Genomic DNA, 62,516 nt, shown 5'->3' with positions numbered 1-62,516 from the left:
CATTTGGGAGCTGGGATTGGGGGTAAATGAGGGTCCCCGCCCTCAGGATCAATGGTCCCGCGGGTAGAGTGTTAACATTTAAAAATTTTGTTGTTGTTTATTCTGTTTGTTTGTTCCTGAGAAACATAATAGCCCTCGTAAGCCCCTCTAAATATAGGATGTGAGTTGCGCCGGTAGAGAAAGTGGCAGAATCCCTGTTGTGGCTCCTAGGATGGCACCAAGAATATTTTCCTTTCCTTTCCCTTCCTTCCTTCCTTTCCCTCCCTCCCTTCCTCCCTCTCTCCATTTTTTTCCTAGAGTCTCGCTCTGTCGCCCAGGCTGGAGTGCAGTGGCATGATCTCGGCTCACTGCAACCTCTGCCTCCCGGGTTCAACTGATTCTCCTGTCTCAGCCTCCAGGGTAGCTGGGATTACAGGCACGCACCACCATGCCCGGCTAATTTTTGTATTTTTAGTAGAGACGGGGTTTCACCTTGTTGGTCAGGCTGGTCTTGAACTCCCGACCTCAGGTGACCCACTTGCCTTGGCCTCCCGAAGTGCTGGGATCACAGGCATGAGCCACTGCACCTGGCCACCAGGAATATTTTCTAAAGGGTCCATCTCTTCTACCCAGCTTCAAGCCTAAGATGTGGAAACAAAACAGAGGCAGCACCTGACCTCGTGTTTCCCAAGTTTGTTTTGTTTTGTTTTGTTTTTTTGAGACGGAGTCTCGCTCTGTCGCCCAGGCTGGAGTGCAGCGGCACAATCTCCGCTCACTGCAACCTCCGCCTCCCGAGTTCATGCCATTCTCCTGCCTCAGCCTCACGAGTAGCTGGGACCACAGGTGCCCGCCACCACGCCCGGCTAATTTTTTTGTATTTTTTAATAGAGACGGGGTTTCCCCGTGTTAGCCAGGATGGTCTCGATCTCCTGATCTCGTGATCCGCACGTCTCGGCCTCCCAAAGTGCTGGGATTACAGGTGTGAGCCACTGCACCCGGCCTGTTTCCCAAGTTTTATTTTTACAAACGATATTTGAAAGTTAACACCTCGGCCTGACTTGCATTATTGCTTAGTTGTGTATGTGTTGGTCTCTCTGTCTCATTGGGTTGTGAATTTGGAACAGAAGTTACCTGGTTTGGGTTTGTATCTTGCCTCTTCTTGCAATGGGCAAGTGTTCATTGAATTAGATTGGGGTTGAAATGTGTTAAGGGGCTAAATGTGCAAAATTACAAGAGAAATTCTATTGTAAAAGAAGAAAGCTAAGGAAAAACTTGTTTCACTTGTTGAAGTTGTGGAAATGGAGTGGAAACTTGTCATTACAATTATTCTAGATATGAAGGGAGGACTTAGTCTTTCTTTTTTTTTTTTTTTTTTTTGAGATGCAGTCTGGGTCTTGTTGCCCAGGCTGGAGTGCAGTGGCACGATCTTGGCTCACTGCAACCTCGGCCTCTCGGGCTCAAACGATACTCCTGCCTCAGCCTCCCTAGTAGCTGGGATTACAGGCGCCCGCCACCACTCCCGGCTAATTTTGTATTTTTAGTAGAGATGGGCTTTTGCCATGTTGGCCAGGCTGGTCTTGAACTCCTGACCTCAGGAAGACTTAGTCTTTGATATTATATAATCCAGGCATTTCAAACTGGTGCAAAGGCAGATGACCTGCACAATGCCTTAAAAGTGGGGCATGGAGGAAGTTCCCGGTAGCTAAATACTGCGTTTCCTCCTTGGCCTTGGAAGCGTGTGTATGTTTGCCAACTCTGTGGTCCATTTTCCTCTTTGTAGGTGTGGTTCAGAATTCTCTTTGTGGGTGCGGGATTCTGAAATAAATTACATATACTGTGTGAAAAAATGCACATATGTTTACGAAGCAAGGTTACAGTTGCCCTAGTCATAACTTAATTTGAACAGGGTTGGAAAAGTGGATTATGGTGTAAACTCTTAGAAAGCAAAGGACTCCCTAAAGTGTTTACGTGATCAGGTTTGAAAGTAGTTTAAAACCATAATTTCAGTAATTACTGGGCTGAGGATTGGGTTTTATAGTTGAGACAATATGAGTTATAAGTTTCTTTCTTTGCAGGTCTAGTGGGACAATGTCATATTATAAATTTGGAATGCTGAAGAGAAAATTATAGATTTTGATATTGAAGGAAATGAAGCGAAGCCTAAATGAAAATTCAGCTCGAAGTACAGCAGGTATTGAACAACTTTTTATTTTTAAATTTTCTGTATAGCATATAAAGCTTGTATAGTTTATAGATATAACATTGGAAATAAATTTAAAATAGATTGAACAGTTAATCTAGCCTCTTTACTTTTTAGGTCCAAGGAAGTAAAATAACTTACTCAAGACAAAACATTTAGTGGTAGAGGTGGGAGTAAGATCAAAGTTTCTTAGATTTATTTTGATATTCTTTCTACAAATTCGATGTGCTTGAGTTATTGTATGCTTTAAAACTGAAAACAAAGAAATAGATCTATTTTTGTTTGTATTTGTGACTTACTTGTTAAAAATATTTCCGGAAGCACTTCTGTCGTTCTAATAGCTTCTCTTATCATTTTTGCTTTCCCAATTTATTAGTATAAAGACAGATGGCAAGGATGATGAGAACCAGGGGAATGATGATGCATAATGAAGACAATAGTAACTATTATTTATGGTGGATTAACTGTATTCAAGACATTAATTATATATATTAATTTATTTAATCTTTACACCAATACCCCGAGATAGGTTATTATAATCATTCCTGTTGTTCAGATGAGAAAACCAAGGCTAAAAGAGGTTAAATAAGTAATCCATGAAGTAGCAGAATCAGAAGTTGAACCTAGGAATCTGGCTCTTAGTCCATGCTCTTAATCATTATGCTATCAGTATGTGTCATATTGGCACAAAGAGTTTAGGGAAATTGCCCAAGATCATACTCTGAAGTTGTAATTCAAACCTACTTTGAAGTCATAATTCAAGACCTAGGCGGTCTGATTCCAGAGCCCACATAATTCTCCCAGCCTTTCATCAGAGACTGTTCACGGAGTCTGTATGTGCCTGTAGAACAATTGATGATGACCAGTTAGAGAATGGTACAGTGGCAAGAGATCCAAACTGATATTTAGGAATCTTGTGTCCTATCTAGATTCTTCCACTGACTTGCTCTATAGCAATGCACAAGCTTTTTGAACTTCTTTTCCCTTCGAGTTCCCTAAGTTTTAAAGTTTATATTTTCTGACTTTTGGCCTGAATTGAGATCCTAGATCCGCCATCTGGAGGAATTGGTAGTAGTATTTATTCTCATTTGGACTGGATATTATTACTCTTTAAGGCATTCTCAAAATGATCCACAAAATATATAATTACAGATACCTGAGGTGCTTGTTAAAATTGCAGAGTTTTGAGTTCCAGGCTAAATCTATTGAAATAAAATCTATGAGAGTGGAGTCTAGGAACCTGCACATTAAGCAGAATTCCAGATAAATCTTAGTGCAATGAAACTTTGAGAACCGAGGCCCAAAAGGGTGTGCCACTATTGTCCAAAGCATGGTTCAGAGTTTGGTTCTTCCTCACCTCTGTTGTACTTCAAAGGTCCCCTGCAGTTGATATGGTAACAGGCAAGCACAGGAGGGGGATAAGGAAAACAAAAAGTGGATTTGGAAAGGTTGGGGGATGAGGGGGGAGATGGGAATTACTTCCATATGGGAGGAATTAAAACTGTTAGGGTAGAATAAGAAAGGTTTTTGAAGAAACAAATTAGGCTATTCAGGATCTTAAAAAGAATGTAAAAATCAATCTAAGGTTATAGAAATCTATAAGTATATTAGCATATAGAAGTAGATAAATTTAAAGTGTGTATTATTATATACTAGTAATTATTTTACAACTAGATCTGCTTATTTGTCTATTATGTACTAATTTATTGGTACATTCAATTTAGGCTGTTTGCCTGTTCCGTTGTTCAATCAGAAAAAGAGGAACAGACAGCCATTAACTTCTAATCCACTTAAAGATGATTCAGGTATCAGTACCCCTTCTGACAATTATGATTTTCCTCCTCTACCTACAGGTAAGAAAATTAATAAGGTAAAAATTTTCAGGAAATACAAAACTAGGATTATAGAAATTTGTAATTTATATTATAATGAAAATAGAAAGTTTATTTTTTCTTCTTTCCATTATCCACATATAGAAATTACATAGCACTTTCTGAACATTCCAGGTCAGGAGTTTTAAGTTTCCTTACCTACAAGGGTGGCTTAGCATTTAAATGGAGTATCTTAGATTTGGAGTCTTTGTTCTAATAAAGTAATAACATATATTGTAAAAAATATTTTTTCTTTCTCAAAATACACGTGGATATTGTATATAGCCTATACATTTGGTGGTAAAGAATGGAAACACTTGAATTGGCTTAGGAGTGGGGATAAGTGTGCATGGGAACACAGGAAAAATGGGAAAAAAAAGATAGATTTTAGGAAGTACAGATGCCTGGAAATATCTGGTGCCTGGCCGTAGTCTTTTTCTCTTTTTATGGCATTTTTGCCTTCATTCATTTGTTAGCTGTTTATGGTCCAAATGTGATCCACCCAAATTTATATGTTGAAACTTAATTGCTGGTGTGATAGTATTAAGATGTGGGGCCTTCAGGAGGTAATTAAGTCATGAGGGCAGAGCCCTCATGAATGAGATTAGTGACTTTATAAAAGGTATGAGGGAGCTTTTCCGTCCTTCTGTCATGTGAGGACACAGTAAGAAGCCTTGACTTCCCAGCCTCCAAAACTGAGAAATACATTTATCATATTTATAAATAAGCCATTCTAAACTATTTTGTTATAGTAGAGTCCAAAGGGACTAAGACACACCTTCATCCAGTTGGCTTCCTTACAGCTTCAACTGGCACATGAGCTAAGTTGCCCTTCCTGTGAGTTTGCATAACCTTTTAGTTCTAGTTCTCAGAGGTCACCGGTAGACTGCCCTCTGGATCTCTTAATTCACATCCTGGAGACAGCTTGTGATTCAGCTCATCTTTTAAGTAAGGCCACCAAAATCCTGGCTTAGGTTGGGGTTAGGCCTCCTACCTCTGAACCAGTTAGCTGAGGTTTGGTGGGTGCTGGGAGGTCTTAATGGTTGTTGTTGACTTTTTACTTTCCTCTGGAAGAGGAATGGGCAGGCAGACATTCTGAAGTATATGTGGCACATGCTGGTTATATACATTTACATTTTGGGGGCACATTTTAAAAATCATTAATAGGATCTTATATAGCTAGAATTTAAAAGTATCTCTGATATAGCAATACTTGTATTGTTAATTTCATCCAGTGTGCTCCTATAGACTTTAATATACTTCTAAATCTGTATTTTGTTTAAAGAAAACAAAATATATAAAAGATATATTTGAAGAATTTTAAGTATGAAGTTCATATGTTTCCAATTTTTGTGTATAAAAATCATAAATTCACATGGATATGCACAACTGGGCATTTATCTGGTCATACTCCACCGTTTAAAAAACATTCCGTCATTTAAAATATTTTTATAAGTAGCATGAATGTTGACCTTGAAAAATTGAGCTACTCCATAAGGAAATGTGTGTCCTCTTGAAGTACTTCAAGCTCGGACCAGGGTTACTATTTGTCAGAAATAGTAGTTTTCCTGTATTGGGTAAGAGATAGGACTGCATCAGTGTTTTTTTAAAATGTTTGTCTTGATCCGTTAATCAGTCTGAGGTATAATCGATCTTTGAAAAAAGAAATAGAAGAGAATAGAGTACAATAGAAAATACAGCCATGCACTGCATAACCATGTTTTGGTCAATCACACCACCTGTGTGATGGTGGTGCCATTACAAATATAATGGAGCTGAAACATTTCTATCTCCTGGTGACATAGTAGCTGTCATAATGTCATAGCACAGTTTATTTATTTTTTTATAAATGTAGCCTAAATGTATGGTGTGTTTAGTGTACAGTAGTGTATACAGTAATGTCCTAGGCCTTCGTATTCACTCACCACTTAATCACTAACTCACCCAGAGCAACTTTCAGTCCTGCAAGCTCCATTTATGGTAAGTGCCCTCTTAGGTGTATTGGTTTTTATCTTTTATATTATATTTTTACTGTACCTTTTCTATGTTTAGATATGTTTAGATACACAAATACTATTATGTTACAATTGCCTATGGTATTGAGTACAGTAACATGTTGCACAAGTTTGTAGCCTAGGAACAATAGGCTGTAACATATAGCCTAGGTGTGTAGCAAGCTGTACTCTCCAGCTTTGTGTAAGTACACTCTATGTTGTTTGCACAACAAACTCACCTAACAATGCATTTCTTAGACTGTATCCCTGTCATTAAGTGACACATGACTGTGTCAGTGTGTATCACACATATTAAGGATAAGATTTGATGATGAAGTTTTATATTCTTTTTTCTCCTTTCTCTATCTCTCTATCTCTGTCTCACACATATATCATGCATGTGTATGTTCTGAGTTATGATGTATTTCTTTCTGTGGGTGAGATTTTAAAAGTTCAGTGAACATTGGATTAGATGAAATTCATGTTACAAAGTTAAAGATACTATACTAGAACTGATTGTAGAAAAGATACAGATTAAATGATCTTTGCTTAAAATACAATGGATAAGAAAGACATCTATAAAAATTAATAAAGCAGGCTGTGACAGGTTTTCCAACAAGTACTGTTGAAGAAATCCATATATTCAAGTTTTTTCTTCTTCAAGTTTTTAAACCCCCCAAATTAAATAAGTATGAAGTTATCATTTTGAAAAATACTACCTATCTTACTTTTATCTATGTTACTTATATCTTTTGAGATTGGGCCTGGGAAGCTGTGAATCCAGAGTTGGCTCCTGTAATGAAAACAGTGGACACCGGGTATGTGGAGAAATATAAACCATTGGATGTGTGTCTGTTACTAACTGATGTTGTTCTTCTATGTATATCCTAATTTCTCAATTTGAAAGCAAACTATTAATATTTAACAAGACATATTCCCTTGAAAGGCAAATACCACATTCAGTTTCTCGTCCTCTGAGAAGTCAAGATTCTGTCTTTAACTCTATTCAATCAAATACTGGAAGAAGCCAGGGTGGTTGGAGGTGAGTCTACTTAAAATTTCTTTCTTCTTCTATTCCTTCTCATTTTCCTGTCTTCCTCTTCATTCTTCCCTCCTCCTTCACTTCGTTGTTTTTCAGACAGAATTACATTTAGGAAATTCCTATAAATAACAACTATGGCAGTATTAATTATGTTTTATGAAAGAGCTTAAGAGAACATGCATGTAAAACTTAAAAAATATGTACATTTCATAGTGATTATGCTTCAAAAGATTCTTAATGTGATAATGAAATTTCTGCCAATATTCATTGCTATAAATTTATGATTTTGCTTATGGGTTATTAATGATTTAATTGACGATAGACAGGAATCATATCTTAGTATTGATTATATTTAGGAATTGAGAACCAATTAGAGTGCTCAGTCTTATCCTGTAAGACAGCCGGCTTCAAGGTAAACAGAATGGCAGAAGAAAGAAAAATGGAGGCTGCGATGCATATGCATCTGCAATAGTAGGGGCTCAAGAAATGAAGAAGCTGGTCAAAAAGATGGTGAGGGTTCTTGCCATAAGGACCAAAGCTTAATGTTTAAATAGTATGAAAAAATTGATAGAAAAAGAGCATGGATTTTTCTTGGTTGGATTTTAGTAGCCTTGGATAAATGGCAATATTGAAGGAAATAATTTTGGAAGCAAAGTGCTGGGAAAACAACACCAAATCAGTCACTGTTAAGTGCTTCGATATGTTATTTCAATAATCCTTACAACAACCATATGAAGTTAATACTATTCTCATTTTTATTATACAAAGATATCATATTTTTTTAAAAGGGGGAACTTTTTATATAGTTGTTAATAAATACATTGAAATAATATCTTTATTTAAAAATTAGTTTTGATTTTATTATTCATGCTAGTTTCCCCAGGACCAGTCTGTCAGTTTCTTCATAACAAGGCCTTAAAACTAGGCCTGTTCAGTGGTTTGGGATGATTCTTAGAGACATTGTTCCAACTGCAGGAGCTAGAAGAAAATCCATTCTGACAAGCATTAGACAGATAATTAGGTAAACAGATTGTAATCTGGACAGGCAGCCAGTATTGGGTATTACAATTTGAATTAATACATGATCTGTCAGACTGTTGGAATACAACAGGAAATCCAGGAGTAGAGAACATTTAAAAATCCATGCAGGCAGTTGGTAATCTGCTGAAGATCTTTTGAACCAGTTAAAGGACTAATCTTCAGGTTTAGAGTCCAGGCTACAGTTGCCAGATTTAGCAAATAAAAATAAAGGATGCCCAGTTAAATTTGAATTTCAGGTAATCAGGAATTTTTTAGTATGTGTCACAGCCAATATTTTGGACATACTTATACCAAAAATTTGTTACTTACTTGAAATGCAAATTTAACTGGCCATCCTGTATTGTTTCTAGCAGCCTAGTCTATACTTTCTTGGGACATGGAGTTTTCAAGAGCAAAGTACACTATTATTCTTATAGATACTGTGTTATTAGACACATTATCAATATAGATTTCATTCACCAGAATTAGGATATGGACAATTAGTAAGATTAGTAAGGATGAGCTTCTTTGCCAAAGCTCCTACAATTGGCTTTAGACTCTGAGGAGACATTGAGCTTGTACTTTTAGTAGTTAAGACATCTCAGTTGAGGAGTTGAGGTGATATGAGGACTTTTAACATTTTTAATCTTTTTTTTTTTTTTTTTTTGAGACTGGATCTTGCCATGTTGCCCAGGCTGGAGTGCAGTGGCATGATCATAGCTCATTGCAACCTTGAATTCCTGGGCTTAAACAATCCTCCTACCTCAGCCTCCTGAGTAGGTGGGACTGACTATAGGTTTGCACCACCATGCCTGGCTAATTTTTACATTTTTAGTAGAGATGAGGCCTTGCTCTGTTGCCCAGGCTGGTCTTGAACTCCTGGGCTCAAGTGATTCCCTCACCTCAGCCTCCCAAAGTGCTGGGATTACAGGCATACACTATTGTGCTCGGTGAGATGAAGGCTTTAGAAGCTGATAACTGAACACAACCTGGCAAATGGGTTCAGATAAATGCATAAATTTTAAGAGAAGTTAGGGATATTATTTTTTTCTAAAATAACTTACTATTCTCATTATGAAAATAATGGAATAATTCTAGAAAAAAGGTAAAAAGAAAATTATTCATAGTTGCACTGATCCAGAGTTAATCATTAATTTATTTTTGAACAGAAAAAAGCCATTTCACCTTTTTTGAGTCTTATGTCTTTATCCATGGGAAAAAAATTGAACTAGATGATATCTAAGGTTCCTTCAGTGCTCAATATATATTGTGGATGAAACCCACAGTTCTGATGTATTTATATAACTTTGTGCTGTCTTGTCTATCACTACCAAGAAAACCCTTGATTAAGGATTTTACAAATACATGAATTTATCTAACGTGCTTGTATGTGGAATACTTAGAATGCCTATTGCTCTGATTCACCCAGAATTGCTTTCTTATTACACATCATGTCTTTCAACCATTCTTGTTACACAGATCTATTATAAAAGTTTAATAATATAAAATAGTATATAACTTAAGTCAGTAATTCATAAAAGGAGGTGGCAGGCCCCCAATATCCATATAACTAAATTTTTAAACTTTGAGATCTCCTTCAGCTTGCTCAGGATGGCCAAAGATATGAGGAATATTTTTCTTTTGGACTCTATTTGCCTCTGGAACACTCTCTTGACAGTCTCATCCTTGTTAACAGTTCTGACTGCAGTTGAATATTGTATTTCTATTGTTATCTTAAAACAATTTTAATTAGGGCCAGATGCAGTGGCTCACACCTGTAATCTCGGCACTTTGGGAGGCGGAGGCGGGCGGATCACTTGAGGTCAGGAGTTTGAGACCAGCCTGGCCAACATGGGGAAACCCTGTCTCTACCAAAAAAATACAAAAATTAGCCAGGCGTGGTGGCGCATGCCTGTAATCCCAGCTACTTGGGAGGCTGAGGCAGTAGAATCATTGGAACCTGGGAGGCGGAGGTTGCAGTGAGCTGAGATCCTGCCACTGCACTCCAGCCTGGGTGACAAAGTGAGATCCTGTTTCAAAAAAAGTATTTTTTTAAAAAAATTATATATATTTAAGGTGTACAACCTGATATTTTAATATGCATATACATAGTGACCTGATTTCAGTCAAGCTAATTAACATATCCATCTCTTCACATAATTACTATTTTTTTCTTGTAGTGAGAACACTTAAGATCTACCTTCTAAGTGATTTTCATCTGTATAACACAGTATTATTAACTATAGTCCTCATGTTCTACATTAGATCTCTAGAATTTACTCATTCTATGTAACTGAAAGTTTGTACCCTTTGACTGACATCACCTTATTTCTCCCACCTCTTCACCCCTGGTAACCACTATTCAACGCTCTGCTTCTATTAGTTTGATTTGTAAAGATCCCACATATAAGTAAGCACATATAGTATTTTTTTTCTGTGTCTGACTTATTTCACTTAGCATAACATCCTCTAGGTTCATCCATGTTGTCAAAAATGGCAGGATTTACTTCTTTTTAATGTCTGAATAGTATTCCGTTATCCCTTTATGTTACATTTGTTAGTCCATTTATCTGTCACTTACATTGTTTACGTATCTTGGAATTTTTTTTTTTTGGCGAAGTTTCGCTCTTGTTGCCCAGGCAATGGCAACAAGACAATGTGAGTGCAATGGTGTGGTCTTGGCTCACTGCAACCTCCGCCTCCTGGGATCAAGTGATTCTACTGCCTCAGCCTCTCAAGTAGCTGGGATTATAGGCATGTGCCACTATGCCTGGCTAATTTCGTATTTTAGTAGAGATGGGGTTTCACCATGTTGGCCAGGCTGGTCTCCAACTCCTGACCTCATGTGATCCACCTGCCTCAGCCTTCCAAAGTGCTGGGATCGCAGGTGTGAGCCACTGTGCCTGGCCCTCTTGGCTATTGTGAATAATACTGCAATGAATCTGGAAATGCAGATATCTCTTTGAGATACTAATTTCATTTCCTTTGGATATACATCCAGAAGTGGAATTGTTAGATTATATAGTAGTTCTGTTTTTAATTTTTTGAGGAGCTTCCATACTGTTTTTCATAATGGCTGTACCAAGTTACATTTCCACCAAGAGTGTACAAGGATTGCCTTTTTTCTGCACCCTCGCCACCACTTGTTATCTTTTGAATTTTTGATGACAGCTATCCTAACAAGTGTGAATTGATAATATATCATGGTAGTTTTGATTTGCATTTTCCTGATGATTAGTGATGTTGAGCACCTTTTTATATACCTATTGGCCATCCGTGTGTCTTCTTTAGAAAAATGTCTATTTAGGTTCTTTGCCCATCTTTAAATTGTGTTGTTTTTTGTTACTGAGTTCTGTGAATTCCTTAAATATTTTGGATATTAACTACTTATCAGTTATATAGTTTGCCAAAATTTTCTCCCATGCTATAGATTGCCTTTTCACTCTGTTGATTATTTACTTTACTGTGTAGAAGCTCTTTAGTTTGATGGAGTTCTCAAATATTTACTTTTGCTTTTGTTGACTGCGCTTTTGGTGTCATATTAAAAAAAGTCATTTGCAAGACCAGTGTCAAGGAGCTTGTTTTCTACGTTTTTTCCTAAGAGTTTTATGGTTTCAGTTCTTACATTTAAGTCTTTAATCTATGTTGAGTTGATTTTTGTATATGGTGTAAGGTAAGGGTCCAATTCCATTATTCTGCATCTGGATATCCAGTTTTTCCAACAGTATTTATGGCAGAGACTTTTTTCCCATTGTGTGTTCTCACTTTTGTTGAAAATCAATTAAATGTAAATGTAAATGTATGGGTTTATTTCTGGGCTCTCTACTCTGTTCTGTTGATCTATGTGCCTGTTTTAATACCAGTACCATACTGTTTTGATTACTGTAGCTTTTAGGTATAACTTGAAATCAGGAAGTGTGATGGCTGCAGCTTTGTTCTTTCTCAAGATTGTTTTGGCTATTCAGAGTCTTTTGTGGTTCCATATGAATTTTAGGATTGTTTTTTCTATTTCTGTGAAAAATATCATTGAAATTTTGATAGGGATTGAATTGAGTCTGTAGATCACTTTGGGTAGTTTGGACATTTAACAATATCAATTCTTGTACATTGATTTTGTATCCTGAGACTTTGCTGAAGCTGCTTATCAGCTTAAGGAGATTTTGGGCTGAGACAATGGGGTTTTCTAGATATACAATCAATGTCGTCTGCAAACAGGGACAATTTGACTTCCTCTTTTTCTAATTGAATACCCTTTATTTCCTTCTCCTGCCTAATTGCCCTGGCCAGAACTTCCAACACTATGTTGAATAGGAGTGGTGAGAGAGGGCATCCCTGTCTTGTGCCAGTTTTCAGAGGGAATGCTTCCAGTTTTTGCTCATTCAGTATGATATTGGCTGTGGGTTTGTCATAGATAGCTCTTATCATTTTGAGATACGTCCTATCAATACCTAATTTATTGAGAGTTTTTAGCATGAAGGGTTGTTGAATTTTGTCAAAGGCTTTTTCTGCATCTATTGAGATAATCATGTGGTTTTTGTCTTTGGTTCTGTTTATATGCTGGATTACATTTATTGATTTGCGTATATTGAACCAGCCTTGCATCCCAGGGATGAAGCCCACTTGATCATGGTGGATAAGCCTTTTGATGTGCTGCTGGATTCAGTTTGCCAGTATTTTATTGAGGATTTTTGCATCAATGTTCATCAAGGATATTGGTCTAAAATTCTCTTTTTTGGTTATGTCTCTGCCCGGCTTTGGTATCAGGATGATGCTGGCCTCATAAAATGAGTTAGGGAGGAATCCCTCTTTTTCTATTGATTGGAATAGTTTCAGAAAGAATGGTACCAGCTCCTCCTTGTACTTCTGGTAGAATTCGGCTGTGAATCCATCTGGTCTTGAACTCTTTTTGGTTGGTAAGCTATTGATTATTGCCACAATTTCAGATCCTGTTATTGGTCTATTCAGAGATTCAACTACTTCCTGGTTTACTCTTGGGAGACTGTATGTGTCGAGGAATTTATCCATTTCTTCTAGATTTTCTAGTTTATTTGCGTAGAGGTGTTTGTAGTATTCTCTGATGGTAGTTTGTATTTCTGTGGGATTGGTGGTGATATCCCCTTTATCACTTTTTATTGCATCTATTTGATTCTTCTCTCTTTTTTTCTTTATTAGTCTTGCTAGCGGTCTATCAATTTTGTTGATCCTTTCAAAAAACCAGCTCCTGGATTCATTAATTTTTTGAAGGGTTTTTTTTGTCTCTGTTTCCTTCAGTTCTGCTCTGATTTTAGTTATTTCTTGCCTTCTGCTAGCTTTTGAATGTGTTTGCTCTTGCTTTTCTAGTTCTTTTAATTGTGAAGGATTCTTATACACCAATAACAGACAAACAGAGAGCCAAATCATGAGTGAACTCCCATTCACAATTGCTTCAAAGAGAATAAAATACCTAGGAATCCAACTTACAAGGGACATGAAGGACCTCTTCAAGGAGAACTACAAACCACTGCTCAATGAAATAAAAGAGGATACAAACAAGTGGAAGAACATTCCATGCTCATGGGTAGGAAGAATCAATATCATGAAAATGGCCATACTGCCCAAGGTAATTTATAAATTCAATGCCATCCCCATCAAGCTACCAATGACTTTCTTCACAGAATTGGAAAAAACTACTTTAAAGTTCATATGGAACCAAAAAAGAGCCCGCATCACCAAGTCAATCCTAAGCCAAAAGAACAAAGCTGGAGGCATCACGCTACCTGACTTCAAACTATACTACAAGGTGACAGTAACCAAAACAGCATGGTACTGGTACCAAAACAGAGATATAGATCAATGGAACAGAACAGAGCCCTCAGAAATAATGCTGCATATCTACACCTATCTGATCTTTGACAAACCTGAGAAAAACAAGCAATGAGGAAAGGATTCCCTATTTAATAAATGGTGCTGGGAAAACTGGCTAGCCATATGTAGAAAGCTGAAACTGGATCCCTTCCTTACACCTTATACAAAAATGAATTCAAGATGGATTAAAGACTTAAACATTAGACCTAAAACCATAAAAACCCTAGAAGAAAACCTAGGCATTACCATTCAGGACATAGGCATGGGCAAGGACTTCATGTCTAAAACACCAAAAGCAATGGCAACAAAAGCCAAAATTGACAAATGGGATCTAATTAAACTAAAGAGCTTCTGCACAGCAAAAGAAACTACCATCAGAGTGAACAGGCAAGCTACAAAATGGGAGAAAATTTTCTCAACCTACTCATCTGACAAAGGGCTAATATCCAGAATCTACAATGAACTCAAACAAATTTACAAGAAAAAAACAACCCCATCAAAAAGTGGGCAAAGGATATAAACAGACACTTCTCAAAAGAAGACATTTGTGCAGCCAAAAGACACATGAAAAAATGCTCATCATCACTGGCCATCAGAGAAATGCAAATCAAAACCACAATGAGATACCATCTCACACCAGTTAGAATGGCAATAATTAAAAAGTCAGGAAAGAACAGGTGCTGGAGAGGATGTGGAGAAATAGGAACACTTTTACACTGTTGGTGGGACTGTAAACTAGTTCAACCATTGTGGAAGTCAGTGTGGCGATTCCTCAGGGATCTAGAACTAGAAATACCCTTTGACCCAGCCATCCCATTACTGGGTATATACCCAAAGGACTATAAATCATGCTGCTATAAAGACACATGCACATGTATGTTTATTGCGGCACTATTCACAATAGCAAAGACTTGGAACAAACCCAAATGTCCAACAATGATTGACTGGATTAAGAAAATGTGGCACATATACACCATGGAATACTATGCAGCCATAAAAAATGATGAGTTCATGTCCTTTGTAGGGACGTGGATGAAACTGGAAATAATCACTCTCAGTAAACTATCGCAAGGACAAAAAACCAAACACCGCATGTTCTCACTCATAGATGGGAATTGAAAAATGAGAACACATGGACACAGGAAGGGGAATATCACACTCTGGGGACTGTTGTGGGGTGGGGGGAGGGGGGAGGGATAGCATTAGGAGATATACCTAATGCTAAATGATGAGTTAATGGGTGCAGCACACCAGCATGGCACATGTATACATATGTAACTAACCTGCACATTGTGCACATGTACCCTAAAACTTAAAGTATAATAATAATAATATAAATAAATAAATAAATAAATATCAATTCTTCAAATCCATGACACAGGATTTTTCATTTATTTTGTCTTCAGTTTTTTTTTTTTAATCAGTGTTTTATATTTTTTAGTGTATAGACCTTTCTCCATCTTGGTCATTTATTCCTAAGTATTTTATTCTTTTTGGTGTTATTGTAAATGGGATCATTCTCTTGGTTTCCTTTTGGGATATCTATTGTTGGTGTAAAGAAATGCTCCTGATTTTTGTATGTTGATTTTGTATCCTGCAACTTTACTGAATTCATTTTTTAGTTCTAACAGTTTATTAATGGAGTTTTTAGGGTTTTCTACATACAAGATCATGTCATCTGCAAACAGAGACATTTACTTCATCCTTTCCAATTTGCACTCCTTTTATTTCCTTTTCTTGGCTGATTGATTGGCTAGGACTTCCAAGACTAGTTGAGTATTCCTTATCTGAAATATTTGGGATCAGAAATGTTTCAGATTTTTTTGGAGTTTGGAATATTTGCAGAATACCTACCAGTTGAGTATCCTAAATTTGATAATTCAAAATCTGAAACGCTTCAGTGAGCATTTCCATTGAGCATCATGTTGTTGCTCAAAAAGTTTCAAATTTTGGAGCATTTTGAGTTTTGGATTTTCAGATTTAGAATGCCCAGCCTGTAACTATGTTTGAATAGAAGTGGTAAGAGTGGACATCCTTGCGTCGTACTGGATCTTTGAAAAAAAACTTTCAGTTATCCCCCATTATGATGTTAGCTGTGGGAATTTTGCAAGTGACCTTTATTGTGTTGGAGTATGTTCCTTCTATACTTATTTTTTTTAGAGTAAACTGAATGGATGTTGAACTTTGTCAGATGCTTTTTCTGCATCTACTTTTGTCTTTAATTCTGCTACTGTGGTGTATAACATTGATTGATTTGCGTATGTTAAACCAACCTTGCATCCCAGAAATAAATCCCAGTTAATCATGGTGTATAATTTTGTTAAAAAATATTTCAACTTTCACTTTAAGTATAAGGGGTACATGTGCAGATTTGTTTACATGGGAATATTGTGTGACGCTCAGGTTTGAAGTATGGATCCTGTCACCTCACCCATGAAGTGAGCAGAGTACTCGACAGGTAATTTTTTTGATGTGCTGTTGAATTTGCCTTGCTAGTATTTATTGAGGATTTTTGCATCTATGTTCTTTAGTGATATTGGCCTGTAGTTTTCTAGCAGTGTCTTTGTTTGATTTTGATATCAGAGTGATGCTAGTGTCATAAAATGAATTTGGAAGTGGAATTCCGTCTTGTTTTATGAAAGAATTTCAGAAAGATTGGTATTAATTTGTCTTTGAATGTTTGGTAGAATTCACTGTGAAGTCATCTGGTCCTGGGCTTTTCTTTGTTGAGAGGTTTTTGATTACTTCTTTAATCTCCTTATTATTGGTCTGTTTAGGCTTTCTACCTCTTCTTGATTCAATCTTGGTAAGTTGCTTGTTTCTAGGTATTTATCCATTTCTTCTGTGTTATCCAATTTGTTGTCATATAATGTTCATAATAGTCCCTTATGATCTTTTTTATTTCTGAGAAATCCATGTATGTCTCCTCTTTCATTTATTTAAATCTTCTTTTTTCTTTTTTTTAGTCTATGTAAGGGGCTGTCAACTTTATCTTTTCAAAAAAATAAGCTCTTAGTTTTTCTTTTTTTTCTTTTTGAGATGGAGTCTCACTCTGTTGCCAGGCTGGAGTGCAGTGGCACGATCTCGGCTCACTGCAACCTCCGCTGTTGGGTTCAAGCAATTCTCCTGTCTCAGCCTCCTGAGTAGCTGGGACTACAGGCCTGCCCCACCATGCCCAGCTAATTTTTGTATTTTTAGTAGAGACGGGGTTTCACCACGTTGGCCAGGATGGTCTCGATCTCTTGGCCTTGTGATCCGCCTGCCTCAGCCTCCCAAAGTGCTGGGATTACAGGTGTGAGCCACCTCGCCCAGTCCCAGTTTTGCTTTTTTTTTTTAATTCTCTATTTTATTTATTTCTACTCTAGTCTTATTATTGCCTTTATGTGCTTATTTTGGGCTTAGTTTGTTATTCTTTTTCTAATTCCTTTAAGTGTGAAGTTAGGATGCTTATTTGAGATCTTTTTATTTCCACTTAGGCATTCATTGCTATAAACTCCCCTTAGTACTGCTTTTGCTTTCCCATAAGTTTTGGTATGTTATGTTTTGTTTCTGTCTCAAGATAATTTTAAGATTTTCTTTTTTAATTCCCTCTTTGATCAATGATTGTTCAAGAGTGTGTTGTTGTATTTGTGAATTTTTTCATTTTCTTTTCTTTTTTTTTAATTGAGACAGAGTCTCACTCTGTCACCCAGGCTGGAGTGCAGTGGTGCAATCTCGGCTCACTGCAACCTCCACCTCACGGGTTCAAGTGATTCTTCTGCCTCAGCCTCCCAAGTAGCTGGGACTACAGGTGCATGCCACCACACCCAGCTAATTTTTGTATTTTTAGTAGAGACGGGGTTTCACCGTGTTAGGCAGGACGGTCTCGATCTCTTGGCCTTGTGATGCACCCGCCTCGGCCTCCCAAAGTGCTGGGATTACAGACGTAAGCCACCATGCCTGGCGAATTTTTCCATTTTCTAGCTGTTATTGATTTCTAGTTTTATACCATTATGGTCAGAAAAGATACTTGGTGTGATTTTGATCTTCTTAAATTTGTTAAGTCTGATTTTGTGACCTAACGTGAGTTATCCTTGAGAAAGTTCCATCTGTGCTTGAGAAGAATGTGTAGTCTTCTGCTGTTGGTTGGCCAATTCTATATATGTCTTTTGGGTCCTTTTGATCCACAGTGTTGTTCAGGTTCACTGTTTATTGATTTTTCTGTCTGGATGATTTATCTATTATTAAAAGTGGAGTATTGAGCTTTCTTTTTTTTTAATTATGTTGCTGTCAATTTTTCCTTTTAGATTTGTCAATATTTGCTTTATATATTTAGGTGCTCCGATATTGGATGTATACATATTCACAATTTTTATATCTTCCTATTGAATTTACCCATTTATCATTATATAATGACTTTCTTTGTCTTTAGAAACAACTTTTAACTTAAAGTCTATTTTGTCTGACATAAACTTAGCCACCGCTGTTTTCTTTTGGTTGCCGTTAGCATGGAATATCTTTTTCCATCCCTTTATTCTCAGCTTTTATGTGTCTTTGAATCTAAACTGAGTTCATTGTAGACAGCATACAGTTGGATCTTTAATCCACTCAGCCTCTCCTCATATAGGCATACCTTATTATGTTGCACTTTGCTTTATTGCACTTCACAGATACTGCGTTCTTTACAAGTCGAAGGTTCGTGGTAAACCTGCATTGAGCAAGTCGATTGGTGCCATTTTCCGACAGTATGTGCTCACTTCATGTTTCTATGTCACATTTTGGTACTTCTTGCAATATTTCAAAATTTTTCATCATTATTATATCTGTTATGATGATCTGTGATCAGTGATCTTTGGCATTACTACAAATGTGCTGTTACCAACAGAGAGTTGTAAAGCTGAAATAAATTTTTCTAGACTATGAATAATAAAAGTAATTTCTATAACCATGAGAGTGAGGAAAGACAAAATTGTGTTTCTGTTCTCTTTATTGAAAATAAAATTACAAAATTGTTGCGTGTGATGGTACGTACCTGTAGTGCCAGCTACTCTGGAGGTTGAGGCAGGAGAATCACTTGTGCCCATGGGTTTGAGACTGGACTGAGTCCAAAAAAATTACAAAATTATTGTCGTATGAAGAAGTGATCAGTGTAGGAAAAAATTTCTATAAAGGGGTATCAGGCAGTTAATTTATAATAATTCTAATATTTTTTTTCTGGGTATCGTGATGTTTGTGGTGTTTATAACTTAAATTGTTGTAATTGTGCTTTCTTTTCTCGTTATTTTGTACTAACTTTGTACCCAATTAACAGTGTTCCCCAAATTATACAAGCTTCAGGCCTCATAAAACTTGGATTTGTTCCTGGTCAGTAGTGTACCTAGACCTCTTTTTGGATTATTTACCTAAGTAGGGGATGGGTTGCATTGGTTGCCCTCTTGTGATACTTGTGGTATTTCCAGGAAAATTACTGAGAATTAAGAATTTGTGGGCTGGGAATAGTGGCTTATGCCTCTAGTCCCAGCACTTTGGGAGGCCAAGGAGGTGGATCACTTGAGCCCAGGAGTTTGTGGCCAGCTTGGGCAACGTGGTGAAATCCTGTCTCTACAAAAAATAACAAAAATTAGCTGGGTATAGTAGCACTCACCTGTAGTTCCAGCTGCTCAGGAGGCTGAGGTGGGAGGATCACTTGAGCCTGGGAGATTGATGCTAGAGTGAGCTGTGTTCTTGCCATTACATTCCAGCCTGGGTAACAGAGCGAGACCCCGTCTCCGAGAGAAAAAAAAAAAAATTTGTGACTTGGACTAGTTTTGTTTCCTGTGGAACTCCTAACTAGGCTGCTCAGAAATTATGCTTTTGATTTTGGCCTCATTAGCATCTGGCATAATGTTCTGGTCAGCTGATATAACACACTCAATGTTGCTGACAAATGCTGTACCAAATACATTATAGGGCTTTTAAGCTATGCAGTAAAACCACAAAATTTCTAATCAAATATTAATAGCTATCTATCCTGCTTATATGTATTCTCCTTGTGATTTAAAATCATTGCTAAGCCACAGTTTAACTTCTTAAAATTTTAGTTTGTAGAAAATTTTAAAATTGAATATATAAAGAAGCAAGTAAATGCCCTCAAAGTCTTACCACTTGGATACAACTACTATCATATGAAGAATGCTATCATTTAAAAATATACTTTGTAGTACTAGACTCTGAGTTGGGAGATCTTGTATTTCCTGGGTTCTAGACTTGTGAGTAATTTCCTGTATGACTTTGGACAAGTTAATTCCTCATTAAGGATCAGTCTTCTCATCTGGAAAGAGAGGTAATACAACATTGTAGGGTTGTTGTGATGTATTTGGAATTTCTCAGTAGTTAGTTATAAAGTGCTTTCTAAGTCATAAATTGCCATATAAATGAATTTTTCATTATTAATTTTTTTTTGTAATTAAGAAACCATATAGAAACAAATGCTTTTTTTTGCACTATTACAGCTACAGAGATGGTAACAAAAATACCAGCTTGAAAACTTGGAATAAAAATGATTTTAAGCCTCAATGTAAACGAACAAACTTAGTGGCAAATGATGGAAAAAATTCTTGTCCAATGAGTTCGGGAGCTCAACAACAAAAACAATTAAGAACACCTGAACCTCCTAACTTATCTCGCAACAAAGAAACCGAGCTACTCAGACAAACACATTCATCAAAAATATCTGGCTGCACAATGAGAGGGCTAGACAACAACAGTGCACTACAGACACTTAAGCCCAATTTTCAACAAAATCAATATAAGAAACAAATGTTGGATGATATTCCAGAAGACAACACCCTGAAGGTAAATGTTTAAATACAAATTCATGACTTATTTACATTTTTTAAAATATGAGGTAAATATTTAGAAAACTACAGAGATAAGAGCGCCTGAAATAAATTCCATGACATACATTACTTGATTAGCATAAATATTCAGTTCCATTGAAGTGGATGAATGTTAGTTTCCAAAATATTTTCTTAGAGGGTATGAATGGCTGCTCCTTTTCCTTTCAAAGTTTAGAGTTTTCTACTGGATTCTGACTTTCACTTTACACTCATTTTAAAGATAATGACAGTTTATCCATTGTTTATTAAGTTACCCAGGCTCTTCATATGTCATTCTAAGTATTTTTCAACAGAGGTCAGTAATTTCCTTAAAGGGTCAGACAGTATTTTTGGCTTTATGGGCCATACTGTCTCTGTTGCAGCTACTCAGCAATACTACTCAACTCTGCCACTGTAGCTTGGAAGCAGCCATAAGCAATACATAAATGAATGGACACTGCTCTCCTCCAACAAATGTTTACACACATAGATAGCAGGTTAAATTTGCACTGCAGGCCATAGTTTTCTTTATGATCAACTTATTATGACCTTTGCTTTATGATCTTGACCTAGTCTACCTTTGTAGCCTCATATTTCATAGTCTACTAATTGTCCAATGCTCTAGCCACTTCAGACTCGTCACAATTCTCTAAACATAGCATACACGCTGTGCTTTGGTTTATATTCTTCCCTATACCTGTATCTCAACTGTACTTCCTCTCTACGCTCAGTGCTCTAATTGTTCTTTGTAAATGTTATTTATATATTATGTGTGCTGGTTATTCCTCATCTCTGCTCCCTGGCCCCTTGGCCCACTTGATTCTTCACCTGCCCTTCTCTGTTGTGGAAGGCTGAACTGTCCTATGTGGTGCATCATCCTGAGATTGTTTGCTTGCTGGCTTTTGCTAGAGGTCAGCCAGTAGGAGTCACTGGTACGACATCACAGGGTGGGAGGAAAGGTTGGGTTTTCTCACTTTCTCCTGTCTTAAATGTTACATCACCAGCAGTGGCTGTGTCAACGCATGATGTAGCCCCTTCATGAGTATAGCTTTCCTGGGCTTGATACTTTTATTTTCTCCTCTTGTCCTTTCAGCCTAGGAATGGTAACAACTTCTTACAGTTGTTAGTTTTTGTTCTGCCCATATGTCTGAAAAAGCAATCTTTTCAAAAAGCCATCGGGGTAAAGTTTGTTTTCTCATGTTTTGTTTTTTGTTGGAAATAAGATTAATAAAGCATGTTTCACAGTGGTTCTCAATCTTATGTTTCCTTGTACTCAAGAATTATATGACATAATCACCTTAGTAACAGTGGTTTACTGTGGCCATAATCATCAACAGGAGGCATGTTAGAATCTTCGTTAAGAGGGGGAAGAGGGAAGAAACTACCTGTATTTTGAAAAAAGGTCCCATCATATGTTCTTCACAACCCTCACCCTCACAAAGGAAAGCGTCCCCTTGCCTTTGAAAATTAGTATTTTAACACACTGTATTCTTAGTTGATCTTCAAAAATGCTAAGAACATTTCCATGTCAGGGCTTTTATACTTGCTGTTCCCACTGTCCTCATTTAACAACCCACTTAAAATAATAACCCCCATCTCTCTCTCTTTCCATTTACCTTGTGTGTTTTTTTCTAAAAAAAAGTACATTTCCTGACATTCTGTTATATGTTTATTTATTTTTTAAATCCTCCACTAGGCAATAAAATCTTCGAGGACAGATATCTTGACTGTTTTGTCCATGAATGTTTCCTTAATAGCTATGTTTGGCATGTAGTAGGTGCCCAGTAAACACTTTTGAAACGAATGAATGAATGAATGTGTCTGGCTCCTTCCCTAGAGTCCCCTAGAGAGTGAGTGCACTAGGGAAAGGAATGGCCTTACCTATATTTGTCACAGGATCTGGCATATGATGCTTTAAAATAGTCAATGAATGAATGAATACCTATATAAATAATTCTCCTCTTGATTGTCTCTAAGTGCAGCCTGGTTTCTCCATCTGTAATATAGTATCGATGGCCTTATTTTAGGGAAGTAACTACACTAAAATTTTCAGTAGTTCTTTTTACACACTTGTCCATTGTAAGGACTTAGAATTTTTACATAGAAGGTAAACGAGTATGATGAAAAAAACAAATATTTTTCTAATACTGTGTTTCTTATTTTTTCAAAAGGAAACCTCATTGTATCAGTTACAGTTTAAGGAAAAAGCTAGTTCTTTAAGAATTATTTCTGCAGTTATTGAAAGCATGAAGTATTGGCGTGAGCATGCACAGAAAACTGTACTTCTTTTTGAAGTATTAGGTAGGTAAAATACTTTAAAAATACTTCAGTAATACTCTCTGAAGGACAGGTTTTAATGTCTGATTAGTCCTTTTTCTTTCAAATAAAACAGTCTGATTTTTGCTACTCCCTAAAGTATATTCAAAGAACTGAAGTTTTAATAATAGTCCCTGTGGTAGATAGAATAATGCTCCCTAAAAATGTCTACATTCTAATTACCAGAATAATGCACCCTAAAATGCCTACATTCTAATTACCAAAACCTGTGAATGCTACCTTATATGGCAAAAGAGACTTTGCAGATGTAATTAAGTTAGGGATCTTGAAATGGGAAGATTATCTTGTATTATTTGAGTGGGTTCAATGTAATCACGAGGGTCCCTTATACAAGGAAAGCATTGAAAGATGCTACCTTGCTGGCTTTGAAGATGGAGGAAGAGGCCATGAGCCAAAGAATGCAGGCATCTTTGAGAAGCTGGAAAAATTAAGGAAATAGATTTTACTCTAGAGCCTCCAAAAGGAACACAGCTTTGATGACTCATTATAGACTTCTGACCTCCGTAACTATTAAGATGATGCTTTTGTGTTGTTTTAAGCCAACCACTAAGTTTGTGGTAATTTGTAAGCAGCAATGGGAAACTGATACAGCCTCCTCCTTTTCCTTTTGTCCTGTTATATATATATATATGTAAATATAGATGTGTGTATATATAGATGTAGATTTCTATCAGTGCAGTCATTTCACATGTTTAACTTTCACCTAAAAATGATTACAGTTTCTCTCTTGTTACCATTAAGGAAAAAGCTTTATTATATAAAGTGACATTGGATTCAATAGAGACTCAGACTTTGAGTAAAGCATGCTGTATTCATTTTCAATTGCTGCGTAACAAAGTAATGGAAACTTAGCAGCTAAAAACCACACCCACTTCTTAACTCAAGTTTTGTAGATCAGAAGTCCATGTGGGCTTGACTGCGTTCTATACTCAGGGTATCACAGTGCTAAAATCAAGGTGTTGGCTGGGCTGGTTTTGTTCAGTTTTCGTTTTTGGCTTTTTGGAGGTTTCCATGCCTCTGGCCTCTGGAACTCCCATATACTTCAGGGATTCCTTATCAAGTCCTACTCATGTTGCTTGAAGCATATCTCTTAGCTGGTTGGCATGACTGTTACTACTCTGTTGAAGCTTGACTTAGCTCTTATTTTGTTTAGTTCTTACCAGTAGCCACGTAACTGCAATAGCAGATGGTATTCTATTTCATGTCAGTTTTCTGTCAGAGCTAGAATACTGTCAGAGGTAGAACATCTTATTTCAAAGATCTTAACCCCTGTTGGACTTCCCACTAAATTGCTTTTTCCTGTGTGAAAGATGCCTTTGGCTCTCACCTCATTTACAGAATATAAATATTAAAATAACCTGAGCCTATTAAAAGGACATGCTGATTCCATTCATTTCCCCAGATTCTCTTTGGTGAGTTGTTCAGGTTCACTCCAGAATAATCCTTTTAAGAATATCACAATCCTCATTATAAACACCGATAGACATTCTTATCAAGAAATGAAGGGGGTCCATGCTTTTATATGTGATGGTTAGCTTTCATAGTGCTATAATAATCCTGAGTTCCTAGGCTAGACTCTAAACTTATTAAAGGTAGATACTTCATTTTACTACACTTTAGTGTCTAGCACACTGCACTGTATATAGGAAGTATCTTTCAGTTGCAAGAACCCCCCAGAAAAAAACAACTTTAGTGGATTTTAAATACTCATTTATATTGCTATGTATAATATTGTGTTGCATAGAGAATTATTGACGCAACTGAAAAGTGGCTAGGTTTCTGACTTCAGGCAAAGCTTGATCTAGCTGCTCAAGAGATGGCACAGTGATTTCTCTCCATCCTTCTGGCCAGTCATAATGTTGGCTTCATCTTAAGGCTCCACACTATAGTCTCTCCAGAAGCTTCTGACTCTCTCCTTATGGTAGCAAGTTGATTATTAAATTTCTGTAGACTATACATTCTTATACCACACCGTCATATTCTTAGATTTTTCTTCTGATTGCTCTTTCCTAGAAACTAACAAATGAGTCTTTGCATATAACCATTTCTGACTTGGTAACATGCCTATTGCAGAAACCCTGAACTACGTAGTTGAGTAATAAAATATGCTGATTGGATTAAGTCAGTCACAGTTCACTCGTGGATCTGGGGATGGGGACAAATCCTATCCAAATAATATGGCTAAAAATGGAATTTTCCTGAAGGATAATCTGGGTCTTTTTAGCAGAAATGGAGGCCAGCCTCAACATAACAAATGCCCACTACCAGTACTCATAGATGGTTATTAAATAAATGAATAATGCTGTCACTTCATAATAGTTTCTTGAGATAAACATGAATTACAATTTGCGTTTTATAGGTGAAGAAACAGATTTGAAAGTGGTTAAACAATTTACTCAAGGAGGAGGGAATAGGGAGATGTAGGTCAAAGGGTACAAACTTGTAATTATGTAGGATGAGTAAGTCTAGAGACTTAATGCACAGAGGAGGTCTATAGTTAATATTATTGTATTGTATATTAAAATTTTGGTAAGAGTAGATTGTAGGTGCTCTTACACACAAAAAGGATAACTATGGAAGGTGTTGGGTATGTTAACTTGCTCACTGTAGAAATGATTTCACTATATATAGGTATATGAAAATATATTGTATGTATATGAAAATATGTTGTATACCTTAAATGTATATAATAAAAATAAATTTAAAACCCAGTTTGCTCAAAGTCACAAAATATTAGTAAGTTGAATTACCTGGGACCTGAATGCATGTCTCCTGATTCTAATTCAATGTTTCTTTTTTCATTAAATTATGATGCTTATTTGTTACACATGTGCATTTTATTATTATAATGTCATAGACTGTTCTGGGGATTTAACCACTCTGTACTACACATTCTAAGGAAAAAGTTTCAGATGGCCATTTATTGTCAATTGTATGAGCTTGGCATATAATCTGTTCCTAAGTTGGAGAGAGTCAGAAGTTTTGTTTTCCTACCTATAAAACTGCCTGAGAAATATCTTCTCTTCTTAAAATGTCTTCTTTATTGCTATATAAATAGAACTATGAGAGGTTGATATGGATAGTTATTTAAACATCAGCTTCTCTTTGTTAAATTTTATTTGCAGTTTACCAACATTCATTTTTTCCCCCATTTCAATATTGCTTAGCTGTTCTTGATTCAGCTGTTACACCTGGCCCATATTATTCGAAGACTTTTCTTATGAGGGATGGGAAAAATACTCTGCCTTGTGTCTTTTATGAAATCGTGAGTATTTTTAAAGTACTTTGCGAAGCCTATGTCAACAGAATATAAACATGCAGGCTATAATTCAGTTGAAATATAAATTCTGTTAACAATTTAGTACTTTTAACACTTTGGTTTTAGTTCTGATATGAAAGTTGTTTATTTTTATAATATAGAGAGCCTACTACGTGCTAGGTACTGTGCTGGGTGTGAGGGATATAAAGTGGAATGTAAATGGCAAATGGCTCTTTCTCTCAAAGAGTTTGTAATCCCAGGTAGAATGGTACAGAAATGTTACACTGTGGTATGGTGAATGGCATGGTGGAGCTAGGTATGTGCAGGGTGCTAGAGAAGTAGGTAAGAAGGAAGGGGCAGATCAGGGAAAGATTTTCAAAGAAGGTGGTAACTTATCCTAGATCTTTAAGGACTAATAAGAATCAACTAAGCCAAAATGTGTTGGGGAGGGAAAGAAGGATATAGTCTAAGGTGAGGGAGCAGCATATGCAAAGACTTGAAGCTAAAAGAGAGCTTCACTTGTTCAGGGAACTGAAAGTAGTTATAATTACCAAAGTGAAGAGTTAGGAACTGATAGGGGTAAGGGTAGTGGTTCTGAAATTGGGGGAAAGCATAGTGGGCTGGGATATAAGGAAGAGGCTTGGTGACATAGAAGTGTGGAGATTGCAAAGGAGGCTGTAGACCTACACACATTGAGGCTGTATAAGAGCTACATAAACTTTGTAAAAGTTTGACCTTAATTCTGACATTGGCCTCAATTCTGAAATCAGACTTGGATTCCAGCATTCACTCCAACATTTTCTAGTTTTATGACTTAAGAAAGCTGCTTAAATTACTTGAACTTCAGATTTTTAAAAAAATCTATAAAATGGGGAGATAAATTCCTACTTCGAAAGGTTGTTAAGGGGATTAAATGATGAAACATGAATATACAGTGCATGACACATAGTAGATGCTCAAGAAATAATTGTCAATTCCTATAATATCTTGAATGTGTATTATTTTTATCTAGTCTGAAGTTTTTTAAAAAAACTGTTATTGCAGTATAACATGTACAGAAAAGTATAAAAATCATAACTGTACAGTTCTATGAAGTATCACTAAGTGAATGCCAAACCAGGTTAAGAAACAGAACATTGCCATCACCCCCCAAATCCCTTTGTGCTTCTTCCCATTCACTACCTCTTGTCTTCTACTTACAGGTAACCACTAGCCTGACTTTTAATGTCATCAATTAATTCTGCCTGTGTTTGAACTTTATAAAAATAGTATCATACATTATGTCTTTTTAAATATGTGATTTCCTTTATTTGACAAAATGTTTGTAAGATTCATCTATGTTGTTGTGTGTAGCTGTAGCTCACTCATTTATATTGCTATGTATAATATTGTGCTGCATGAATATGCTACAGTTTTCTATTTCACTGTTGGTGGGCATTTGGGTTTCTGGATTTTTTGCTGTTATGCATAATGTTCTATGAACATTCTTATCTATGTCTCTTATGCATTTGCATGTATTTCTGTTTGATATATACTCAGAAGTAAAATTGCTGGGTCATAGAGCATGTGTATATTCAAATACAGTAGATATTGCCAAAGAATTTTTCAAAGGATTGTGTCAATTTAAGTACTCACAGGCAATGTAGGAGAGTTGTGGTTGCTCTGCATTCTTACCAATGCTTAGTATTGTCGATCTTTTTTATTATAACAATTCTGGTGAGTAAATTTAGTGTTATCTTATTTCTTTACAATTCCCTAGTGAGTAATGAGGTTGAGTACCTTTTCATATGCTATTTAGATATCTTTTTTGTAAAGTCTGTTCAGGCATCTTGCTGTTTTCTTCTCTTATTTGTCTTTTTCTTACTGATTCTAGGAATTAAAAAGAAAAACTATTCTGGGAATCAGTTTTCTGTCCATTATGTGCATTGCAAATATTTTCTCATATCCATGGTTTGCTTTTTCCCACTTGATGGCTTTTGATAAACAGAAGTTTTTCATTTTCATATAATCCTTTTATCAATCATTAGTCTTTCCCCTTATAATTAGTGCTTTTTGTGACTATTTAATGAAAGCAACTTCAGAATGCTTTAATTTTATTCATAATTGAGAGGATTTGGAGAAGGCTAATCTTTTTCTGATTTACTTGTCTCTAAAGGCATCACACTTTTGGGTCCCAACCTTAAGCTTCAGGTCTAAGTGGGGGTGGTTATTAGAGTCTCTTTTCCTTGGATGCCTAAGATTCCATTTTTTTGTTTCCCACCTATACAAGTCTGTGAAATCTCTGCTCAGTTTCTTAGACTCTCAAATGCTTTTCTGTAATTTGCAGACATCTCAGGGAGAAAGCACACCCCAAATCAGGTTTCATCTGAGACTCCCATGCTATCCTAGATGGGGTGTGAGGGGGTCTCTGTAATTCCTCACTCTCTTGATATCTCTCTGATGCTTACGAGGAGATTTTTAACAAAACATTTCATCCAGCTATCCTAATTGTCATCTGATGAGCTGTTTTGAGTCACCCAGTCTGCTGCCTACTGAAAGTGGAACTCTGGGAATCTGATAAAAGAGTGGGTAATTTCATGTGTCATTACACTGGGGATTATTCAGTCTTTGAAGAAGCAACAACTTGCTAGCTTGTAAGAGCCCTACCAAGTGAGGGTCTTTCCTCTGTTACAGGGTACCAATATGTGAATAACTATCATTGTCTTGTTAGCAGTGGGGCCCTGACTCACGTGAAGGAATTATAGCATTTTGAGGTGGCACATGTTTAGTTGATCACATAAATATTTAAAAAATTGAAATTCAGATGAAGTAATAACTATTTTTTGATACTTATTTTTTGAAAAACAGGATCGTGAACTTCCGAGACTGATTAGAGGCCGAGTTCATAGATGTGTTGGCAACTATGACCAGAAAAAGAACATTTTCAAATGTGTTTCTGTCAGACCGGCGTCTGTTTCTGAACAAAAAACTTTCCAGGCATTTGTCAAAATTGCAGATGTTGAGATGCAGTATTATATTAATGTGATGAATGAAACTTAAGTAGTGATAAAAGGAAGTTTAGCATAAATTATAGCAGTTTTCTGTTATTGCTTAATTTATCATCTCCATAGTTTTATAGCTACTATTGTATTTCACTTGTTGAATTAAAGTATTTGAATTCTTTTAAATGTGGAAAGAGTTTTTGAAGTATAATTTTAATGTTTTTATTAAAATGATATATTTGCTAAAATTCCACAACCATCCTAGATAAAAATGCTCACTATAACAGGAATAGATGATGCTTATTTAATATGGGATAATAATACATCTGAGTTAGCTCAAAAGCCAGCATTGGGCTTAAGGGGGAAATACTACAGGTATTTGCACTATCAGGAAAAAGACAAGTGTACCCACTGTCAGTACTGTTATTAAGCATTGTTCTGGAACTGATAGTCTGTGTGGTTCATTTAATTACTTCAAATATTTAATGAAAATCTGCTTTGTGCCAGGCATTGTTGCAAATGCTAGAGACAGAGCAGTTCACAAAGTAACAAAAATTAGGGGTGCCAGAAAGGTTGGTGTGCTTTGAACCAGGAGCCCATGTATCATCATGTTTCTCTCATAGCCATGATTCAGAAGTCTGGAAATCAAGGAGTGGTAGTAGGGCTGACTTCCTCATTATTAGACCAACTAACATACCCACAGAACTTTTGCTCCCTACCCCCACAATTTTGGGCTCTGTTGATTAACAGATCTTACTTTCTGTCATAGCCTAGGTTACCCAAAAAGTGGAGACTGAGAAAAAGTCTTATTTGTAAGTAGTTTATTTGAGAATTTTACCTCATGTGAAGAAGTAAGGAATAGAGGGGGTATTAAATAGGGAAGAAGAGAGACCAGTTACTAGGATGACTTATTGAGTTGGCAACCACTAGGAGGGACTAAGGCATATATGCATAAGCTCCCAATACCTGTATTTAAGGGTTGACCAACACGGCAACAACTCCCTTGCACTTTTTCGTTGTGTATGTATGAGCATTGGGCTGGTTTTCCATGATATTCTACTCCATGGAATCAGAGGAACCATATGGCAGGACACAAGAAGCAGATGGAATAGGCCTGAGTAAAACTGTCAGACCGAATCTATGTGAAGCTGGTCAAAGTCTGCACAGAATTGGTTATTGCAACCATGGCTGGAATAAGAGAAGATGGCTGAGAGAATTTGAAGTGGTGGACAAGAAGTGTCTGATACAATTCTTAAGGAAGAAGTGTCTGATACAATTCTTAAGGAAGAAGTGTCTGATACAATTCTTAATGTTTTACCAGAAGTGCTTCCATGGTTCTATTCTACTGAAAGTTGAGACTGCCATTTGGCAATTTTGGTTCTTTATGTTTTCGAATCAGTAGGCAAAGAAGGGGTTACTGTACTGCCTGTGGTACTTCAATCCCAGTTAACAATGGAAAATTGTGTTTCTCTGCATAACGAGGAAAGGGAAGACCATATCTGATATGCAGGGGATTCTTCTGGATGTCACTTAGTAAAAGTTAATGGAACACTATTATAGCAACCCAAGAAAAACAATAACACTGAGGATTCAGACTCAAAAGGAACGTGGGTTGAATCTAGCTGAAGTTATGTAAAAGGGAACATGGAGTGGGTGTGGAAGAAGGAGTTGTAAATGTCAGTTGTGGTCTTGTGATCAGTTGTAGGGTAAGGAAAAGCTAGTAGGAGGTAATATGACACGTGAAGAGTGGTTGAGATAATGATGGTGTCTGGTTATTAAGGTTTTCCTAGAGAGGTAAGGAGCTAGAAGTAACTCAGAGGGCTGCAGATATGGATTTACTTTTCCATATTTGCCTGAGGAAGAATTGAATGTGATCTGGGAGAGTTCATCTTTTCTCTTATTCCTGTCCTTTATATCTGTATATGGTCGGATAATGGAAGTCTGATCCTTGTTGGTTACCATTTTTCTCTCTCCTAGGGCCTATTTACAGGGAGTTGGGTTATAGTAAGAGATTCTGCCACCTGGAAATATTTCCAAAGCATATGTCTTTCCATGGTGGTCCTCTATTCTAAGACCACTGATGGCTTGTTGTTGTCCACAGGAGAAAGCCTAAACTCTTAGACTCTTAAGATATTTTAGGACATTTACAGTCTGGTCCCTGCTTGCTTCTGTGACTTCTCCAACCATTTTTCTTCACTTCTCAAGATGTAGGCCCCAACCTCACAGGCATGCTCTCCATTCCCTAAGCAGGCAATGATTAAACACCCATCCCTGAGCTTCTCTCCATTCTCATGATATCCCGATCCCCCAAAGTGTAGTAAGGTGTGATCAGCAGCTGTAATCAGTCACTGTTGCAGGACTCTAAGATAATTTGTTCTAGAGACGTCCTGTGTAATTACTTTGTTTTTAATGAGTTCCTCCAGGATCTAGGCTCCTCTGGGATGCACAGTCCCCTAGGGCCAGGGATGGGTAGAAAGAGAGATGTCAGAAGGGTGGGTACAGACACAGGTGATGACTACAAAGGCTGTTGCAACCAATAAAGGGGAGGAGGGTTTTGGATCGGGCCCTGGAGTTAACCTCAGACACAGAGTAAGTTGGACAGGAGGGTGAATAAGCTGGTAGCTTAGTATCCCTACAACCTGAGGGTCTTGATTTCCCCAGTTGTATGATGTTCTATAGGATAGTTTTTCAGATGTAACTTTCCTTTTCTCCACTTCTCTGCTTTTCAAGACTTTTCTATGTTCCAGAAATATTTTGATTTAATGTTCACAACTTAATATCTTTTTATTAGTGACAGTGTCCATTAATACTATGCAATGTCCTCTCTCATGATTGTATCATTTCAACATAATGACATCTCTATGAGATAGGCATTTAATACAGAGATTTCAAGCCCTCGGCCATATATTTGAATTACTTAAGGAGCTTACTTAAGGCCCCCTCCAGAGATTCTAATTACATTTATTGGGGGATGGTGCCGTAATCTGTATTTTTAAAATGTATTATATGTCCTTACTACTCAGTGTGGTCCACAGAACAGCAGAATTGGCATCACCAAATGTGAAATTTTAACTTTCGAAATGTAGAATATTAGGCCCTACACCAGACCTATTGAATCAAAATCAGCACTTAACAAGACCACCAGGTGGTTTTTATGTAAATTAAAGTTTTAGAAGCTGTGACCTTTGTGATTCTTATATTCAGTCCAGACTGAGAACTGTAGATTTACCAGGTGAAGAAGATGAGAGGCATTATTGAGGGAGCAGCTGAAATTTATATTCCCGATCAGTGGCAGCATTCACAAGTGATGTCTCTATGGTTTGGAATTTCTAATAAGACCCTTGACACCAGAGATTGGTCCCACTCATTTCCCAAGCAGGCAAACTTCTGAGAGAACAGGCATGTGAAACTTCACTTGATGCCATTTCCCTACTACAATACTAGCACATTATATTCAAATGTGAAAAACTGTTAACGTGGCTAGACTAAACATCACTAGCAGGGTGAAGATCCCGACAGTTAGACTCAGCTACATCCCTCTAGGGAAGGAACTTCTCATATACCCTAACACCCTTCAGCTTTCTCAGCTCAGAGGCATTTTGAGGTATGGATATCTGGAGAGGAAGTACAGCGAGGTCTCAAGGGTGGATATCCTCGTTCCCTTTCTCCCCAAATTATACAAACTTTCAGATACAATTCTTCATGTCAACATAACTGAACCATGTAGACATCAACACCAAAACCAAAATGACAGTGTCAACATGCATAATGGGCTGTCTTTTTAAAATAAAGAGTAGTGTGGTTGGATGGTCTAACATTTTCCATAGGTCTGAAGTTTATCTCAGAATTTTGTAATAAAGTGTCAGAACTAGCACTAAATGGTTAAGGCTAGTGAATTCTTATTCTGGGAGGATTTAATAGGAGTCATTAAACTAACTACAATGGGTGTTGGCTGCTTTAAAGTTGGAGGGGCCGGGCGCGGCGGCTAACGCCTGTAACCCCAGCACTTTGGGAGGCCGAGGCGGGTGGATCACCTGAGGTCAGGAGTCCAAGACCAGCCTGACCAACATAGAGAAACCCCGTCTCTACTAAAAATACAAAAATTAGCCGGGTGTGGTGGCGTTTGCCTGTGAGGCCAGCTACTCATGAGGCTGAGGCAGGAGAATTGCTTGAACCTGGGAGGCGGAGGTTGCGGTGAGCTGAGATCGTGCCATTGCACTCCATGCTGAGCAACAAGAGTGAAACTCTGTCTCAAAATAAATAAAAAATAAAGTTGGAGGAGTGTATGTCTCAGCCTGAAGGACAGCCAACAAATACTAATGAAACATTGGCCATATCCAGGCACCATCCCAGTTGCTGGCCTTGGTGCAGTCATGAAGGCAGTCATGGCCTTATCTGTATGGAGTTTACAATTTGGTAGGAAACTCAGCTATAAACAAGCAATCAAGGTCATTGAATGCTGCTGGATGAGTACAAGATGCTGTGGAAACATAGAAGCAGGTCTCACCTGGTCTGGGTGATTGAGCTGAGCCAGTGACATGTAGTAAACCTGCAGGAGAAGCAGGGGTATGCCAAGTAAGAGAAGGCAGAGGGGCCAGGCGTGGTGGTTTACGCCTGTAATCCCAGCACTTTGGGAGGCTGAGGCAGGTGGATCATGAGGTTAGGAGATCGAGACCATCCTGGCTAACATGGTGAAACCCCGTCTCTACTAAAAATACAAAAAAATTAGCCTGGTGTAGTGGCGGGTGCCTGGAGTCCCAGCTACTCCGGAGGCTGAGGCAAGAGAATGGCGTGAAGCTGGGAGGCAGAGCTTGCAGTGAGCCAAGATCGTGCCACTGCACTCTAGCCTGGACGGCTGAGCGAGACTCTGTCTCAAAAAAAAAAAAAAAAAAAAAAAAAAAAAAAAAAAAAAAAAAAAAAAAAAAAAAAAAAGAGAGGAGGCAGAGGTAAGATGTTACACAGAAGGAAGAGCAAGTGTGAACGTCTGAAGGCAAGAAATTATGACTTCTAAGTCTAGCATTGCTGGAGAATGCTGGAGAATGCTGATGCAAGAGTCATTGTGGGACCAGATGAGGCTGTGGAGGTAGGCATGGGTCAGATAATGAAATATCATTTGCGTCCTTGAAAGGAATTTTGCGTATATGTGAAGAATAATGAGAATCCATAAGGACTCTGAGCAGGAGAATGATGATCAGATTTTTATCTTACAATGCCACAGTGTGTGGCCGGGCGCGGTGGCTCATGCCTGTAATCCCAGCACTTTGGGAGGCTGAGGCGGGCGGATCACGACGTCAGGAGATCAAGACCATCCTGGCTAACACGGTGAAACCCCGTCTCTACTAAAAATACAAAAAATTAGCCGGGCGCGATGGCGGGTGCCTGTAGTCCCAGCTACTCGGGAGGCTGAGGCAGGAGAATGGTGTGAACCCAGCAGGAGGAGCTTGCAGTGAGCTGAGATTGCGCCACTGCACTCCAGCCTGGGTGACAGAGCGAGACTCCGTCTCAAAAAAAAAAAAAAAAAAAAAAAGAACGCCACAGTGTGAATGGATTGAAGGCTAGTGAGCATAGCAGCAGGGAGATGAAGTAAGAGACTATTCCAATAGTCCAGACAAGAAAAGATGTCAGCCTGTTCCAGATTGTGGCAACTGGGATAAGCAGTGGGTGAATTAGAAATAGAATGAAGTACAGAATCTATATAACTTGCTAGGATTAGATGTTGATCTTGAGAGAAATAAATGAATGAAAGAAAACTCCCAGGTTTCTGACTTGAGCCTGGATTCCTTTTACTGAGATATGAGAGACTGGAGGAGCAGATTGGGAGAGTGGCAGGGTGAGATAACGAGTTTCATCTGGGATCTGTTAAGCTGAGGATGGTCATGATCCATGGGGAGATAATCAGGAAGCAACTGGTAATGCAGTACTAATGATGATAGGTTTACCCATGAAGTTCAGATGGTAATCAGTGTCACGGGGACAGGTGAACTCTTTCAGGGCTTGATCTGTAGAATTAGAACAGAATTTAGGAAAAATTCCCAGAAAACACCAACATATAAGATACTGTTAGAGAAGAAACAATTTACAGTTGTTAAGAAGGAATGGCCAATATGTGTCAGGAAGCCAGTGTGATTGCACGGAAGCTAATACATAAGAGTGTTTTAGAAAGAAAGGAGGAGTCAATCTTGCTACATGTTATGAAAAGTGAGATGGATCAGTGTGAAAAGTAGCGTGGATTTTGTGATGTGGCACATTTCTGATTACAGAAATAATTATAGAAATCTCTGAATATAGAGATTGTTGTTAGGGAAAATGAGGGTGAAATCAGTGATTGAAGAACACCTGTTGACCATGTATCATAGGAATATATTTATTCTTATTCACGGTTTTGAGGGACCCTATTATATTCTCTTAAAGATACTGGAGACAGAGCATGATGGGACAAAATCAAACCAGCATCTCAGACTTCCTGCTCCTGGGCCTGCCCATCCAACCAGAGCAGCAAAACCTGTGCTATGCCCTGTTCTTGGCCATGTATCTTACCACCCTCCTGGGGAACCTCCTCATCATTGTCCTCATTCGACTGGACTCCCATCTCCACACGCCTATGTATTTGTTTCTCAGCAACTTGTCCTTCTCTGACCTCTGCTTCTCTTCCGTGACCATTCCCAAGTTGTTACAGAACATGCAGAACCAGGACCCATCCATCCCCTATGCGGACTGCCTGACCCAAATGTACTTCTTCCTATTATTTGGAGACCTGGAGAGCTTCCTCCTTGTGGCCATGGCCTATGACCGCTATGTGGCCATCTGCTTCGCCCTGCACTACACCGCCATCATGAGCCCCATGCTCTGTCTCTCCCTGGTGGCGCTGTCCTGGGTGCTGACCACCTTCCATGCCATGTTACACACTTTACTCATGGCCAGGTTGTGTTTTTGTGCAGACAATGTGATCCCCCACTTTTTCTGTGATATGTCTGCTCTGCTGAAGCTGGCCTGCTCTGACACTCGAGTTAATGAATGGGTGATATTTATCATGGGAGGGCTCATTGTTGTCATCCCATTCCTACTCATCCTTGGGTCCTATGCAAGAATTGTCTCCTCCATCCTCAAGGTCCCTTCTTCTAAGGGTATCTGCAAGGCCTTCTCTACTTGTGGCTCCCACCTCTCTGTGGTGTCACTGTTCTATGGGACCATTATTGGTCTCTACTTATGCCCATCAGCTAATAGTTCTACTCTAAAGGAGACTGTCATGGCTATGATGTACACTGTGGTGACCCCCATGCTGAACCCCTTCATCTACAGCCTGAGGAACAGAGACATGAAGGGAGCCCTGGAAAGGGTCATTTGTAAAAGGAAAAATCCCTTCCTTCTATGACGGTAATACTTGGGAGTCTTACATAATTTTATCCAATAGATACATGGACATTAATATTTCAATATTATTTCAGATCTCTTTTTTTCTGCACATGAAACTTTTTGTTTAAATGTAATATTACATAATTTCTGAGTAAGTAAAACAGATGTGTGGGGGGGATATGTAGTTGAAGTAAGGTGTTCTCAGTAACCTGCTAGGAAGATTTTCCTTTTTGCTAATCCCAGGTGAAGAAAATCTTTAAATTAAAGATTTAAAATATTTAAAATTTCCATCTTCATTGTTAAACCACCAGTTTATCATGTGTACTTAAAAAAACCCTGTAGGTCTGCTTTAAATGATATTCTGTCCTCTCATGTCAATAATAAGACCCAAACATCTCAGTCCCCTTCTTTGCTAAACAAAATTACAAATTTTGAATAAATTTTTTTACTCATTTTCCTGAGCAAGTGTTCACATCAGCCTGTCTCCTAACTTTGTTTTCTTTCTTTTTTTTATTTTATTATTATTATACTTTAAGTTTTAGGGTACATGTGCACAATATGCAGGTTAGTTACATATGTATACATGTGCCATGCTGGTATGCTGCACCCATTAACTCGTCATTTAGCATTAGGTATATCTCCTAAAGCTATCACTCCCCCCTCCCCCCACCCCACAACAGTCCCCAGAGTGTGATGTTCCCCTTCCTGTGTCCATGTGTTCTCATTGTTCAATTCCCACCTATGAGTGAGAATATGTGGTGTTTGTTTTTTTGTTCTTGCGATAGTTTACTGAGAATGATGATTTCCAGTTTCATCCGTGTCCCTACAAAGGACATGAACTCATCATTTTTTATGGCTGCATAGTATTCCATGGTGTATATGTGCCACATTTTCTTAATCCAGTCAATCATTGTTGGACATTTGGGTTTGTTCCAAGTCTTTGCTATTGTGAATAGTGCTGCAATAAACATACGTGTGCATGTGTCTTTATAGCAGCATGATTTATAGTCCTTTGGGTATATACCCAGTAATGGGGTGGCTGGGTCAAGTGGTATTTCTAGTTCTAGATCCCTGAGGAATCGCCACACTGACTTCCACAATGGTTGAACTTTTCTTAATTTTTATGTCTGCATGTCTTTTTACCTGACCCAAACCTAAAATGAACTTTCTATTTGCTTAGATAGCATAGTTTAGTTTATCTATATCTAAGAACTAAGTCATACCTAAGGCCCTAAAAAGGACTTCTCAAGCATGGGGAAGGGAACCAAAGTCTGCTTAAGAATCTCACTCATTTGTTCACTCATTCATTTATATTAGTTATTTTGAAATGGTTTTAAAAATTGACACATAATAATTGTACATATTTGTTGGGTACAGTGTGATATTTTGATACATGTATACAATGTACAATGATCAAATCAGGAAAATCAGCATTTGTATCACCTCAAAATTTATCATTTCTTAGTATTGAGAACATTGAAAATTCTCTCTTCTAGTTATTTGAAAAATGCAATAAATTGTTTACCAGAGTCATCCTACGGCGCTATAGAACACTAGAACTTATTCCTCCTATCCTATAATTTTTTATCTATTAACTAACCTCTATAACCCCACTTCTTCCCCTTCTCAGCCTCTAGCAGCCAGTATTCTACTCTATACTTCTATACTGCCAACTTTTTAAGCTTCCACACAGGAATGAGAATATGTGGTATTTATTTTTCTGTGCCTGACTTATTTAACAAAATATCCTTCAGGCTCATCCATGTTGCCATGAATGACAAGATTTTATACTTTTTAATGACTGACTAGTATTCCATTGTGTATATATACACCATATTTTCATTATTCATCTGTTGATTGGCCACTTAGGTTGATTCCATATCTTGGCTAACATAAATAGTGCTAGGAGTGAAAATGTCTCTTGGACATACCTATTTTCTTTGTTTTGCATACACACCTAGTAATGGGATTGCTAGATCAATTGGTAGTTCTATTTTTAGCTTTTATGAGAACTTCCATACCATGTTCCATAATGGCTGTACTAATTTACATTCCCACCAACAACAATATATAAGAATTATCCTTCTCCACATCTTTGCCAGCATTTGTTATTTTTAGTTTTCCTGATAATACTCACATTAATTGGGGTGAGATGAGGTCTCATTTTGGTTTTGATTTGAATTTCCCTGATAATTAGTGATGTTGGGCATTTTTTCACACACGTTGTTCATTTGTATGTCTTTTTTTGAGAAATGTTTATTCAGATCCTTTGCCCATTTTTTTACTTAGATTATTATTATTATTATTTGCTGTTGAGTTGAATTCCTTGTACATTTTGGATATTAAAACCTTACCAAATGAATAGCTTGCAAAGATTTTCTCCCATTCTACAGGTTTTCTGTTCATTCTGTTGATGGTTTTCTTGCTGTGCAGAAGCTTTTTAGTTTGATATAATCCAATTTGTCTATTTTTTCTTTTGTTGGCTGTGCTTTTGAGGTATTATCCATAAAATATTTGCCCAGAGTAAGTTGCTGAAACATTTTCCCTATGTTGTCTTCTAGTAGTTGCATAGTGTTGGGTATTACATCTCAGTCTTTAATCAATTTTGAGTTAATATTTGTATATGGTGAGAGATGGGGCCTAGTTTTATTCTTCTGCATGTAGATATTCAGTTTTCACAGAACAATTTATTGAAGAGACTGACTTTCCCAGTGTATGTTCTTGGTGTTTTTGTTGAAAATCGGCTGTAAATACATGGATTTATTTCTCGATTCTCTATTGTGTTCCATTGGTCTATCTGTCTGTTAGTATACCTGTACCATGCTGTTTTGATTACTATAGTTGTGTAGTGTAGTTTGAAGTCATGTAGTGTGATACAGTGAGTTTTTTTCTTTTTGCTCAGGATTGGTTTGGCTATTTGGGGTGTTGCGTGGTTCCATATAAATTTCAGGATTTTTTTTCTATTTCATGAAAGAATGTCATTTCTATTTGATAGGAATTACATGGAATTGGTAGATTGCTTTGGGTAGTATGGTCATTTTAACAATATTATTTCTTCCAATCCATGAACATGGAATGTTTTTCCATTTTTTTTATCCTCTTCATTTTCTTTCATATAATTTTCCTTATAGAGATTGGTTAGAATTTTTTCCTAGGCAGTGGGATTGCTTTCTTGATTTATTTTCAGCTACTTTGTTTTTGGTGTATAGGAATGCTACTGATTTTTGTATGTTGATTTTGTATTCTGCAACTTTACTGAATTTGCTTAACTTAATTTAAATCTAAGACATTTTGGTGGGATTCTTAGGCTTTTCTATAGATAGGACTATGTTATCTGCAAAGGACAATTTGACTTCCTTCTTTTTGGTTTAGATGCTGTCTATTTTTTCTCTTGTCAAACTGCTTTTGATAGGATTTCCAGTAGCATATTTAATAAGATTGGCAAGAGTACACATCCTTGTCTTATTCCAGTTCTTAGAGAAAAAGCTTTCAGCTTTTCTCCGTTCAACATGATATTAGCTGTGGGTTTGCCGTATTTGGTCTTTATTGTGTTTAGGTACATTTCTTCTATACCTAATTTATTGAGAATTTTTTTCATAAAGTGATGTTGAATTTTATCAAATGCTTTTTCTGTGTCTATTGAGATGATCATATGGGTTTTGTCCTTCATTCTGTTAATGTGATGTATCTCATATGTTGATTTCCATATGTTGAGCCAACTTTGCATTCTAGAGATAAATCCACTTGAATCCACTTGAACATAGTGCATAATCTTTTCGATGTGCTGTTGGATTTTGTTTGCTAGTATTTTGTGAAGAATTTTTGCATCTGTGTTCATCAGGGATATTGGCCTGTAGTTTTCTATTTTTGTTTTCTCATCTTGTTTTAGTATCAGGGTAATGCTATCCTTATAGAATGTGTTTGGAAGAGTTTCCTCCTCTTCTGTCTTTTGAAACAGCTTGAAAAGAAATGGTATTAAGGTTTTTTTTTCCTCTAAAGTTTTGAACAATTCAGCAGTGAAACCATTTGATCCTGGACTTTTTTGTTGTTGTTGTTGTTGTTGGCAGATGTTTACTTACAGATTCAATCTTATTACTCATTATTGGTCTGTTCAGGTTTGTTTTTTCTTCTTGGTTCAATCTTTATAGGCTGTTTGTCTTCAGGAATTTATCTGTTTCCTCTAGGTTTTCTAATTTGTTGGTGTATGGTTGTTCATAATATTTTCTAATGATCCTTTGTATTTCTGTGGTATCACTTGTAATGTCTCCTTTTTCATTTCTGATTTTATTTATTTGGGTTTTCTCTCTTCTTAATTAGTTTAGCTAATGGTTTGCCAATTTTGTTAAACTTTTCAGAAAAATCAACTTTTCATTTTATTAATATTTCACATTTTTAGTCTCAATTTTATTTCTTTCTGCTTTGATCTTTATTATTATTTCTTTCCTTCTACTACTTTCAGGTTTGATTTGTTCTCACTTTTCTAGTCCTTGAGGTATATTGCTAGGTTGTTTATTGGAAATATTTCTTATGTAGGAGTTTGTTACCATAAATTTCCCTCTTAATACTGCTTTTGCTGTATTCTATAGGTTTTGGAATGTTGTGTTTCTATTTTTATTTTATTTTAAGTTACAGGGCAAATGTGCAGGATGTACAGGTTTGTTACACAGGTAAATGTGTGCCATGGTGATTTGCTGCACCTGTCAACCCATCACCTAGGTATTAAGCCCAGCAAGCATTAGCTATTTTTCCTAATGCTCTCCCTCCTACTGCCCCCCCACCCCAACAGGCCCCAGTATGTTGTATCCCTCTCTGTGTCTATGTGTTCACATTGTTCAGCTCTCACTTATAAGTGAGACCATATGGTGTTTTGTTTTCTATTCCTGCATTAGTTTGCTGAGGATAATGGCTTCCGGCCTCATCCATGTCCCTGCAAAGGACATGATCACCAGTGGCTCACGCCTGTAATTTCAGCTTTGGGAGGCCAAGGCGGGCAGATCACCTGAGGTCAGGAGTTCGAGACCAGCCTGGCCAACATGTTGAAACGCCATCTCTACAAAACTACAAAACTTAGCCAGGCGTGATGGCAGGTGCCTGTAATCCCAGCTACTATGGAGGCTGAGGCAGGAGAATAACTTGAACCCAGGAGGTGGAGGTTGCAGTGAGCTTAAATCGTGCCATTGCACTCCAGCCTGGGTGACAGAGTGAGACACCGTCTCAAAAAAAAAACCATAAATTAAATAAAGATCTCATTCCTTTTTATGGCTGCATAGTATTCCATGGTGTATATGTACCATATTTTTTTTAATCCAGTATATTATTGATGGGCTTTTGGGTTGATTCCATGTCTTTGCTATTGTGAATAGTGTTGCAGTGGACATATATGTGCATGTACCTTTATAACATAATGATTTATATTATTTTGGGTATATACCCAGTAGTGAGATTACTGGGGCAAATGGTATTTCTGGTTCTAGGTCTTTGAGGAATTGCTACACTGTCTTCTACAATGATTGAACTAATTACATTCCCACCAACAGTGTAAAAGTGTTCCTATTTCTCTGCAGCTTCACCAGCATCATTGTTTCTTGACTTTTTAATAATCGCCATTGTGACTGGCATGAGATGGTATCTTATTGTGGTTTTGATTTGCATTTCTCTAATGATTAGTGATGTTGAGTTTTTTCGTATGTTTGCTGACTGCATGTATGGAGATTGAGGAGAATAACCCTGCACTGCCCAAGGCAACAGCAATGGCTTTCTCTGAGGCAGTGGCCATGCAATGTTTATTCTCCTCAGGACCCACCCCCAACACCCCTGTTTGCTTCTAGACCTATAACTAGACTAAAGTCCCAGCAGGCCCCTAGATGTGAGGTTCAGAGTGTGACCCATGAAAAAGTGTGCTACACTCCAAAAGAACTGCTTGAGTTTTCTAATTTAAATGAGCAGAAATCTAAAGAACAGGCATGGGAATGGATATTAAGGGTGTGGGATAATGGTGGAAGGAACATAAAGTTGTATCTGGCTGAATTTATTGCTTTGGGCCCACTAAGCAGGGATTCTGCATTTAATGTTGCTGCTTGGGGAGTTAAAAAAGGTTCTACTAGCTTATTTGCTTGGTTAGCTGAAATATGGATTAAAAGATGGCCCACTGTGAGCGAGCTGGAAATGCCTGATCTTCTTTGGTTTAATGTAGAGGAAGGAATCCAAAGGCTTAGGGAGATAGGGATGCTGGAGTGGATTAGTCACTTTAGACCTACTTATCCCAGCTGGGAGGGTCCAGAAGATATACCCTTGATCAATACTTTGTGAAATAGATTTGTGAGGGCAGCACCTGCATCCTCAAAGAGCTCTATGATTGCTCCTCTCTGTATGTCAGATCTTACAGTGGGAACTGCAGTCACTCAACTATAAAATTTAAATGCAGTGGGAATAATTGGATCCCGAGGTGGCAGGGGCCAAGTGGCAGCACTCAACCATCAAAGACAAGGTGGCTGTAGCCACCATAATGGACAGCAGAGGCAAAACAGCAACCAGAATAGTCTGACTCGTGTAGAGCTCTGGCGTTGGCTAATTAATCATGGTGTTCCTAGAAGTGAAATTGACAGGAAGCCTACTGCATTCCTACTTGATTTATATAAGCCAAAAACTTCCAGGTCCAGTGGACAAAATACGAATTTGATATATAAAAACAGAGAATCACGGCCCCTTAATCAGTTTCCAGACTTGAGCCAGTTTACAGACCCAGAACCCTTTGAATGAAGGGGAGGTGGGGTCCCCTTGGGGAAGGACCTCACTACACTACTGACAGTTCATGCTGTTAATCTTTCTCCCATTCTTCCCCAAGGAGACCTCTAGCCTTTTACCAGGGTAACTGTGCATTGGGGAGAGGGGAATAATCAGATCTTTCAGGGACTACTAGACACTGGTTCTGAGCTGACATTGATTCCAGGGGATCCAAAACGTCATTGTGGTCCTCCAGTTAAAGTAGGGGCTTATGGAGGTCAGGTAATTAATGGAGTTTTAGCTCAGGTCCAACTTACAGTGAGTCCCCGTACTCATCCTGTGGTCATTTCCCCAGTGCCAGAATGCATAATTGGCATAGACATACATAGCAGTGTCAGGACCCTCACATTGACTCCTTGACTGGTAGGGTGAGGGCTATTATGGTGGGAAAGGCCAAATGGAAGCCATTAGAGCTGCCTCTACCTAGAAAGATAGTAAATAGAAAACAATATCACATCCCTGAAGGGATTGCAGAGATTAGTGCAACTATCAAGGATTTGAAGATACAGTGAGATACTCTCACTCCAGTCAGAATGGCTATCATTAAAAAGTCAAAAAATAACAGATGTTGGCGATGTTGTGGACTAAAAGGAATGCTTATACACTGTTGATGGGAGCATAATTAGTTCCACCATTGTGGAAGACAGTGTGCCAATTCCTCAAAGACCTAAAAACAGAAATATCACTCAACTCGGCAGTTCCATTACAGGGTATATACTCAATGTAATATAAATAGTTCTATCATAAAGACACACGCACGCTTATGTTCATTGCAACACTGTTCACAAAAGCAAAGACATGGTATCAGCCTAAATGCTCATCAATGGTAAAATGGATAAAGAAAATATGTTACATATACACCATGAAATACTATGCAGCCATAAAAAAGAATGAGATCATGTCCTTTGCAGGAACATGGATGGAGCTTGGAGGCCGTTATCCTTAGCAAACTAACTCGGAACAGAAAACCAAATACTGCATGTTCTCACTTATAAGTGGGAGCTAAATGATGAGAACACATGGACACATAGAGGGGAACAACACACACTGGGGCCTATCAGAGAGTGAAGGTTGGGAGGAGGGGGAGGATCAGGAAAAATAACTAATGGGTACTAGGTTTAATATGTGAGTGGCAAAATAATCTGTACAACAAACTCTCATGACACAAGTTTACCTATATAACTTATATTACCTATATATACCTATATAGGTATATATAACCTATATTACCCATATATAACAAACCTGCACATGTACTCGTGAACTTAAAAGTTAAAAAAAGAATGCCCTGTAAGGTAAAGGAAATATCAAATATTGAACATGTTGATTATCATTTGTTAATCAGCTCTGATCAGCAATTACTGAGATATTTGGTTGATACAAAGTTTTATCCCTCAATTTGTTGGTAAAATAGGGATGATAGCTCAAACAGTGACTTTAAGGATTAAATGAATTCTCTTATGTAATGTGGATAGAGCATTTACTAGCACCTAGTAAGTACTCAATACATGGCACCTACTTAAATAAATAAAACTAAAATTAATGAAAAAAGAAATTAAAAATTCAAATTAAAATACTGCAATTTCTCAACCTTCAGGTTATAAAAATCGAGAAAAAAATTTTTAATAACAACCATTGATGGGAGGGATGTGGGTAAACAAACACTATCATAACAGCAAATCCGTAAATTGGCCCAAAAGTTTTAGAAATTAAGATGTGTATGTGTTTGTGCATGTGTATCTTAAAGTTTATATTTGTTATTTATATTTTATAATCTGATAAAGTTATTCATATGAATTAATCCTGGGAAAATAATTACATAAATTTAGAAAAATGCCCCGTAAGGATATTCATCACAATATTATTTGTTATTGCAAAACAATTAGAAACAACCCAAGTTATATCAGTGGAGTTTTGATTAAATAAATTATAGCTTATATGTTTAATGATATACTGTGTCATCATTAAAAGAGATAAAGCAGAATTTTAGTCTTTATCATGTAAAAGATTATATTGTATAACATGTAGGGAAAATCATAAAGCAGATCACAGAACAGTATGTTTCTACAGATGTGAAGTAGGCATATCATATATATAGGAAATCTTTGGAGGATTAAACACCAAGTTCTTTTTTTTTTTTTCTTTTTTTGAGATGGCATTTCGCTCTTGTTGCCCAGGCTGGAGTGTAGGCGGGAGTGCAGTGGCGCTATCTCAGCTCACTGCAACTTCTGCCTCCTGGGTTCAAGCGATTCTCCTGCCTCAGCCTCCCAACTAGCTGGGATTACAGGTGCCTGCCATCATGCCCGGCTAGTTTTTGTATTTTTAGTAAGAGATGGGGTTTCACCATGTTGGCCAGCATGGTCTCTAACTCCTGACCTCAGGTGATCTACCTGCCTTGGCCTCCCAAAGCGCTGGGATGACAGGCGTGAGCCACCATGCCTGGTCATCAAATTCTTAAGAGGAGTTAACTCTGATGAGGTTTTTGGCGAGGTGAAGGAATAATTGGATTTTTATTTCCCACTTGAAAGAATAATATTTTCTGAATGTTTCCACTATCAGGTATAATATTTCTGAAACATTTAAAAATTGGTATATTTATATTTGAGAGCACAAAGAGAGAAACTCCCGAGGAAATACATCTTTCTCACTTGTTCAGGAAACCCCTCGGTGTTGGAGGACAGGTGGAACACAGGAAAGGAGGTGGCAATGCCACACAGGAGGCAGTGCCAGGGCCTGGGATCTTTGGGGGTCATAGACAAGCGTTAGATGCTCACGGCGTAGATGGAGTGGTGGAAATGGTGGTGGTAATGCTCTCAAAATGTTTGTGATGTGTTCAGACCCAGGGAAAAGCTCATTCAGACTACTATGATCAGAGGTCATTAAATGTGAGGAGCCGTGGATAGAAAATCTTGTCCCAGTCCCTTACGGTACAGGTGGACACAAGCCCAACCATGGTAAAGAACTTTCTAAGATCACAGAGCAGTGGATGAGTAGGAATGATGTGATTACAACCCGTGTCCGTGATTTTCATTCACAAGAACTTTGCCCTTAAGGGAAGCTCAAGTTCTTTAAAGTTAAAGTGTCTGGACACCCAAGAGCATCAGGTAAGAGACATACTTCTCTCTTCCCATTCTCTCATTGCATCATTTCCTTCATTACTTCCATCCTTCCTTCTCACCACTTTTGCTCATCACCCTGTCCCATCCCTCTCAATATGCTCATTTCATCTTCATTGCTCCGCTCCAATCCTTTCCTACTTCCCACTCTCATGTCTTTTCTTCACATCCTTATCTCAGCCCATCCTTCCAGCCAACCCCAAGAGGAAATCACAGAGAAGCCAAGGTTCAGGTGCACCCATGGACAGTTTTAGGGATGAACAGCAGAGGGACAGTAGTGTTGCTAGGATGCAGTAAACAGTCTTCCTAGAGGGGCTGGAGAGAATCAGGAATTAATGGGCTGAAACCTGGATAGACATCAAGATGAGGAAATGCTCTGGGTTGCAGCAGTATTGATGTATTAATAAAATAAAGTTAGAAGGAGGTGTCACTCCCAGGGACTGCATTTATGGATGTGTATTTTCAGGCTAGAAGGTTTGGGATAGAAAAGTAAGACTTTGGAGGAGAATGTTGTATTGGGTATTCTACACTAAAATTCTGAGGACCTAGTTGGAACATAAACGCTTACTCTTTCAAAAAGTATCATATGTGTCAGGAAGATGACTTATCAAATAAGACAGAAAGATACCGCAGGGGATGGAGATAGAACATTCCCTTTTTGATCTTAAGGTATGTCATGTACGTATTAACATGGTTTTTATTTAGTAGCTCTTTCCTTCTCTAGACCCCACCTGTTTCCTGATCATCCCATGGGATTCCCGTGTGGTATTAAAGTGAGGGAACTGATTTTATGGGAGGTGAAAGGTGAACAGTAGAATGAAATGATTCCTGGCACTGGGCCCACGGTTCAAAATACCTTTCCACACTCTGATCTGGAGGGAGTCTCACATCCCTCTGGAAGGAAACTTTGCAGGGATATTCTTGGTTACCTAGGCTGGGATGAAGTGGCCCTTTCCTGTAGGACATTGCTGCTCAGGCATAAAGTGCTGCCAAGATTTCAGCTTTACCGAGAAAGCGGGCACAGCCCAAAGCAAGGTAGCAACTTGCCCAGGAGGCCTGGTTGGCAGAAGCTAACTTCATGTCTTCCTGTCTTACTAGCTTTATTCTATAGAGTGTACCACCATGTGGTATACTATATATGATGCTTATTTATTTATTTAGCCTACCTTTATAGCATGTGATTTGCTTGAGTGCAGAGACTTTTGTCCATTTTGCTCACCAATGCCCTAGAAGATTGTTTGGATCATAGAAGTAATTTAATAAATATTTGTCGAATGAATAAATGAATGAATTATATAGGGTTTCCTTGTAGGCCAAACACATAACACCACTCCTCAGGCATCAGGAGATAGAAATAATGGTTATAAACAAGGTTTGTTGGTTACTATCTTCTCGGGAAATTTTCCTCGGTCCAGAAAAGGCAGGAAAGGAGGTCATCTCTCAGGTCAGTGATCGCTTCCCCACAAGTAGCTGACACAGAGCGCCCTGAACATCAGTATTTCTGAGGCTGTAGATAAGTGGGTTCAGCATGGGGTTGATCACAGTCATGAAAACTCCAACCCCCTTATCCTTGTCTGAAGATTCCACTGAACCCAGCCTCATGTAGCTGAAGACACCTGTCCCATAGAAGATGCCCACCACAGTGAGGTGGGAGCCACATGTGGAGAAGGCCTTCTTTCTGCCCTCAGCAGAGTGGATTTGCAGCACAGCAGCTACCACATGGGCATAGGACACGCTGATGAAGACCAAGGGCGCCACAGCCATGAAGGCTGCTGCTACAAAGAGCAGCAGCTCACTGAGTTGGGTGCTGGAGCAGGAGAGCTGGAAGAGCTGTGGGAGGTCACAGTAGAAGTGATTGACCTCGTTGGGGCCACAGAAGTTGAGGGTAGTTAAGGCAATAGTGTGGGTCAGTGCATTGGTGAAGGCACAAGTCCAGGACGCAGCCACCAACATCCTCTGTACTCTCTGATTCATGCGGGTGCTGTAGGTGAGGGGCTGGCAGATGGCCAGGAATCGGTCATAGGCCATGGCGGTCAGCAGGAAGCAGTCCATCCCAGCCAGAAGGTGGAAGAAGAAGAGCTGGGAGAGGCAGGCATCATAGGAAATTGTGGACTTGTGGGACAAGAGACGGCCCAACATTGCAGGAACAGTGACAGTGATACATCCGACATCCAGCACTGATAGGTTCCCCAGGAAGAAGTACATGGGGGCGTGGAGTTTGGGCTCCACCAAGACAGCTGCCAGGATGCTGAGGTTGCCCCCAATTGTGACCAGATAGGCAAAGAGGAGGAGCACAAAGACCACAGACTGCATCTCTTCTGTTTGCACTAGGCCCAGTAGAATGAACTCAGCAACAGCTGTCCTGTTGGTCCCAGCTTCTGGCTCCATGAGTTTCTGTAAGGACATGTCCCAGCAGGGGAGGTATCAGTTCACTCAGTTCACATTAACATTTTAAACCATTTATGTTCAAAGCCCTGTGGTGAGTCCCCAGGCCGTCCCTCACTCCTCCAACACCTCAATGCCTTTACCTTGCTCTTGGTTGAGATGCCGAATGCCACCACCAGCTTGTCCCTCTCATCCTCTGCTAGCTGAAAAGGTCAGAATACTTGGGAAAATAAGCTAAGATAAAAGATCTAATTTATAACATGAGGATTATAGTTAATAAAGTGTATTGTATTCAAGATTTTTGCTAAATGAGTAGATTATAGTTGCTCTTGCCAGAGGGGGGAAAATGGGTAACTGTGTGAGATGATGGATATGTTAATTTGTTTCACTATACTAATCATTTTATTGTCTACATGTATCTCGTAACTTCATGTGGTGAACCTTAAATATACGCAATAAAATTTGTTAAAAAAAAAGGCAAAAGACTTCCTTTTTGAATATAGTGAGATTAAGATAGAATTTTCCCCGGGTGCAGTGGCTCACGCCTGTAATCCGAGCACTTTGGGAGGCCGAGGCGGGCGGATCATGAGGTCAGGAGATTGAGACCATCCTGGCTAACACAGCGAAACCCCGTCTCTACTAAAAATACAAAAAAAATTAGCCAGGTGTGGTGGCAGGCGCCTGTAGTCCCAGCTACTCAGGAGGCTGAGGCAGGAGAATGGTGTGAACCCAGGAGGTGGAGCTTGCAGTGAGCCGAGAATTCGCCACAGCACTCCAGCCTGGGCGACAGAGTGAGACTCCGTCTCAAAAAAAAAAAAAAAAAAAGATAGAATTTTCCCATTTTTCTCTGAGGGATCAACCCAAACTAATAAGCAGATTACATTTTAATAATTTATTTTTAATTGATGAATAATAATTGTGTATATTTATGGGGTACAGTGTGATATTGATTGGTATATGCTTTGTAAAATGATTAAATCAAGGTAATTAACGTAGCCATCCCTTCACCAACTCATTTTTGTGGTGAGAATGTTAAAATATATCCTTTTATACAAACTGGATGACATTATGCTAAGTGAAATAAACTAGATACAGAAAGATAAATACTTGACAATTTCACTTACCTGTGGAATCTAAAAAGTCAATGTCATAGAATCAGAGACCAGTAAGCAGACTTCAAAATAGAAAAATTCATGAGATTTTCAGAGAAAGTAGAAAATATTGAAACTGTTGCCTAGGTTTCAAGGCTTCTGGAAATAGTGAAGATCAAGTGAAGGTATGCCAAGAATCAGAGAGAAGATAGTCATGATTCTGAATGTCAGAAAGACCAGCCCAGCACATTTCTTCAAAGAGAGGGACCACACTACGAAGTGTCAATTCAACACTCCTTGTTCAATGAATTGCTAGTGTTATTATTGTTACTTAAATCCTTACACTGGACTTTGACTAACAACTTAATTTAAAATTATTTTTTCTGTGTACATTGTCAGCTACTCCCCTCTAAAACCAAAGTTGTAATCATGCCCTGTGGGTTGGTTGCTGCCAGGTGCAGTTAGGGTTCTACATTGCACAGACACTGGTCTTCTACTTGTCCTTCATTCAGGCATGGTAGATTGACCAATGACTCTAAGGCTATGTCTTTGAATGAAGAAGGCATGTACTTGGAAAGCCATACTGAATTATGTCAAACTCTGGATCAAAAAAATATCAATGTCTTTATTGACTAGAGACAAGTAGGGCTTGAGCTTCCTTAAGAGCAATGTCATACCTTTGTATCTGAAATCAGAAGATGGGAAGGGGTTGGAGTCTGATAACTCTAACAGAAAGGGAAGCATGATGATTGCCTGAACTGGGGCAGTGAAATTCAGGGCCAGGAGCGGTTAAGAAAATCATATCTCAGAAATGAGAGTGCTGTAGTAGTATGGTTGATGTGACTGCTTTGGGGGATGGTCACCAAAATATTCTGTAAAATCCCTTGTTTATAAAAGTGGAAATGGTTGGTGGCATGGTCTTTGGTCTCAGTTTGGATCTGAGAAGCAGAGGAGGCAGGACTGAATGAGAAGCCACCCAGGCAAGCTGATTGTGTAGTGTTTAGGTGAGACTGTAAAAGCAAGAAAACTGCCTTGTCAGCAGTTCCTCAGCTGTGTGTCAGCATTGACATTAGAGAAGTCAAGGCAAAAGGTACTCAAAAACAACCGTGAATCAAGACATGCACCTGTCCCCAGCAAAAACCTCTCATGAAAAACTGGCTCAGAAACCTTTCAATTCATTTAGACTTCAAAAGGGAACCAGCACAAGGTCTAGTTAAAGATACTCAAGAAAAAAATGGGAGGGTAGAGGAGAGAAACTAGGACAAACAAATGCTAGACTACAAACACTCAGAAGAAAAATTGTGGCATAGAGCTACTGAATAACTGAAAAACAAAAAACAAGTGTGAACTTAAAACATGTAATAAACATTCACCTCTATGTGACAAGAACACAAGACAGAGATACAAGATCTCAGGGAAGAGTCTCAAGATACCAGATGGAAGTGAAATGTAAGATAACAGAACTCAGGTAAAAAATGAGCGTGGAGGAACAAACAATTAGACAAAATAAAACTTTCCAGAAATAACTGAAGACCGGCTTCTAGAGACTGAAAAGTCACAACATGTACCAGGAGACAGAAACAGGTCCCGTTCTGAGATAGTCCTAGTAAGGTCATTGTAATTAAAAAATAATGAATCCTTTGGGTATATTGGCAGAAATCAAGTCACTTACAATGGAATGAGAAGACGCTTATCTTAAATTTCTCTACAGAAGTATTCAAGACTAGAAGAAAATAGAAAACTTCCTATAAAATCTTCATAGAAGGAAAATGTAACCAAAGAATTTTCTATTAAGACAAACTGTAACTCAAATATACAAGCAACAGCCTAAAGTTTTTGGACACTCAAAAACTCAAGAATAGTTGTTCTATGAGCCCCATAGAATAAACTTCTGGAGGATAAACTTCAGCCAACAAAGAGAAGAGGAAGGAAAAAGAAAACAAAAGAACTGGTAATAAGCACTGAATATTTTTTTAATATAAGACATATATGGGGATTGTGGTTTCAGATTGGGAGATATACCTAATGCTAGATGACAAGTTAGTGGGTGCAGTGCACCAGCATGGCACATGTATACATATGTAACTAACCTGCACATTGTGCACATGTACCCTAAAACTTAAAGTATAATAAATAAATAAATAAATAAATAAATAAATAAATTTAAAAAAAAGTATGAACAATGACACTGTAGAAATCTAATAAAGTTAAGAGGAGAAGAAAGAACATGTAGAGATGGTGTAGGTATGCTGACTTCCTTAGTTGTCTTACAATTGTAAGTCAAAAGATATGTTCATGTTAATGAGCAAAAATGTTGAAATGAAAAGGCTTAACCCAATCATGAATTTAGAATAAGAAAACAAAAGAAATTTAAGAAAATCTAAAGGAATTACATAGTAATAAATTAGAAAATAGACAAAAGAATGAATACAAATTGAGAACAAGTTGTTTGTGGTAAAATGAAATTGACAAACCTTAACTAAGTGATCTAATCATGAGTAAAAGCAAAAAAGTATAAGCATGCAAAATAATAATTGACAGGCAGAAAATAAACATAGCCCAATAGAAAATTGAAAAATTCTAGTAGAGAATAGAATGGTGGTGATTGGAGGCTGGGAAAGGTGAGGCGAAGGAGTGATAAAGATAAATTGGTTAATGGGTACAAAAATACAGTTAAATAAAAGGAACAAGTTCTAGAATTTGATAGCAGAGTATGGAGACTATAGTTAACAATAATTTATTGTATATTTCAAAATAGCCAGAAGAATTGGAATGTTCCCAACACAAAGACAAATGTTTCAGATGATGAATATCCAAATTACCCTGATTTGATCCTTACACATTGTTTTATACATATATACATATATTATATATATATACACACACACACATCACAGTGTACTCCCTAAATATATACAACTAGTATATTTCAATAAAAATTATAAAATTCTATTTTTCTGAACTCCAAGTTATAAAAGTTTTCTATGAAGTTATGATTTATTAAAATAATTCTAGAACAGTTAGAAAATCTAAACAGACTACTATAGAAAAAGTAGAGAAAGAGCTAGCTTCCAATTGCCACTAATGAAAAGCAACATCTCCGTAAAATGCCACAGGGAAGTTTGTAATGACGATCAAACTATTCAAGAATATAAAAGAAGAAAGCTTCCATTTTTTTTTTTTACGAAGTGTGCATAACTAGCTCAAAAGAAAAGAAAAAATTTTATGTTAAAGAAAATATGAAATCATAAAAGATTAACAAATTTATTTCAGTAATTTTACCAAAATAATTAACCATAAGTATTTGGGATTTGGTCAGGAATGCCAGGTTAGTTCAAAATGAGGAAATGTATTAATATGTTTTATGATATTAATAGATGTAAAGGGAGATTATGTGATCCTTTCCATAGACGCTAAAAAGGCATTTGATTATATTAAATATTCATTTTGATTTCTGAAATCTTATAATAAAATAGGAATAGTTAGCTATTTACCTAACATGTTAAAATAAAACTAAGTAGGCCAGGTGCGGTGGCTCACATCTGTAATCCCAGCACTTTGGGAGGCTGAGGCAGGTGGATCACTTGAGCTCAAGAGTTTGACAACAGCCTGGCCAGCATGGTGAAACCCCATCTCTATCAAAAATACAAAAATTAGCCAGGCGTGATGGTGCTCGCCTGTAATCCCAGCTACTTGGTATGCGGCTGAAACATGAGAATTGCTTGAACCTAGGAGGTGGAGGTTGTAGTGAGCCAAGATCGTGCCCCTCCACTCCAGCCTGGCTCTCTAATAATAATAATAATAATAATAATAATAATAATAATAATAATTTAAAAATAAGTAAATAAAAAATAAAATAAAACTAACTAAACTCCAAAGACAGCATCATGTTTAATAGAAAAACATTAAAAGCATTCTCAGTCAAGTCACTAATGAGACAAGTAAATTCATTATCAATTATTATTTAACATTGTTCTGAAAGCTTTAGCCAATGCAAGAAATTAAAAGACCATATATTAGAAAGCAATAAAAAAGTTGTTGGTTTTTCTTTTCTTTTTTTTTTTTTGAGTTGGAGTTTCGCTTTTGTCACCCAGGCTGGAGTGCAGTGGCACGATCTTGGCTCACTGCAACCTCCACCTCCCAGGTTCAAGCAATTCTCCTGCCTCATCCTCATGAGTAGCTGGGACTACAGGCAACCGCCACCACGTCTGGCTAATTTTTGTATTTTTAGTAGAGATAGGGTTTCACCATGTTGACCAGGCTGGTCTCGAACTCCTGACCTCATGTGATCCGCCCGCCTCGGCCTCCCAAAGTGCTGGGATTACAGGTGTGAGCCACCGAGCCCAGCTGGAAAACTCTTAAAAATATGAAAGTATAGGAAAATTTCAAGATAAAAAGTAAATATAAAGATAATATACGATAATATGTTGTTTTCTTATATATATCATAATAAACTAGAAAAAATAATTTTAAAAAATTCACATTAACAGAAATGACTTTAAAATCAAGCAAATTCTTGTGGTAAGATATTCAATAAGTAAAAGGAAAGACAAAACTGTATACCTAAAATATGATCTCACTGTTACCACATACACATATAATAAACAGAAGGAAACTCTGAGCTATTGCAGTGGTTTTCAAAGAGTGGTAGTAATATAATGGGTTTTAGTGTTTTTCATTGGAGATTTTAAATGTTAACATATTACCTATATTATTTTTAGAATGATTATTAATATACTTTTTATGAATGATCGAATTATTCCCACCCTCTCAGTGGCTACGACTTGTAAATTTCAAAGTCCCTTGCCTTGCACGCTGCGATAGTTGCTATCCACAGAAGAGCCTTGGGTGGGTTCTGGGAGTAGACAGCAGCTCTCCCAGGCTGTTTTACTTCCTGTCAACCAAATTCCATTTCTGGTGATGAGCTATCTCCTGGCTTGCCAGTAAATGCCTTTTCTCTGACATCCTGAGGTGATTTGGGTCTTTTCTCCAGTTACCAAGAATGTGTCCAGTGGTCTCTGATCACATTGCTGCCCCAATTGTCAAAGCACAATCAGATGGGTTTGTGACTCTTAAAATCCTGAGGTCGTTTCAGAGAATTCACACTACCTTCCTGCATCGTGTTTTTCTTTCTTTGTAAAGATGTTAGGAAATTCACCGGGCATTCATTCCTCTGTGATGCTCTATCAAAGTGTACTGCAGTGAGTCTCAACCTCAGCTGCACAGTAGAAATATGTGGAGCTTTAAAAAAATCCTGGCCGGCATGGTGGCTCACACCTGTCATCCCAGCACTTTGGGAGGCTGAGGCGGGCGGATCACGAGGTCAGGAGATCGTGACCATCCTGGCTAACATGGTGAAACCCCGTCTCTACTAAAAATACAAAAAATTAGCCGGGTGTGATGGTGGGCGCCTGTAGTCCCCGCTACTTGGGTGGCTGAGGCAGGAGAATCGCTTGAACCCGGGAGGCGGAGGTTGCAGTGAGCTGAGATCGCGCTACTGCACTCCAGCCTGGGCGACTCCGTCTGAGACTCTGTCTCAAAAAAAAGAGTCAAGGTAGTCTCTAAAGACTGACCCGCAGTTTCATGTGGATAACGTGCATCTCACTGGAGTCTCTACAGCAAGGGGATGTCTCCAATGTGAGGCTGTCTCGATGACCAACCTTCCAAATGAGGTCTCCACTGTGTGTGCTCAGGCCACGGGGAAGCTGCAGAGGGGATGCCACATGGATGAGAATGTGGATGCGGTGATCTCTAAGAGGTCCTTAAAGTTTTTTTTTTTTGTTTTTTTTTTTGAGATGGAGTCTTGCTCTATCACCAGGCTGGAGTGCAGTGGCATGATTTTGATGATCTTGGCTCACTGCAACCTCCACCTCCCAGGTTCAAGTGATTCTCCTGCCTCAGCCTCCCGAGTAGCTGGGACTACAGGTGCCCGCCACCACGCCTGGCTAATTTTTGTATTTTTAGTAGAGACAGGGTTTCACCATGTTGACCAGGTTGGTCTCGAACTCCTGACCTCATGATCCGCCCACCTCGGCCTCCCAAAGTGCTGGGATTACAGGTGTGAGCCACCGCACCCAGCCAGGTCCTTAAAATTCTAAGATCACATGACTTGGGAGTGGGAAGAAATCATCTTCTGGTATGATTATCTTGATGAAATTGGTAATTGTAAATGCTTTGCAAATTGGCAAATCAGTGGGTAGGTAACAGCTCTGTACATATGTTCTTTTGAAGAAGATATTTTTGCGATAGTTTTCCTCCAAGTCCACTTCCCAAATATTTCAAGACTTGACGCCAGATGCTGGCTGCTGAACTAATCTTTCCGTGAAACTTTCCCATCTCAAAAGGATCACTCTCTCTCTCACTCCTGCCTGTCTCTCTCTCTGTTTCTCTCTTTCCCTGTCTTTGCCTCCCTCCTGCTGCTTCTCTCCTAAACTCCCACACGTGTTATTTCATGCAACTTACTATGCTTTACCTTCCAGTTCAGTCATTGCTCTATAGAACATATCTTTCTTACATCTCTATAAGTAATTCGAGGAAAAAACATGTTTGATTCAGTCTTTTCAATAGCAATAACCATCATAATGCTTCAATATTTGTGAAATGAATTATCAATTGTTCTAATGTTCGTACAATTTCAGAGAAAGAGAGCATCAGTATAAGCTAGAGTTGTCATGGAAGACTTTCCGGACACATTAATATTTGGGCTAGACTTTCCTGGCCTAGTGTGCTTTAGGGGAGGTCCAGGTTAAATGCAGGGTGCAAGGTTGTGGCAGGGACTCCTCTGTGTTAACAGGACAAGCAGGTCATGGACCAATCCACATCTTCTTTTTACTTAAACCTCCCAAAACAATACGGCCCTTAGGAGGGGCCACACCTTACAGACAAGTAAGTCATGGGCAGGGGTAGAAGAACCACTAAACAGCTGTTGCCAACCCTCAGACAGCTAGAGATACAATTGCTTAAAACCAGGGGGATTCTGGGATGACCTCAGGTCACCCTGAGACACCCAGAGGGTCTGACAGGGTCCCCACGAGGCCCACTGGGGAGCCCTCCTGCACGACCACTCTCGAGGCTCCCCTTACGAGCTGTGACAGCTCCCTGCTCTGGAACTCCAGCCCATCCCTCGCGCGCCCAACATGACTAGGCTCAAGGACTTCGCTGGAGTGAGGGCTCCCCGCTGCCTGATGCAGTGGGTGCGGGCAGTGAACTGGTCTGAGCAAGTCTCCTCACACTCACGCTAACAGGCAGCAGGCTTCATCTGAGAGAGGAGAGCACGGGAAAAAAACCACAAAAGAACCCAGGACCTCCGGGCTGTAGTCCCAGGTCTTCCCCTAAATGGCTTTCCCTGTCAGGGGCATCCATCGCACCAGGCTTACTAAGCTGATGGCAACAGAAGCCCCTTCTCTATTCTGTAGGAGCAGAGGAAGGACTCAGGAGAACACTCACCCTGGCAAGGGCACGGAAGCCACTGAGGTTTCCTCAGGAAAGAAGGGGAGGAGCTGCGCACACCCCGTTATCCTCCCGGAGAGCGAGTGAGGGGCTAATGTCTGAGAAATGAAAGGAATCGAGCTGCTGTCTTCTCTGTACAGGGCTGTCTTCACTACAGCATTCTCCTCTGGGGCACTCAGAAACTGGCCCTCCTAGGAGAGAGAAGGATGGGGAGAGAGACACGGAAAAGGAGACACCTCAGGCCCTTCGTACTCATGGCAACGATGCCTCACCCCTTCTGGTATTTAGACTTTCTCACAAGGAAGGCTTTGCCTCTAGCCCTGGCTTTGTGGGCAGGTTGTTACGGCAGATGATGTCCGCTCTGCTTAATGTGGGTCACTGAGGCCTACAGGACTTGCCCATGTCCTCAAAGTCCCCCAGGAAGGGAGAGGTGCAGCTGGAGACTCTATATGGGCTTTCTAAGGAGACATTTTCTTTTCTTTTCTTTTCTTTTCTTTTTTCTTTGAGACGGAGTCTCACTCTGTCGCCCAGGCTGGAGTGCAGTGGTGCGATCTCGGTTCACTGCAAGGTTCACGCCATTCTCCCAGGTTCACGCCATTCTCCTGCCTCAGCCTCCCGAGTAGCTGGGACTACAGGCACCCGCCTCCACACCCAGCTAATTTTTTGTGTTTTTTAGTAGAGACGGGGTTTTACCATGTTAGCCAGGATGGTCTCGATCTCCTGACCTCGTGATCCGCCTGCCTCTTCTTTCTCAGATATCAACCAGGGCATTTGAGCAGAGACAAGCAAATTCCTGAACTTGTCTTGGACCTGGGGAGGGAGGAGGAGGCCCCAGAAGGGATATAAGAGGGAAAAGCTTTCTTCAAAGCCGGTTTCCTGTTGAGCCCTCAGTAGTGAGGCGCTTTCTCTCCTGGGGCCTTGTTAGTGGGGGCCACTGGGACTGTGTCTTGGGGATCCTATAATGATTCTGGAGGTGCTGGGAGATGAGCCCTATGATGCTAGCAGGACTACTGGGAAGGTGCCTATCAACATAATTTTCTAAGCCAGGCCCTGAGGAATTGAGAGGCCTGGTGAAGGTCATAGATCAATGAACAGAAGCTGTGGGAAGGTGTAGAAGTGTGTTCCTCTGACTCCTCTTCCCACTAACATTCCCTCGCCTAAGAGAGAGGGCTCCTTCTTCTCCCACCAGGGAGTTCTGGTGCAGTAGAAAAAGCAGAATAGACAAACCTGTTCTTCTGATTATTAGTGGTTTGACTCTGCACAAGCTGCAAAGTCAGTTTTTGAGCCTCAGTTTCCTCATCTGTAAAAAGAGCATATTCTCCCCTACAGAGCACTGCTGTCTGAACATTAAACGAAGTAGGATTCATTAAGCTGCTAACAGAAGTTCAACAATTCAACTACATACAAACTGAGAACATTTGTGAGTGTTTGTTATTTACATGGTAATTTGCTAAGAACCGTACAAGCCTGGAGGGTCTATCAGTCTTCCTAACACTTCTACAAAGTAGATTGTAGCAGACAGATCAGATGTACTGCTTCACATCTGGAGAACAAAGGAGACAAGATGCTTGTCTTCTGATTTCAGCCATGGTTGCAGGGGATAGTTCCTTGCAGGCTTCCATTGCAAGCTGACAGTGTAGCCTCTTCCCTGGGATCCTCTGATGCCACAAACAGTGGGGGAGCTTACTCTGTCTCAGCACACGTGGAGCTCAGAAGTGCAGAGGGCAACTTGACAATGGGGAATGGAGCCCGGGGATAAATATCCCAGGAGCCGGGCGCAGTGGCTCACGCCTGTGATCCCAGCACTTTGGGAGGCCGAGGCGGGCAAATCACCCGAGGTCGGGAGTTCGAGACCAGCCTGACCAACATGGAGAAACCCCCTCTTTACTAAAAATACGAAATTAGCCAGGCGTGGTGGCGCATGGCTGTAATCCCAGCTACTTGGGAGGCTGAGGCAGGAGAATCGCTTGAACCCAGGAAGCGGAGGTTGCAGTGAGCCGAGATCGCACGACTGCACTCCAGCCTGGGGAACAAGGGCGAAATTCCGTCTCAAAAAAAAAGTCCCCTCAGCCCCCATCTTTACACGGTTCTGGGAGACATTGTGTATGCTCTGGTTCAATCCAATCTCTAGTGTTCATAGTGGGGACTTGCGTAATATGTTGTTAGTAAGGGACAATTTTTCTTTCTCTGCCTCACCCTCTTCATAAGTCAGTCTTGCTCTTGGGGACTAGCTCCCAAATAAATAACTTCACTCTTGCTCCCTGAGATGACTTCCTGCTTAAACCACACACACACGCATACACATACACACAGACATCTTCTCTCAGGCTCTTCTTTGGTGGGAACCAAACTAAGACAATTGGTTTTGGGAGGGATTCTGGAACTGGAGCATTCACCACTGTTGGAGTAAGTGGGGTTTGTGATAAGCCCTAGCATGTGATAGCATCACAATTACCAAGACTCACTTGTGATAGTTTGGGATGAGGTACAGGTAGACGGAGAAACACTGTGTCATGTGTTAGCTCCAGCAAGTTAATGTTATAAGAACCATGGTAGTTATTAGAATTAGGATTTTTTTTGAGACAGAGTCTCACTCTATTATCCAGGCTGGAGAGCAGTGGTGCAATCATAGCTCACTTGCAGGCTCAAGTGCTCCTCCTACCTAAGCCTCCTGAAGAGCTGGTGCATGTCACCACACCTGGTTAAAAAAAATTAAAAAAAAAATCTATTACAAACCCATACCCACCATCATACTGAACGAGCAAAAGCTGGAAGCTTTTTTTTAATTTTTATTTTTTGTAGAGATGGGATTTTGCTATGTTCCTCAGACTAGTCTTGAACTCCTGGGCTCAAGCAATCCTCCAGCCTCAGCCTCCCAAAATGCTGAGATTGCAGGCATGAGCCACTGTGCCTGGCCTGGAGTTTTAAGAATAGGGATAGCTTTTGTTAACTTCCTTGGAAGCCTGGAAGAAATAGAATGATAGGTCCAGGTTAGTCAACTATCAACTTAGGGTTTATTTTGTAAAAGCCAGAAAATTTCCATGGCAACATTTAATGAAACGTTAATCTTCTACAACCATAGACACACGGCGTTGAAAATCAGGCCTGGGACTTAATTCTAAGGGTGCAAGAACTACTAAGGGGGCAGCACATGTGGCTTAGGTAGGTCTCCTATGCTAAATTACAGACCCTGGGAGGGAAAGAGTGAGACCTTGAGTCTTGTTTGAGTGGATGAACATGAGAATTTTGAATCCTCAGACTCCCCGGAATTCACTTGCTGGGGCAGAAGTATCCCTTCCCCTTGCTAGAAATGAGCAACCTCCTTTTGCCTGAAGACCATACAAACACCCTATATGAGGAAGAAGTCTCACAAGATGATTTTTGTTGTCCTCCAGAACTACTTCCATGTCTCCCAGTGCCTCCAAAATAGTTAGGATCAGACAATCACTCAAAACCATGTAACTCCATGGAAATTAAACAACATGATTCTGAACAACTGTTGAATAAATAATGAAATCAAGGCAGAAATCAAGAAGTTGTTTGAAACTAATGAGAACAAAGATACAACACGCCGAGTGCGGTGGCTCACACCTAAAATCCCAGCACTTTGGGAGGCCGAGGTGGGAGGATCACTAGAGGTCAGGAGTTCGAGACCAGCTTGGCCAACATGAAACCCCATCTCTACTAAAAATTCAAAAAAGTAGCCAGGCATGGTGGTGGGCACCTGTAATCACAGCTACTCAGGAGGCTGAGGCAGGAGAATCACTTGAACCCGGGAGGCAGAGATTGCAGTGAGCCGAGATCGTGCCACTGCACTCTAGGCTGGGCGATAGAGTGAGACTGAGTCTCAAAAAGAAGATATAACATACCAGAATCTCTGGGCCACAGCTAAGGCAGTATTAAGAGGAAAATTCATAGCACTACATGCCGACATCTGAAAGTTAGAAAGATCTCAAATTAACAACCTACCATCACAAATGAAAGAATTAGAGAAGCAAGAAAGAATCAACACCAAAACTGGGAGAAGACAAGAAATTACCAAAATCGGAGTTGAACTGAAGGAAATTGAGACACGAAAAACCATTCAAAAGATCAACAAATACAGGAGTTGATTTAAAAAAAAATGAATAAGATAGGCCACCTGCTAGCCTAATAAAGAAAAAAAGAGAGAAGATCCAAATAAACACAATTAGAAATGATGAAGAGAATATTACCACTGACCCCACAGAAATAAAAATAACCATCAGAAATTTCTTCAAATACCTCTGTACAAACAAACTAGAAAACGTAGAAGAGATTGATAGATTCCTGGACATGTACACTGTCCTGAGACAAACAGGAAGAAATTGATGCCCTGAATAGACCAACAATGAGCTCTGAAATTGAGTCAGTAATAAATAGCCTACCAGCCAAAAAAAGCCTTGGACCTGATGGATTCATAGCTGAATTCAAACAGAAGTACAAAGAAGAGCTGGTACTGGTACCATTCCTACTGAAACTATTCCAAAAAATTGAAGATGAGGGACTCCTTCCTAACTTGTTCTATGAGGCTAACATCATCCTGATAACAAAACTTGGCAGAGATACAACAGAAAAAGAAAATTTCAGGCCAATATCCTTGATGAACATTGATGCAAAAATCCTCAACAAAATTCTGGCAAACTGCGTCTGGCAGCACATCAAAAAGCTTATCCACCATGGTCAAGTATGCTTCATCCCCGGGATGCAAGTTTGGCTCAACATACATAAATCAGTAAATGTAATTAATCACATAAACAGAACTAAAGACAAAAGCTACATGATTATCTCAATAGATGCAGAAAAGGCTTTCAAAAAAATTTAACATCCCTTCATGTTAAAAACTCTCAATAAACTAGGTATTGAAGGAACATACCTGAAAATAATAAGAGCCATCTATTAAAAACCCATAGCCACCATTATACTGAATAGAGAAAAGCGGGAAGCATTCCCTTTGA

The 62,516-nt window shown here is 38.8% G+C and overlaps 3 protein-coding genes across 5 annotated transcripts; 2 read left to right on the top strand and 1 right to left on the bottom strand.

Moving 5' to 3' along the window:
- The first annotated feature begins 2,048 nt into the window (after positions 1–2,048).
- Positions 2,049–29,549, top strand: SPATA22 (spermatogenesis associated 22). Of its 2 annotated transcripts, none has more exons than XM_055367156.1 (8): positions 2,049–2,170; positions 3,904–3,984; positions 6,802–6,862; positions 6,991–7,086; positions 20,421–20,763; positions 22,958–23,087; positions 26,291–26,388; positions 29,230–29,549. In XM_055367156.1, the coding sequence occupies exons 1-8, from the start codon at positions 2,128–2,130 to the stop codon at positions 29,419–29,421; spliced, it is 1,044 nt and encodes a 347-aa protein (XP_055223131.1). In that variant the 5' UTR covers positions 2,049–2,127; the 3' UTR covers positions 29,422–29,549. The 2 variants fall into 2 exon arrangements, with proteins under 2 accessions (XP_055223131.1, XP_004058327.4); XM_004058279.4 differs by having other exon boundaries at positions 3,904–4,032.
- A 6,106-nt stretch (positions 29,550–35,655) lies between these two features.
- Positions 35,656–36,735, top strand: LOC115931266 (olfactory receptor 1E2). Its single transcript, XM_031003464.3, has one exon. It carries the CDS (start codon positions 35,791–35,793, stop codon positions 36,733–36,735), a length of 945 nt encoding a protein of 314 aa, XP_030859324.3. The 5' UTR covers positions 35,656–35,790.
- Positions 36,736–45,527: 8,792 nt separating this feature from the next.
- Positions 45,528–58,610, bottom strand: OR3A3 (olfactory receptor family 3 subfamily A member 3). Of its 2 annotated transcripts, XM_055367153.2 has the most exons (3): positions 58,234–58,610; positions 57,538–57,731; positions 45,528–49,009 (listed from the first exon to the last, which is right to left on the bottom strand). In XM_055367153.2, exon 3 carries the CDS (start codon positions 49,001–49,003, stop codon positions 48,056–48,058), a length of 948 nt encoding a protein of 315 aa, XP_055223128.2. In that variant the 5' UTR covers positions 49,004–49,009; positions 57,538–57,731; positions 58,234–58,610; the 3' UTR covers positions 45,528–48,055. The 2 variants fall into 2 exon arrangements, with proteins under 2 accessions (XP_055223128.2, XP_055223129.2); XM_055367154.2 differs by lacking the exons at positions 57,538–57,731; positions 58,234–58,610 and adding an exon at positions 49,144–49,165.
- Positions 58,611–62,516: the final 3,906 nt, after the last annotated feature.

This window comes from Gorilla gorilla, chromosome 19 (assembly GCF_029281585.2).
Source record: "Gorilla gorilla gorilla isolate KB3781 chromosome 19, NHGRI_mGorGor1-v2.1_pri, whole genome shotgun sequence".
Lineage (NCBI taxonomy): Eukaryota > Metazoa > Chordata > Mammalia > Primates > Hominidae > Gorilla > Gorilla gorilla.
This window is presented reverse-complemented; position numbering and strand designations above follow the sequence as displayed.

Excerpts from the sequence above, each read along its gene's own strand:
- LOC115931266 (XM_031003464.3), top strand. The coding sequence starts at position 35,791 with ATGATGGGACAAAATCAAACCAGCATCTCAGACTTCCTGCTCCTGGGC.
- SPATA22 (XM_004058279.4), top strand. The coding sequence starts at position 2,128 with ATGAAGCGAAGCCTAAATGAAAATTCAGCTCGAAGTACAGCAG. Across the intron at positions 23,088-26,290 it reads ACTTCTTTTTGAAGTATTAG|CTGTTCTTGATTCAGCTGTT; the intron begins GTAGGTAAAATA and ends AATATTGCTTAG. Across the intron at positions 26,389-29,229 it reads CTTGTGTCTTTTATGAAATC|GATCGTGAACTTCCGAGACT; the intron begins GTGAGTATTTTT and ends TTTGAAAAACAG.
- OR3A3 (XM_055367153.2), bottom strand. The coding sequence starts at position 49,003 with ATGGAGCCAGAAGCTGGGACCAACAGGACAGCTGTTGCTGAGTTCATT.